Source organism: Pipistrellus kuhlii, unplaced genomic scaffold (genome assembly GCF_014108245.1).
Source record: "Pipistrellus kuhlii isolate mPipKuh1 unplaced genomic scaffold, mPipKuh1.p scaffold_m20_p_9, whole genome shotgun sequence".
NCBI classification, from domain to species: Eukaryota; Metazoa; Chordata; class Mammalia; order Chiroptera; family Vespertilionidae; genus Pipistrellus; species Pipistrellus kuhlii.
The window spans coordinates 67,251,079-67,320,331 of NW_023425595.1; the positions used below are offsets into that span (position 1 = coordinate 67,251,079).

General features: G+C 58.4%; 1 protein-coding gene across 3 annotated transcripts; it reads left to right on the forward strand.

The window, feature by feature from the left end:
- Window positions 1-39,349: 39,349 nt before the first annotated feature.
- Window positions 39,350-59,412, forward strand: TMPRSS4 (transmembrane serine protease 4). 3 transcript variants are annotated; one of them, XM_036427850.1, is made up of 13 exons: window positions 39,350-39,396; window positions 41,413-41,526; window positions 47,409-47,561; window positions 48,583-48,712; window positions 51,910-52,011; window positions 53,591-53,631; window positions 54,507-54,666; window positions 55,574-55,740; window positions 55,889-55,987; window positions 56,150-56,292; window positions 58,651-58,800; window positions 59,173-59,208; window positions 59,240-59,310. In XM_036427850.1, exons 2-12 carry the CDS (start codon window positions 41,415-41,417, stop codon window positions 59,182-59,184), a joined length of 1,269 nt encoding a protein of 422 aa, XP_036283743.1. In that variant the 5' UTR covers window positions 39,350-39,396; window positions 41,413-41,414; the 3' UTR covers window positions 59,185-59,208; window positions 59,240-59,310. The 3 variants fall into 3 exon arrangements, with proteins under 3 accessions (XP_036283743.1, XP_045433760.1, XP_045433761.1); XM_045577804.1 differs by having other exon boundaries at window positions 59,173-59,338; XM_045577805.1 differs by lacking the exon at window positions 56,150-56,292 and having other exon boundaries at window positions 59,173-59,412.
- Window positions 59,413-69,253: the final 9,841 nt, after the last annotated feature.

Below are 69,253 nucleotides of genomic sequence, written 5' to 3' on the forward strand. Positions count from 1 at the left end.
TGCACCAGCCGCCACCCGCCATCGCAGGCCCCACTCACACTGTCCTCCGGGAAAGCACGGGAAGACACTGCCTGGTCACCACCGGGAGGACCCGGTCACCATCTGGAGGGCCGGTCACCGCCGGGAGGGCCCGGTAACCACCAGGAGGGCCAGTCACCGCCGGGAGGGCCCGGTAACCACCGGGAGGGCCGGTCATCACCGGGAGGGCCGGGTAATTGCCAGGTGGGTCAGTCACCACTGAGAAGACTGGTCACCGCCGGGAGGACCGGTCACCGCCGGGAGGGCCGGTCACCGCTGGGAGGGCCGGGTAATTGCCAGGTGGGTCAGTCACCACTGAGAAGACTGGTCACCGCCGGGAGGACCGGTCACCGCCGTGAGGGCTGGTAATTGCCAGGAGGGCCGGGGCCAGGAGGTTTGGCCACCTCCCTCCCAATTCCTTCCCCACAGCGTGTGCCTACAGCCCGGACTGAGGGGCTGCAGAAAAGACCAAGGAAGACAAACCCTAAGAGTGTTGTCATTAATCATAACACACTACTTTCGTAATGAAAATTTTTTAACCTAAAAAGTACTATTTCGCTGAACTTCCCATGGGAGCTCACAAGCCTGAGCTGCAGCAGCCGCAGTGGCGGCCCGGACCCCAGGCCTGCGGGCAGGAGGCCAACGAGCCTGGGAAGGGGAACAGCCCTGCCCAGGGGCCGCCAGGAAAGCTGGTCCCAACCGCCACCCAGGGCCACCGAGAGTAACTCGAAGGGAAACTGTGATTCTTGCATGCTTGTTCCACCTTCTTGATTTTTTTAAAAAAGCAGGTCCTACCTGCCTTTATTTCTATTTTTTAAATATATTTTTATTGATTTCAGAGAGGAAGGGAGAGGGAGAGAGATAGAAACATCAATGATGAGATTCACCCCCGATCAGCTGCGTCCTGCATGCTCCCTACTGGGATCAAGCCTGCAACCCTGACCGGGAATTGAACCCGGGACCTTTCAGTCCACTGAACCAAACCAGCTAAGGCCCTTCTTGATTTTAATCTCTATTTTGTTCTGTGTGCTTTATAATCGTCATATACACCACAGAGTAAGTACAACTGTCCTATCTAATGAAAGAGTAATATGCAAATTAACTGCCACTCCATGACAAGATGGCGGCACCCATAGACACAAGGTGGCAGTGCCCAGTCCTCTCAGGCCCACCAGAGGCCCAGTCTCAGGGAGGGCTGCAGATGAGAGCTGCTGCGTGCAGCCCGGGCCGTCAGCCTGTCTGCTGGGAGGTGCCCGAGCAGCTCTCGCTCATTCCACTCCCAGCCGTGGCCAGGGCTGTGGGCCTGGGAGGCATCTACACCACGCCCCCCTACCCCCACATCAATCAGCTCCCAGCCACAGCCAGGAGTGTGGGCCTGGGAGCCAGCCATGCCCGCCGGAGAGATCCACTCCCAGCAGCAGCCTGGGGTGTCAGCCTTCAAAGCCTGTGCCCCCACGGAGTGATCCCCCCCGACACCCAGAGCCTCAGACCTTCCCTTGCCCCCAGCCCAGTGATCAGAGATAGGGGGGTGGTGTCTGGGCGATGCTGCCCAGCAAACCTCTCCCATTGGGTAGAAACTTCTGACCAGGTTAGGGAGGTAAATGGTTTTTTAAAAATCTTTAGAAACCACAAAGGAAATGTCTGAGGTAGGGTTTCACATCGGAAGTAACTTAGCACTAACTTCTGAAGGCAAACGGGACATTGCAGTTACATTGCTGGAGGGTGGCCCTGCAAGGGCGGTGCTGGGTGCTCCCACGCTGGTTCCTCAGCACCATGGGCAGGGATTAGCCCACCCAGGAGGGCCTTTTCCCCTCGGTTTTCACCAAGGCAGGGAGGTTTTGTAGACATGAATAAGAAATGCCCACGCACAAGTCCTGAAGATGCCGGGGCCGGCAGAAATGACAAACAAACCGGGAAAGGGGCAAAACCAAAAACACCATCGGTCCCAACATAGATCATCTTTTTCTTCAGAAGACGGTGTGTTTCCCTCTTTTTCATCTTCTGGAAGCAAGACAGATTCAAGTACTGAGGAGTCTACCAACAGAAAAGTTAAGAGAAAGAGAAGACAGAAAAGGAATAAAAAGAGAAAAAAAATAAAGGACAAAAGATGAAACATCAAGAAAAAGAAAGAGAAGGAAGAAAGGAAGAAACAACCACATGATATCACTTTTCCAAGGTCTCATGAAATTCCTGTCTAAGGAGTTTATTTATGACACTTTTAATAGTTTGGGTTTACATTTTTACTGGTTTGTCAAGGCCATGGCAGGTACACTGTCCAATATGTTAAAGAAAAAACCTAATCTAATAAAGAGGGAATATATACAGGGGAGGGCATTTGGGGGTGACCGGGCTGTCAGGAGAGGGCAGTTGGAGACAATCAGGCTGGCAGGGGAACAGTTAGGTGTTGATCAGGCTGGCAGGGGAGAGGTTAGGGGGTGATCAGGCTGGCAGGCAGAAGCAGTTAGGGGCAATCAGGCAGGCAGGCAAGTATTTGGGAGCCAGCAGTCCCAGATTGTGAAAGGGATGTCCGACTGCCTGTTTAGGCTGATTCCAGAGTCGGACATGCCCTGAGGGGTTCCATATTGGAGAGGGTGCAGGTTGGGCTGAGAGAACCCCCTTCGCAGTGCATGAATTTCATGCACCAGGACTCTAGTAATTTATAAATGCACTAGAGGCGCAGTACATGAAATCGGTGCACAGGTAGAGTCCCTAGGCCTTCCTTCCTCTGGCTGCTGGCTGCCGGCTGCCAGCTAGGGTCTTCCTTCATTCCATGCTGCCCCCTGCTGGTTGTCGCACGTCATAGCGAGTGGTCGAACTTCTGGTTGTTCAAACTCCCAAAGGGACAATTTGCATATTAGCCTTTTATTATATAGGATAAGCATGAGATTGCACACTCCAAACTGTTCACACAGGGGAGATGCTTGGTGACTGTACATCCTCACTACATGACCCCTGACTGGAGGCTGAGGGGCTGAGGCCTGCAAACCACCCACGCTGGGTGTCCCGGCAAAGGGTGGGCCCAGGCGCCGTGGACGGAGTCCTGGGAGGAGGCGGGCAGCCTGCAGAGGGGCCTGTCTGAGGCCCGGCCCTGCTACACGCCCGCAGAGCAGCCTTGGGGGCCACTCTGAACTTCAGGCTCATCTTCCATCAGGGAAGAGCTAATGGGGGGCCATCCCTAATGGCCTGTGAGGCTCAGCTGCCGGATGAGGGAAAGGGATCATAAAGCATCTTCTTCCTCCTAGGACCCAGGCACAGATGGCCCCAGAGGTGGGTGTGCCATGTGCCAGCCAGGGACCCTACATTGGGCACAGCCCAGGCACAGCAGGTCTGCTCAGGTGAGCCAGGAGCCATGCCCACCCAGCCATCTGCCCCCAACCCTCAGCTATCCCCCAGCTCCTGCCACTGCTAGGGAAGGAGGGGAGGGAGGGAGAAAGAGATGGAGAGAGGAAAAGAGGGAGGGAGAGAGGGAGGGAGGGAGGGAGGGAAAGAGGGGAGACAGGGGGAGGCTTCACTCTTCTTGGGATCTCTCCTCGGGGGTCGCCAGGACTTGGGGTGCAGAGGAGGGAGCAGGCACCGTTTGGCGCACCCAGGGGTCCTCCTGCCTCACAGCCTGCTTTTCCCCGGGCTCCTCTGGACTCCACCTCGTGCCTCCTGGAGAACTCACCGGCTGACCCCGACTCATTCCCAGCCACCTGCTTCCTCCAAGGACTTCTCTGGAAGCAGAGCTGGGCTTGGCCTCAATCACGCACCCACTTCTGACCCTGCCTCTTGGGGAGCAGGAGAGAGGGCTCTTCCGCGCACCTCAGTGGGGGTGAGGGGCAGCAGCTGGCCTGTCTGTGCTGTGCGGGGCCAAGAGAGGGTCGGGGAGGTGAGGGCGGCACAGAGGGGGCATCCTTCCCCTGCTGTGCAGACTGTTCTGACGTCCACTGCTCTCCGCAGCGGCCTGGGACGCTGAGCGTCTCACACCGAGGCCTGTGGCTGCCCCTCCGTCGCCCGTCCCGCCGAGCTGGGCTGCAGCCGGCAGAGTGAGCGGTGACAGCTCTGTCCTGGGCTAACGCCACATCTGGTACCGCAGCTGCCAGCACTGCTCTGGGGAGAAAGCTGCTGGTGTGACGGCACCTCTCCCCCAGCTCGCCCCCACTGAGGCCTCCCATCTACCCTGGCTTTGGACCACCCGTTGGTCTTGCCGGTCAGAGCTGAGTCTCAGCGATGCCCGCACAGAGGAGATCTCACCGGTGGGAGGGCCGCAGCCCAGGAGGAGAGAGGGGAGAGGCTTGAGCTCCCACGGCCATGCAGGCCGGTCACCGGCTGCCATGCCCTCGCCCCGTGTGTGCCCTCCATACACGCTCGGCCGTACACACCGTCCCCAGCAGCCACCCCCGAGGAAGCCCTTCCTCCTGGCCCAGCACAGCCAGGACAACCACTTCGAGCGGAAACTTGTTTTGAGGGTCTGCCTCCATTTTTTCCCTTTTTTAAAAAATATTTTTTAATTGATTTCAGACAGAGAGAGGAAAAGGGAGAGGGAGATAGAAGCACCAATGATGGGAGAGAAACACTGATCAGCTGTCTCCTGCATGCCCCCTCCCAGGGATCGAGCTCGAAAGCCAGGTACATGCCCTGACGAGGACTCAAGCCCTGACCTCCTGGTCCGCCTCCCCGTTCAGGCTGTGCGCCCGCAGGCCTGAGGAGGGCTTATCTGATTCTGCACCCAGAGCATTCCCGTCAGAGCTGGTCCCTCCCAGGCGCGGGGCAAATGCTTCTTGAGCAATTGATTCCATGACTGTCCCTAGTGCTGGGGACAAGGACAGAGTGATTTTGAAAGGTCAGAGTTCAGTCCTGAGACTCACCTGCAGTCACACCCTGCCACCCATCCTAGACACCTGCTCCTCCAGGAAGCAGAACCTGAGACAGGGTGCCTGGAGCCTGTGCGCCCCCTCGTGGCTGAAATGGCCAACTGCACCTCCCCTAAGAACTGGAACCCTGGCCTGGAAGCAGCTATGAGGACTCCTGTCACATGATCACGAAGACCCCACCTGGCACCCAGCTCCCCAGACAGTGGAGCTGGGACGTCCCACAGAAGGAGGGGGAATGGATGCAATGCGCAGGGGGAGAGCATAAGCACCAAAAAGAGGCCCACCCAGCGGGCCCTGAGGACGGGGCACAGGCAGAGGAGACAGGAAAGGCCGGGCCGAGGAGAGCAGGCAGAGGTCGCTGGAAGACAGGTGAATCCCGGCACACCGGTCACCAGGGCCCTGGGCCACGGCGGCCCCCGCAGCCACAGGGCAGGGCCAGAACACTGGGGTGGTCAGTGGATCCCGACGAAGAGGGGTGGAGAAAGGAGCGACACAGGAAGCCGCGATTCCCAGAGAATCGGGGTGCCCGGGGGCCGGGCTCAGGAGCTGAGCAGTGGAGGGAAGGAGCGCCATCCGCAGCCCGCCAGGCAGCAGGAGGGGGGCCAGGGAGACTGTGAGGAGGGGTGGCGACGCGGGAGGAGCTGCTAATGGACACTCACCTTCTGGAGGAGAAGGCAGAACGGGGTTCAGAAGGACTAACGGGGACAAAAAACAAATCTGCCATGAAAACGGAAGGGTGGAGAACCGAGACGGCGGCGTAGGAAAACGCGGGTACTCACCTCCTCCCACAACCGCAAAAAACTTACACCTGACACACGGCACAGACGTCACCCAGAGCCGCCTTAGCGCTGGCTGGGGGCCTACACCGCGGGGGTGACGGAGAAAGCACACTGAGCTGTAGGAGGGTGGAGTGTGGGGCAGGCTGGACCGACTCCACGTGTGGCATATGTAATCGGGAGGGATATGCGGCTCAGAGGCAGTCATGAGGAGCACGGGGTCCCAGCCCCACACCAGCCCACGCCAGGGGTCCGGAGCTGGGAGGAGATGTTTGTCAGCTCAGCGCCATCCAGGCTTCACCGCCCTGTCTGTGTCCACAGGCAATGCTTGTGCATGTAAGCTTTTCAGATGATCTCCTCACACCTCGCCCATCCCCCTTCCCTCCGAGACTCCTCAGTCTGTTCCACATTCCCATGCCTCTGATTCTATCTTATCCATCCCTTTATTTTGTTCATTAGATTCCTTATTCATTTATTTTTTTAGATTTCATTTAGATATGTATTTATTGCCATTTTATTGTTCCTATTTCTATTTCTCTTCTTCCTCTCTTCCTCTTTCTGCTTTTCTCTGACTGCTTTTAAGATTCTCTCTTTGTCTTTAGTCATCAAATTTTATTTTATTTTTTAAATAAATCTTTATTGTTCGTATTATTACAAATGTTCCTCATTTTTTCCCCTCCATTGCTCCCCTCACCAGGTTCCCATCCCACCTCTGCCCTTTCCCCAAGTCCTTGGCATTTTAATTATAACGTTCTTAGTGTGGGCCTCTTTGGGTCCTCTTGTTTGGAGCTCTGCACTTCCTGGGCTTGTAAGCCTATTTCTTTCACCAGGTGGGGGAAGTTTTCTGCCATTATTTCTTCAAATGGTTTTTCAATATCTTGCACTCTCTCTTCTCCTTCTGGCCTCGCCATAATGTGAATGTTGGTACACCTGAAGTTGTCTCAGAGACCCCCTATACTATCTTCATATTTTTTGGATACTTTTTGCTCTTCTAATTGAGTGTTTTTTACTTCCTCAGATTCCAAATCATTGAACTGAAGTCTCAGAATCCTCTACTCTACTGTTGAATCCCTGTAAAACATTCATTTTAGTTAGTGTATGCTTGATTTCTCACTCGTCCTTTTTCATGTCTTTGAAATTCTCACTAAGATCCTTGAAAGTCTCACTAAACCTCTGATGCTCTCATTAAAATCCTTGAGCATCCTTATAACCATTGTTTTGAACTCTGTATCTAGTAGTTTGCTTGCCTCCATTTCATTTAGTTCTATTTCTGGAGATTTCTTCTGATCTTTCATTTGTGACAGTTTCTTTGTCTCCCCATTTTGGCTGCCTCCCTGTGTTTGTTTCTGTATATTAGGTAGAGTGGCTATGCCTCCTGGAGTTGGTAGAGTGGCCTTGTGTAGTAGGTGTCCTGTAGGCCCAGTGGCTCAGTCTCCCAGTCAGCTGAGCTGGCACTCTAGGTGCTCCCAGTGTGGGCTGTGTGCACAGTCTCATGTAGTTGAGCCTTGATTGCTGTTGGTGTCACTGGGAGGAGTTGCCTCCAGGCCCATTGGCTGCGAGGACCAGCTGTGACTGAGTGGAAGCGCTCTGTGCAGGAGACGCCCCTGTGAAGCAGGACTTGCTTCAGTGGGGCTTGGTGCTCACTGAGTCTGCCCCCTCAGTGTGTCACTGTGGGTGTAGAGTTGTAATCTGGCATGCTCTGAAATTGTCCACTGGTTGCACTGGCTGTTGGGTCTTCCAAGAGGTGCAAAGTCAGCCACCACCTGGGCCACCTGGCAGGGGCTGCAGGGCGATCTGCAGATGGCTCCTACTTGTGTTGGGCTTCAAAGTGCCCAGGTGATGCCAAGCTGTCTTGGGCCTGTTATTGATAGGCATGGGGCATGCTAATGTCAGCTGCTGCTTGTTTGAGAAATTTTAGCCAAGTCTAAAGCCTGAGCCAGGACAGGACATTCACATGGAAAAGCTGCTGCAAACAGCTTGGGTGGGGCAGGATCTCAAGGAATCTCCAGGGTGGAGGGAACAGTGTGAGCCAGGCAGATGGAAACTCAGATATGGCTGCCAGTCAGCTCTGTACTTGAGAGATCTAAGCATAGGAACAATGACCCCTTTATAGGAGAAAGCCGCCCCTGAGTTCCTGCTTCAACGCCAGGCAGTCCAGTTCCTCTCTCTGTGTCCCTGGACACCCCCCACCCCAAGCCTCTGGATGAGGCTCTCCCTGCATTTCTTTGCTGCATCCCCTGGAAAAGCAAGCGAATCCCTGACACTCCGCCTCAACTGGGGCCCAAGCAACATCTCCTAGATCTGGGCACAGAGAGGGTCTCTGCCCTGCCAGGTAAACCCCAACGGACCCACAGGTGCCCCCAGGGCAGCAGAGCTGGAAAATGCCAAGGACCTCCCCACTCTCTGTGGCAGGAAACGTGGAGGGAGGCACTTGCTGTGCAGAATTTGATTCATGTTCTATCTCCTCGCCCTGGGCTCTGGGCCTGTTGGAAGGAGGAGGTTGGGAGGAGGAGGCTGTGCTGGGCTCTGGGCATGTTGGGAGGAGGAGGCTGCCCTGCCCAGCAGACCAGCCTGAAGGCCCACCTGGGAGGGACTGGGAGGGGCTGGGGCACCACAGGCAGCAGGGCCCTGAGACAAGTGCCAGGCTCAGGGACTCTCTAGCCACACCCACTCTCTTGCCTCTCCCCCAGGTGGGGGTGGTTGCCTGGAGTCCCCACCCAGAGCCCAGACAATTCTCATCTCCCAGCTACCCTGCAGAGTGAGGAGGAGGAGGAGGAGGAGGAGGAGGAGGAGGAGGCGGCGGCTGAGGTCCTCCCCCACCAGTGAGGGCTCCCCCCATGCTCTGAGGGGACCCTCCCGCCACCTCATGCAGGTCCCTGGGTGCTGATGGAAGGGCTGGGACTGAGTGAGACCTGCTGGCTTGGGAAGGTGTGAGTCAGGGCTTCACTCAGTGGCGTGTTGCTGCAGCCAATGCCGCATCTACTGGCTCTCCAGCCCGGGGAATGGGGGCGCGTGGGGTGCGAGCAGCCCAAGGGAGCAGCCTGGCTCCCTGAGAGACGGGCGCAGCCTCCGCGCCTCCCCGGGTCAGCACTCAGCCTCCGGTCCCAGTGCGGAGCGCACTCCACCCGCAGCCTCCTCCCCAGCAGAGCTGGGTCTAGAGGTCCCTCTTCCGCCCTCTCCCCTCCGGTTCCCTGCCAGCTCCAGGTGCCCTCGCCGCCGGCTCCAACCCGTGGCACCGCGTCCTCCAGTGTCCCTGAGGACGGCGCAGACAGACCTCACGTCGCCGCCTCCCGCGGTGCCCTCGCCCTTTGGTTCTGGGCAGACACTCAGGCTGCCCAGCTCCCGCCATGGACCGGAGAGGAGGGGGCTGAGAAAGCAGCTCCCACTGCCTCAGGGGTCCCGGGTGCAGGTCTGGGGCTCGGGGGCGGGAGGGGGGGGGGGGCGCGGCCGGCTGAGGCCTCCCTCTGTGGCCTCACTGGTCGGAGCCCTGGGCCCTGCCCGTCCGGAGCTGGGAGGCCTGGTGCCACCCCTCAGGACAGACTCCTGCCCGCCCTCAGGGTGGCCGAGGACTGCAGGTGGGCCTGGGCTCTGCTCAGCCCCCCGCCCCCAGCGCGGGAGGGGCTAGGAGACCAGCTGTGCCCTGGGGAGCGCTGCCTCCCCCACACCTGGGCCTGTCCTCTGTCCATGAGGGGAGACGTGGTGCCACCCCCGGAGGTGGGGCAGCCCGGCCGCACACCCACCCCAGCCCCAGAGCCTGAGGAGCCCGCTGGCCAGCGGCCTGTCTGGTCCCGCGTGCCCGTGGCTGGTTACAGGGATTGGTCCCGGGCTGGTGTGGCCAGGCCCCACCCCCGCAGTCTTCCGGGCACCTCACCTCCCGGAGGCTTATCAGCCGCCAGGCGGCGGGGAGCAGTCAGATCCGGGTGCGGGAGGAGGTGGGGAGTTTCCGGCTCTGCGAGGCCCACACTCAGCTCCTCACTGCCCACCCTCCCTGCCCAGCCATCTCCTGCAGAGCCATTTCCACCCCCCACCCCCCAGGCGGGATCCCCCTTTCCATCACTGGGGATGTGAGGGCCACTGACAGCCACACCCCGCGCTGGGCCTGGGCCCCCAGCTGCCTCCCCTCCCACCTGAGCTGACTTCCCTAAACCAGCCCAGGCTCAGGCCTCCCCCTGCCGGCCGGCTGTGGGGGTGCAAGCAGCACTGCTGTCAGCATGCACCTGCCACAGTCCCACCAATTCCCCACACGCCCACAGTGCTCCCCTCTGACTGAGGCCCTGGGCCACCAACCGCACAACCGACCCTCTGGTCCTACCAGGGACAGCAGGTCAACCACGCCCAAGCCCCATGCCCAGCGCCAGGGCCAGCTCCCAGGCTTCTCTCCAGATCCTGCCGCCAAGGGCCCTGCCAGCAGAGTGACCGTGACCCTCCCTCCTGTCCCCACAGCGACCCTCCCTCCTGTCCCCACAGTGACCCTCCCTCCCCCCACAGTGACCCTCCCTCCTGTCCCCACAGTGACCCTCCCTCCCCCCACAGTGACCCTCCCCCCCCCACAGTGACCCTCCCTCCCCCCACAGTGACCCTCCCTCCTGTCCCCACAGTGACCCTCCCTCCTGTCCCCACAGTGACCCTCCCTCCCCCCCACAGTGACCCTCCCTCCTGTCCCCACAGAGACCCTCCCTCCTGTCCCACATGACCCTCCCTCCTGTCCCCACAGTGACCCTCCCTCCCCCCACAGTGACCCTCCCTCTCTGTCCCACAGTGACCCTACCCTCCCCCCCACAGTGACCCCTCCCCTCCCCCCCACAGTGAACCTCCCTCCTGTCCCCACAGTGACCCTCCTCCCCCCACAGTGACCCTCCCTCCCCCCACAGTGACCCTCCCTCCTGTCCCCACAGTGACCCTCCTGTCCCCACAGTGACCCTCCTGTCCCCACCGAGACCCCCCCTCCCCCCCACAGTGACCCTCCCTCCTGTCCCCACAGTAACCCTCCCTCCCCCCACAGTGACACCTCCCTCCCCCCACAGTGACCCTCCCTCCCCCCACAGTGACCCTCCCTCCTGTCCCCACAGTGACCCTCCCTCCCCCACAGTGACCCTCCTCCTGTCCCCACAGCGACCCTCCCTCCTGTCCCACAGTGACCCTCCCTCCCCCCCACAGTGACCCTTCCCTCCTCCCCACATGGTACCCTCCCTCCCCCCACAGTGACCCTCCCTCCTGTCCCCACAGTGACCCTCCCTCCCCCCACAGTGACCCTCCCTCCTGTCCCCACAGTGACCCTCCCTCCTGTCCCCACAGTGACCCTCCCTCCTGTCCCCACAGTGACCCTCCCTCCCCCCCACAGTGACCCTCCCTCCTGTCCCCACAGTGACCCTCCCTCCTGTCCCCACAGTGACCCTCCCTACCCCCACAGTGACCCTCCCTCCCCCCACAGTGACCCTCCCTCCTGTCCCCACAGTGACCCTCCCTCCCCCCACAGTGACCCTCCCTCCTGTCCCCACAGTGACCCTCCCTCCTGTCCCCACAGTGACCCTCCCTCCCCTGGACCCTCCCCCTGGACTCTGGACCCTCCCCCTGGACCCTCCCCTAGACCCTCCTGGACCTCCCCTGGACCCTCCCCCTGGACCCTCCCCTTGGACCCTGGACCCTCCCCTGAACCCTCCCCTAGGCCCTCCCCCTGGGCCCTCCCCTGGGCCCTCCCCCTGGGCCCTCCCCCTGGGCCCTCGCCTAGACCCTCCCCCTGGACCCTCCCCTGGGCCCTCCCCCTGGGCCCTCCCCTGGGCCCTCCCCCTGGACCCTCCCCTGGGCCCTCCCCCTGGGCCCTCCCCTGGACCCTCCCGCCTCATTTTCCCAATCTAATTAGTCACCAAATCCAATTCACGTGTGAAGTTCCGCTGTGCCCTCCTGGTACCCTCTTGGGTAGGACCCTCCTCCCGCTGGGATTCCTGCCGCAGTCCCTGCTACTCCCTCCACCCCAGCCCCCACCACTCTGCCCGCTGTTGGGCGGGGAGTCTCCGGAATTCACACCACAAACACAGTCCCCAGGTACACACTGCCACTGCTCCCATCGCTTAGACAGCGACCGCCACAGCCCGCCTTAGCACAGCATGCTTATTTATGCCTGAATTATGTTCACAGCTACAATGAGCATCGGCCAATGCCTGAAGGACAATGACCTTTAGAGAAAATTGCTCACGTTAGGGATTTATATCTATATTTCAAAATCTCGATAGTTGTGAGTTTTCCTGGCCAGCTTCCATCAGTGAGATAGCCCCCAACGTATGAGTTTAACGCGGGTGGGAAGACAGTGCCGAACTCGTTCCTGGTTAAATACACAGAAGCAGCAGAAGCTGCGGTGCCTCCTGCCTCGCACGAGGCTTGCTGGGCGCTAGCACCCAGTCTGGGGGCTTCCAGCCCAGGCTCCGGGCTCCGTGAGGCTCCTCCAGAGCAGGGCCCGGGTTCCTCATCCCTGAGCCCCGCAGGCCGGCCCCCAGCCCAGCCGGCCGCACGCGGAGGCCCCGGCAAATATCGGGGAATCCACAGCTGGTTCCACACAGAGGGCCTGTCTGCCCCTGGAGGCTCTTCCCCTCTCGGCCCCACTTCCCCCGACCCCGTCCTGCTCATCCTCACAAGCTCAGTGCAGACACCGCCTCCTCCAGGGGGCTCCCCATCTCCAGCCCTGCTGGCTCTTCCCGCAGCATGGCCAGCCCAGCAGTGCGTGTCCGGGCCATGTCTGGGCCATGTCAGTGATTGTCTGGGCCATGTCTGGGCCATGCCAATGCCTGTCTGGGCCACGGCTGGGCCATGTCAGTGCCATGTCAGTGCCATGTCAGTGCCATGTCAGTGCCATGTCAGTGCCTGTCTGGGCCACGGCTGGGCCATGTCTGGGCCACGTCTACCTTATTAAAGAGTGTCAGAGGCCAGGAAGGCACGGTGTCCATCTGTGTGTCAGTCCACCATCCATGTCTGATGCATGAGACTCTCACACAGCTGGGGATGGGGTCAAAGGACAGTCTGGCTCAGAGGCTTTCAAGTTCAAGAACATTGGTTCTGGGCTGGGGACAGGGAGAGGACGGGTTATCCTGTGAGAGCCCTCCAGGCCTGATCTGCTCGCTGACCCTCACCAAGTGCCGCTCTCTGATGGCCTTTCCGGTGGAGGAGAGGCCTGCTGGGAGGACAGCGGGGGCGGGGACGGAGCCGCCTCTGCCATGCGGTGGCGCTGTGGCTGCATCCCTCCCCGGCTCCCGGCTGGGCCTCCAGGAGCCAGACAGCCTCTGGGGCCAGTGCACTCGGAGAGCAGAGGCACCGGCATCATCAATAAGTGATGGTCTGCGGGACCTGGCAGGGCCTGGACGGCATCTAAAAGCATCTCCCTCCAACAGGTCACCCCCGTGAACTCATTTCTTAATGGCCGGTCGGCTCCATCACCCGCACAGAGCCCTGAGTCATCCCGGCTCCTCGGCCAGCGTCCTGGGCTCTGGCAGCAGTGTCTGAGTCAGCCTGCCAAGCACTGCTGGGGGGGTCTGCCATTTATCTCAGTTTCCTCATCTGTAAAATGGGAACATGAAGACTTAGTTTGCGTCCAGCCTGTGTGGCTCAGTGTTTGAACGTCAACCTATGAGCCAGGGTCACAGTTCCATTCCCAGTCAGTGCACAGGCCTGGGTTGCACGCTTACAATCCCCAGTGTGGGTGTGCAGGAGGCCCCTGATCCATGGTTCTCTCTCATCATTGATGTTTTTTGTTTGTTAATTCTCACCTGTGGATATTTTCCCACTGATTTTTAGAGAGGGTGGAAGGTAGCGAGAGAGACGGAGGGAAATGTCAATGTGAGAGACAGAGGGAGGGAATGTCAATGTGAGAGACAGAGGGAGGGAATGCCAATGTGAGAGACAGAGGAAGGGAATGTCAGTGTGAGAGACAGAGGAAATGTCAATGTGAGAGACAGAGGGAGGGAATGTCAATGTGAGAGAAGCACATCAATTGGTTGCCTTCGCACATGTGCCAACCAGGTCTGGGGATGGAGCCTGCAACTGAGGTGCATGCCTGTGACCGGAATCGAACCCGAACCCTCAGTCCACAGGCCGATGCTTTTTCCACTGAGCCAAGCGGGCTGGGGCTCATCATTGATGTTTCTCTCTCTCCCTCTCCCTCCCTCCCTGATATCAATAAAAATACTTTTAAAAAAGACTTGGTTGGCAAGCTTAGGGACAAACGTAGATCTCTGTGCGCACATCCCTGCCCTCTCCTATGTCCTGCCCTTCCCTGCGGACCACACCCCTCCAGGCCTGGCCTCCTTCCCCTGTGCCTGCAGCCCCGTCCCTGCTCTGCGGTCAGAGTCCTCTTTCTGGGGCAGGAACTGTGTGTCCAGCTAAATTTACAGCCACAGCTCAGCGCCTCTGTGCCCGGCACTGCTCTGGGGCTGCAGGCGAGGCAGGAGAGATCTCCGGGAGCCCAGCGCGGGGTCTGCGAGCACTTCAGACAGTACGGGGTGAGGGGCGAGCGACACTCTGGGCGGATGAAGCTTTGTTGAAACTTGAAATCTATATGATTTTGTGAACCATCACCCCAAAAATTCAATAAAAAGATAAAATTTAAAAAAGAAAGCATTAGACTCCTGTTCTCTCCAGGTTACTTGGTAGCTGCTTGTGAGTTTTGAGCATCACCTTCAGCTTGAACTCTTTGCAGACGGGCTCCAGGAGGAACTTCAGGCCCTGACTAGACTCGCAATGGATTCACCAATGGATACACTTTCTCAGATGTCCCATGAAGGATATTCAGCCGACTCTCAAGCTGTCTCAGAAGCACTAGCCAAGAACCTTAGTAACTTGACTCTCAACCCTAGTATTCAGTTCTCTTCCCTTCCACAAAATCATTCACCCCAACAGCAGGGCAGAAAAGAAGAAAAATCGGAGTATGTAGTGGGGATGAGTTATGGCCTGGTCTACAGGAGGAGACGTGGAGTGAGGACCATGGCAAGTCTTAAAAGAGACGTCAAAGGCCCGTTTCCAATATGGCTGAGGCGAAGGAATGAGGCTATTCAAAACCGCAAGAAGAACAAGAAAGAACCTGCGTTTCACTGTGGCTGTAGTTATTGCCCATTGCATCGAGGTGCTCCTTCTGGTATTGCTGAGAATTGTGACATGGAGTCATTTTAGGCATACACCATATTCTTGTACCACTCATTTAATTTGTAACACATTTTTTGGTGTGTTATTTCCATTTTTAGTAGCAAATGTGTGTATAGCGCATCTTTAATAAACTTGAGGCATATATGAAAAAAAAAAAAAAAAAGAAAAGAAAACATTAGCCCTAGCTGGTTTGGCTCAGTGGACAGAGCATTAGCCTGCAGATTGAAGGGTCCCGGGTTCGATTGCGGCCAAGAGCACATGCCTGGGTTACAGGCGTGGTGCCAGTAGGGGGCGTGCGGGAGGCAGCCAATCAATGATTCTCTTTCATCACTGATGTTTCTATCTCTCTATTCCTTCCTCTCTGAAATCAATAAATATATTTTTTAAATATTATACACACAGAAAAGTACTGTTTTAGCTAAACGATCACTGATTCAAGCTGAACCCACGTCCTTTCCAATTCACCTTATTTCCACAGCCCCTTGCCTGCCTCGTACCTCCCAGCCAGGACAGCCTCGTCGGCCCGGACAGTAGCAGGAAGTCCCAGGACAGAGAGGCTGCCCAGGGCAGTGACAAAGCTTATGACTCAGACGTCCACCGCACCTGCTCGGTGGCTGTCGCAGCGCCTGCCCTCTGCGGGAGCCTGCGGAGGCCGCCCCGCACCACCTTCCCTTTGGGGCGGCCTGGGCAGGGGCAGGCCTCTCTCCAAGGCTTCCTCACCCAGAGCCCCAAGCCCAGCCCCTCTGTGGCAGGAGAGCAGGCCCATAGCCCTGCTCCACCCGCTCCCTCAGCGGCACCGGCCTTCCTGCACTTGACGCTCAAGGCCAAGATCCAGCGTGACCCCTCGGCCCCCAGCAGATGGACTAAGGTCCTCTCAGAGGCCTGCAAGGCAAAGCTGTTCCTCCCTCACTCCTTCCCTCCCTCCCCTCCTCCCAGGCACGACCCCCGAAACACAGATGGAGCATGCTCAGCGTAGCCGAGTGAAAGCCGGAGCAGGAATGCGCGGCAGTAAATAGAATCTCCATCCAGAGCCGAAACCCCGTCTGCGTGGGCACAGCGGCCAGGACTTAGCCAGGAGGGGCAGGGTGGGGGGAGCGGCAGGGCAGGGGCACGAGGGAGGAGGGAGGAGGGGCAGGGGGGAAGGAGGGGAAAGGGCAGGGGGCTCTGGAAGAATTGCAGAGAAGGGTGAGGCTCAGCTCGGCCACTGCAGCCATCACTCCTGGGCCGCAGGAGCAGTGCCGTGACCTGGGCGGCTCAGACCCCAGAACTCCGTTGTGGGGCAGCCAGTGGCCTGACATGCAGGCATGGGCAGCGCCCTGCTCCCCGGGGGAGGGGGCAGAGGGGGATTCCTCGCCTCCCCAGCTTCCGGGAGCTCAGCTGCTCCTTGGCTGGTGGCAGCATCGCTACAGCCTCTGCCTCGGACTCCACCGGGTCCTCCCTCCCGTCTTCACATCTTCTCTCTGCGCATGTGTGCCTGTGTCTCTTCTCCCCGGTCATGTGGATGGAGAGCCCACTAGCCCAGCGGGACCTGCTCTTAACGAGTTACATCTACCAGGACCCTGCTTCCAAAGGAGGCCCGTGCTGAAGGCCGAGGCGGGCGTGAGTCATTGGGGACGTGGTCGGCCCGGTACAGGCATCTCCCGGCGAGAAGGGCCGAGGCCAGGCTGTGCTGGAAGGCAGCCTGGGGAGCAGCGCATGGGCCCGGCTGGTCAGCTCCAGGGGCACCCTGGGCACTGTGTGACCCGGGCAAGTCCCTCCGCTTCCCGGAGCCTGTTTCCTGGTTGCTCTGAAGGTCCAATGAGAAGAAGCGCATTGTTCCTGTAACGCTCTGCCGTAGCTGCCTGTGGTTATTCGCCGACCGCGGCCCTTTCTCCCTCAGCGGCCACAGGAGCACCAACGCCCGCGGACTTCCTGGTGCTGCTGGTGCCACAGGCTGGCCCTCTGCCCTGACCTGCTCACGCTCCCCACCCTGGTTTCCTGGATGCCCGGGGCTGCCCCGTCTCAGCAGGAAGCAGTCGCCAAGTTCCCTCCAGAGTCAAAGCCGGGTCACCCAGTCACCAGTCACCCGGTCACCAGTCACCCAGTCACAGTCACCCGGTCACCGGTCACGCAGGTTCCAGAGGGCGCCTGAGGCAGCAGGGCCGGAGGGACTGGGAGTGTCCTGTTAAACCCTGTCTGGCTCGCCCCTCCTCTGGCCCAGGCCCCGGCCTGGCCTGGTGCTTTGCTTTTCCTCTTCAGGAATCAGTGTGCAGGCCCATCCCTGGAGAGGGCACAGCAGGCGCCCGCCAGCATGGCAGCCCAGCCCCTGCCCAGGCACGCGGTGCAGAGCAAGGTCAGTGCACAGCAAGCAGAGCTCAGGGCGGTCCGAGAGCCCAGAGCAGCTGCAGCTGCAGGACAGCCCAGCCCTCGCCGGAGTGTGCGGGGGCTATAGCAGGACCTTCTAAGCTCTCACAGGCCCGGAGCTGTAAGGACTGCCCCACCATGGTGTTCTGCACAGTGGACCAAGTCCTCGCAAGCACTCCCTCCCCCATCCTCCCGACCGCACGGGGCAGACAGTGCCACCTAAACCCACATGCAACTGAGACCAAAAAGGGTAAGGATCCTGCCTGCACCCACGCAACTGGCAATAGATGGGGCTAGAACCTAAATTTAAAAAAATAAATAAATAAGAAGACACTGAAGAGAGTCCCAGACAAGACAGCAGAGTAGGTAGACACTGTGCTCACCTCCTCCTGTGACCTCATCAAAATCACAACTAAATTGCAGAACCACCAACATTGAGAATCACCTGAAATCCAGCTGATCAGAAGTCCCACAACTAAGGATACAAGGAAGAAGCCACGTCGAGACTGGTAGGAGGAGCAGAGATGCAGAACAGGCTGGTCCCACACCCATGAGAGGCAGATAAGATGTAGGCAAGGTGTCTCAGCTGTAGAGGTCCCTCCTGAGGAGAAAAGGGTCCCAGCCCCACACCAAGCTCCCCAGCCTGGAGTGCCAGTAACTTCTGGCTGAGAAAGCCAGCAGGGATTGTGGCTGTGTGTGTGAGACAGAGACTTCTGGCATCCCAGGCAGTTCCACTTAAAGGGACCACGCATGGACTACTTGCTCACAGACTCACTCTGAGCTCCAGTGTTGGGCAGCAATTTGAAAGTGCCAGGGACATACGGGGGAAAACCGGCTTCAAGGTGAGGGCTAAAGGGGCAACTTTCTCTCAGACAGAGTATTGGCAGAAGTCGTTCCCTTGCTAGTCTTCCCCACACCCCGCTGGCATGCACAGACAGGCGCCATATCTGAGTCTCCATCAGCCTGGCTGATACCATTCACCCCACCCTGATGAGTCCCTGAGATCCCCACCCCAAACAACTTAAGCACCTGGCCCAACCCTCTTCCAGCACAAATGGCCTGTCTCAGATGGACTTTCCTAAAACCTCTCAAAGTTCACAAACCCCAAACAAGCAGCATCCAAACCCAGCATGCCCCATACCCCTTGCTAAGTGGCCCAAAGCCTGGCACTATTGGCAGTGGCCCCCATTCACAGCTTAGCCTGTCCCAGGTGCCTCTGAGTCCAACCCAAGTGGCAACCATCTGCATATCACTTTGCAGCTCCTTCCAGGTAGCTCTGGGCTGGGCACAGGCAGTGGTTGACCTTGACCTGCACCAGAGCCCCTCCCAAGAGACTCCAGAACCAACACATACTGGTGGTTGCCTTGAGCCTACACCAGAACATCACCCAATTAGCTCCACAAATGGCACACCCAAAGAGTGGAGACAGGGTGCACAGAGTCCTGACAAAGCAATTCCCACTAGAAAAACTAATTGCACTTGACAAAAAGCTATTCCTAAAGTGTTAACTAAAATTTTTTTTTAAATCAATCTTTATTGTTCATATTATTACAAAGGTTCCTCATTTCTTCCCCCCTCCACCAGGTTCCCACCCCACCCTCTGCCCCCTCCCCATCCCCCATTGTCCTCATCCATAGGTGCACAGTTTATGTTCAGTCTCTTCCTCCCTCCCTTTCCCCGATAGTAAATCCCTTTTCAGATAGTAAATCAGTTACTTAGCATTTTCTCATATCAATAATACCCCCACATGCCCAATTATACACTTCACACAAAAGACATTTCCAAATAGGTCAACCAGCCTCATCCAGGCCCCACCCAAGGCACTCACAGATCAACACCCCAGCGCTATACTAACTCAACACATCCAGATCTAAGCCTTCATCACTTGATTCAGTAGACCCTCAAGTTCCCACAGAAGTTTCCAGCCATGTCTGAGAGGCAGCCATGGGGCAGGGGCAGGCGAGGAGCAAGTTGTTCCAGGCCTGGCTGCTCCGGGCCTGGCCTCTGTTGCTCTGGTTCGTTCCACAACCAGCTGCTCCGGGTCTGGTCACTGCCGCTCTCGACCTAGTTGCTCTGGACTTGGCTGCTGCTGCTCTGGGCCTGGCTGCACCCGACCCAGCTGCTCTAGGCCTGGCTGCTCCAGGCCCGGCCGCTCCGGGCCTGGCCGCTCCCAGCCTGGCCGCACCCGACCCGGCTTCTCTGGGCCCGGCTGCCCCGGGCCCGGCTGCTCCGAGCCTGGCCGCTCCCGGCCTGGATGCTCCGGGCTTGGCTACTACTGTTCTGGGCCTGGCTGCTCCCAAACTGGCTGCTCTGGGCCCAGCTTTTCCGGGCCCGGCCACTCTGGGTCTGGGTGTTCCTGGACTGGCCACCCTGGGCTTGGCCACCTCCGCCTCAGGCCTGGCTGCCACTGCCCCAGGTCTGGCTGCTTCAGTGCTGGCTGTTGATGCTCTGGTTTTGGCTGCTGCTGCTCTGGGGCCTGGCTGTTGCTGCTCTGGGCCCGGCTGCCACTGCCTTGTGCCTGGCCACTCTAGGCCTGGCCGCCGCTGTTCCAACATTCTGTCCTTTTTTTTTTTTTTTTTAACGCATTAATGTTGCAATGTTGGCTGATGAGTTGAGTTCTGACTTAGTCTTTGATTTTTCAAGATCTTCTTTGTATTCTTTCTTAAGTAATTTTACTATCTTTTGCTCTCACTTGATTTCTTCACATTGAGAGCTTCTTTGGTTTCTTCCTCCTTGTCCTGGGAGCTCAGCAGGTTGGCCTGTGGCACCCCTTTGTTCTCTGCGGGCTCCTGCGCTGCTTCAGCCTGTTGCCGGGGTCGGCGCCGCCCAGGAAGCAGCCCCCGGCCTTGGCTCCATTGCCCGCGCTCAGCGGTCAAAGGCTCAGGGCCACCCCCTCCCTGGGGCCCCGTCTCCCAGCTTCTTGCTGGCGCCCAGCTGGCCGGTGTCCGGCAGGGGCTCCTGCTCCTTGTCACGTTCCTCCAGTCTGGAGCTTTTTTTTTTTTCTCCTTCCCGCTAGGGGAGTCCAGGATCAGAGCCAACAGACTGTCCTCTGCATGCAGTGTGCGCGACTCTGGGGGCTCCACTTTTCGCCGCTCCCCTGGGATTCCTCCTCACAGCCCCGTCTCCCCCTGCCTGAGCCTGGGTCCCCAGGGTCTGGCCTAGGACTGGGGTTCAGAGCAGTCAAAACTGGGGCCCAACATGTCCGGGGCTCCTGTTTCCTTTCCTCCAGGGCAATCCTGCATCAGAGTCAACATTCCTTCCCTTGCAAGCAATGTGCGCAACTCCGGGGGCTCGGCCTTTCGCCGCTCTCCCAGGACTCGGCCTCACAGCCCTGTCTCCCTCTGCTTGAGCTTGGGTCCCCAGGGATTGGCCTAGAACTGGGGTTCAGAGCAGTCCGGACTGAGGCTCAGCGCCACTGGAGGCTTTGTTTCTTCCCGCTAGGGTAATTCAACATCAGAGTCAACATTCAGTCCTCTGCGCGCAAAGTGCGCGTGACTCCAGGGGCCCTGCTTTTCGCCACTCCCCTGGGATTCCGCCTCACAGCCCCATCTCCCCCTGACGGAGCCTGGGTCCCCAGGGTCTGGCCCATAACTGGGGCTCAGTGCTACCGGTTCGGGGGTTCAGCCCAGGCTGGGGGTTTTATTTCCTTCCTGCTAGGGAACGCCAGGCAGCACCCAGCCCTCTCCTCCTCTTCGGCTGCGACCTCTCCGAGCGCTCGCGTGCGTGCTAGCGCGCAGCATGTCTCCGTACCTTAGGCTTTTTTTCAGCTCCTCTGATTTTCCTTCTGGTTTTCTCTTTCCTTCTTGTTGTAGAATTTTCAGTCAGTCGACTACCTGTAGCTCTGGGCGATGTCCACTCTACATTTTAATTGTATTCCATTGAAATTGTTGTGTGCTGCTGCGGTTAGATGTCTACCCAAGCAGCCATCTTGGATCCTCCTCAACACAACTTTCTTAACACAATTACAGAAGAGTTTTGGCTCAAGTTTTCAGTGTCTGCCCTGGCCGGGTTTGCTCAATGGATAGAGCATCGGCCTGCAGACTGAAGGGTCCAGGGTTCGATTCTAGTCAAGGGCACATGCCCAGGTTGTGGTCTCGATCCTCAGTGGGGGGTGTGCAGGAGGAAGCTGATCCATGATTTTCTCTCTGTTTCTCTCCCTTCCTCTCTGAAATGTTCCTTTCCTTCCTTTCAACCAGCAAACTCCTAGGTCACCTCCACAACCCGGTTGGAATGAATGAATCCTCTTCAGTAAAATCGTCACTGATTTGCTGCTTTCCACTTAATATCCCCAAATTACTTCCTTCTCCCTCCTAAGGTATCTATTAAACCACCATCACTGCAGGGGTCACCGTGAATGTAATTCCCTATGTAAAAGCCTCTAAACTAGATTCTTAGGCTAAATTCCAAGAGAGCTGGGCCTGTGGAATTCCTTCAGAAAACCTACCTCTGAGTCGGGCACAGAGTAGAACTGAAGGATGAGTGAATGAAGAAAGTGGACGAGATTTCTGGGAGATGAATGGATAAATCCAACCTTGGCCTTAAGCCACTGGCCCCAAAGCTCAGTGGGATAAACTTTGTGTGGGCGGGGATATCTCCAGTCTCTGTCCCCGCGTGGCAGTGACAGGGGAGAGGAGACAGGGTCTGGAGAGAGAACAGACCGGCTCCTTTCCATCCAGGAGCCCAGGCCAGAGCAGGACGAGGCCCGCTCCAACCCAGCCCGGGCCCACCCCCGCTTCCCTAAAGAATCAGGCCACCCCCACCCCAGGATCCTGCCCTAGGAACCCCCCAGTCCCAGAGAGACCGCATTACCTCTAACTAAAATTTTTTATTGGTAGTTCATCTCAGGATAAAATCTCACAACAGGAAATGAACCTAAAGCAGTCATATTATAGTGCAAAAAAAAATAAAATTTAAAAGCTATCAAGACTACATTATAAAATTTTCAAAAGCCTCCTAATATTTAAATCAAAAAAGGGGGAAAGTAGAAGAATATCATGTAAGGGAAAATATCCTGAAAGTAAATTACATCTAGAAAATTTGTACTTTAGAAAATTAATTGTAATGCTATCAGCAAGACACCCATGAAAAACACACATGGTGTCAAAAGAAGCCAGAGGAAAATCATTTGGGCAAAAAATGAAAAAAGATCCATAGTCAAATTATAGAAAATATTCCTTTATTAACTTTTGGTAAAGAATATATTTTCAGAAAACAACTTCAGGACCATGTGGATTCTGGCAACAGAGAAGAATTGACAGGACTACTCCAACCATGAAGACAGAAGAGAAGCAGTCCAGAGATGAAAGTTGCTGATGACACCTTACCATAATAGCAGGCAGCAGCTGTATATCACTGCAGGTTTCCCAGGACCAAACCAGAGAGGGTTGGACCTGCATTACCACCATTTGCCCACCATCCAGAACTGAAATATCATTGCTGACATGTACACATAAGGAACTGTTTGACATTGAAATTGGGTCTCAAAAGAACTGGTGGCCCAGAAAGTAGCTCACTACAGACTGATTCATATGCCTTTCAGCATAACAATTATTGATTGTCTCATTTTTTATTCTTATAAGTATATTTCCAGTAGGACATGATCTCACTCATCTAGGGGAAATGGTGAACAACATAGACTGATGAACAAGAACAGACCCAGAGATAAGGAGACTGTTGGACCTCAAAGGGAGGGTAGGGATAAAAAGGAGAGATCAAACAAAGGACTTATGTGCATTCATATGAGCCTAACCAGTGGTCAAGGACAATAGGGGGGTGAGGGCATGAGTGGGAGGGGTGGGAGATTGAATGGGAGGGGGGGTTGAGGACAAATATGTGATATCTTAATCAATAAAGAAATTATTTTTTTAAGTACCATAAAAAAAAAGCAACCCCCACTCCATGGAGTCAGTCCCTGCACAACAGCTTGTCCCCTATAGAACGGCCAGCCCTCACTGCCAGGCAGCCCGAGGGTCAGTACCCCCACTGACATGCCAGCAGCAATCCAGGCTCAACTGCAACAGGAGAGCACACCACCCACACAAGGGACCCTGGAACCCCCAGCTCAGGTGAACAGGAAGAATGCCCTACAGGACACCCACTACTTAGAGTCACTCTGCCAAAACCAGGAGTCAAAGCAGATATGCCCAATACGTAGAAACAAACAGGGAGGCAGGAGACAAAGAAGCATGTCTGAAATGGAAGAACAGGACAAAATTCTAGAAAAAGAACAAAATAAAATGGAGACAAGCAATCTACCTACAGAGTTTAAAACACTGGCTATAAGGATGCTCAATGAACTGAGAGGAAGAATAGATTATTTCAGTGAGAATGTCAGCAAAGAAACAGAAAACATAAAAATTAAGGTTTAAAAACAAACAGCCCTGGCCAGTGTTCTCAGTGGTTAGAGCATTGGCCTGCACACCTTGGATTCCCAGTCAAGGGCATGTACCTGGGTTGCAGGTTCAATCCCTGGACCCAGCTGGGGCATGTGCAGGAGGCAACCAATCGATGTGTCTCTATCATATCTCTCTCTCTCTCTCTCTCTCTCTCTCTCTCTCTCTCTCTCTCTCTCTCTCTTTCTCCATCCCTTCCACTCTCTCTAAATGGAAAAAATATCCTTGGGTGAGGATTAGCAATAGCAACAACAACAACAACAACAACAACACACACACACACACACACACAAAACATAAAGAACCAATCAGAAATGAAGAATACAATAATGGAAATGAAAATGGAGAATACATTAGAAGGAATTAACAGCCAATTGGATAAAGCAGAGGATCAAATTAACAATTTGAAAGACAAGGTTGTAGAAAACACCCAATCAGTACACAGAAAGAAAAATAGCCCAGAAAAATGAGGACAGTTTAAGGGACCTCTGAGAGATCACCAAGCATTACAATACTTGCACCATAGGGGTACCAGAAGGAGTAGAGCAAGGAGTTAAAAATATATTTGAATTAATGACTGAGAACTTCTCTTACTGGGCAAAGAAAATAAACATACAAGAGTCCAAACCAAGATGAAGCCATAGAGGACCCCCCAAGATCCATCATAATTAAATTCTAAATATTAAGAGAGGCAAAGAGAGAATTTTATGTTTTCATTTTTATCAACTGCAGTTTATATTCAATGTTATTTTGTATTAGTTTCAGGGTTACTGCACAGTAATTTAGACAATCATATACTTTTCAAAGTGTTTCCCCCAATATTTTCAGTACCTTCTTGGCACCATACCTACTTATTACAATACTAGAGGCCCAGTGCATGAATTCATGCATGGGTGGGATCTGGCCAGACTGCCCTGATGGGAGCCCATTGGGCTGGGCTGGCAGGGGGGAGAGGTTGTGGATGGTTGGCTGGCCAGCCCTGCCCCCAATTAGGGTGTTAGGGGCCCATCAGGGATGGCCTGAGATGGGGGGGGGGAATTGGGCCAAATTAGGCTGGTTGGCAGCTGCAGTGCATGTCATAGCTACTGGTTGTTCTGGCCATTCTGGTTGTTCCACCATTCCAGTGGCTGGGCTTTTATATATATAGACCACTAACTACATTTCTTATGCTGTACTTTACATCCCCCTGACTAATCTGTAACCACCAATCTGGACTTCTCGATCCCGTCACCTTTTTCACAGGGTGTCCCCACACCCCTCCCCTCTGGCAGCATCAGTCTGTTCTCTGTATTTATGAGTCTGTTTCCATTTTCTTTGTCATTCATAGTGTTCTTTAGATTCCACAGAGAAGTGAAATCACATGGTATTTTCCTTTCTCTGAATTATTTTTTTTTTTTCAGTTAGTACAATACCCTCTAGGTCCATGCATGTGCTGTTGCAAATGCTAAGAGTTCACTCTTTTTTATGGCTGAGTAATATTCTGTTGTATATATGCACCACAGCTCTTTAACCCACTCATCTATTGATGGACATTTGGGCTGCTTCCATATTTTGGCTGCTGTACATAATGCTGCAGTGAACATAGGGGTGGAATATTCTTTTGAATTACTGTTTTGGGTTTCTTTGGACAAATGCCCAAAAGTGGAATTGCTGGGTCAAACAGCAGTTCCATTTTTTATTTTTTAAGGAACCTCTATACTGTTTCCCACAGTGGCTGCACCAATCTGCATTTCCACCAGCAGTGCACGGGGTTCCCTTTTCTCCACATTCTCGTCAACTCTTGTTTGTTAATTTATTGATGATAGTCATTCTGACAGGTATGAGGTGATGCCTCATTGTGGTTTTAATTCACATTTATCTTATGGCTGAGGCCTGATGCATGAAATTCATGCAAGAGTATGCCTTCCTTCCCCTGGCTTCTGGCACCAGCTTCCCTCTAGCACCTAGGACCCAGGCTTCCCTCGCAGCACTGGCTTCATCTGGAAGGTCATCTGGAAGGATGTCCAGAAGGACATCCGGTCTGATGAGCATATTTTGCTTTTATTATTATAGACTAGAGGCCCGGTACACGAATTCATGCACAGGTGGGGTCCAGCTGGCCACATCGATGGAGGAAGGGGCCACGGGTGGTTGGAGGTCAGTTCTGCTCCATATCAGGCTGTTGGGGGTCAATTAGAGCCCAGATCAGGCTGGTTGGCTGGCACAGTGCACATCCTCTGGTCATTCTGGTCATTCTGCCAATATGGTTGCTGGGCTTTTATATATATATTTATGTGTATGTGTGTGTGTGTGTGTGTGTATATATTAATATATATATATATTAATATATATATATATTAATATATATATATACATTGAGCAGGTACACGGGGGATTCTGTGGGCACATGGTGGGTACTACTGGCACACAGTGGATACTGTGGGCACATGGTGGAGTTCTGCAGGCACGCAGCAGATACTGGCGGGCATGCGGCAGGAGAGTCCTGTGCAGAAAGCTTCACACCAAGGTGTGTTTCTGTCCTAGAGAGGGCAGCCCGAACAGCAGCCCCACAGTGAGAACTCACAGCAGGGAGAGCACCTCTAGTGTCTCCGGCAGCCACGCCTGAGGGTCGGGGGAAGCCATTTGGCGGGAAGGCTTTGCGACACGGGGGTGTGTCACCTGCTCTGAAGCCCAGGAGTGGCTGCAGGTGCTGTTCCTGCCGCTCAGATGGGTGTCAGGTTACAGATACAACCTTTCCAGTTCGGCAGCTCCACCTGAGGGCTGCTTCACCGCCCAGTCCCCACCTCACTCCTCCAGACACAGTCCCACCTCACTCCCTGCGGGACAGCAGCCGGGAGGGCAGCTTGCTGAGGGGAGGGATGTGGGCACGTAGGCCTCCTTCTGCCTAAGCTTTGGTGGGGGAGGGGCTCTGACCTGCTGACCAGCCGGGGTCCCAGCCAGCCGGCCCTCAGCTGGCCCTGCTCCTCACTCCAGGTCCTGCCTCAGCTCCAGGCCGAACAGAAAGCAGAATCTCAGCCAGCATGGTGAGTGTGGGGCCCTGCTCTGAAGCGGGGTGGGGGTGGAGTGGGGGTGGGGGTCCTGTAAAGACCCCTCAGGCAGCCTAAGAGGCCCTCAGCTGAGAATTTCCTAACACTCTCCAGGTTAAAAGGAGGTCACACCTGGGCCCTGCCAGCGTGGCCCAGTGGTTGAGAGTCGACCTATGAACCAGGAGGTCACAGTTCGATTCCGGTCAGGTCACATGCCCGGCTTGTGGGCTCAAACCCCAGTGTGGGGTGTGCAGGAGGCAGCTGCTCCATGATTCTCATTGTCGATGTTTCTCTCTCCCTTGCCCTCCCTCTCTGGAATCAATTTAAATATATAATTTTTTAAGAAATGAGGCCACACTGCGTTGCTCCTCACCCCTCTCAGCACCCACCTCCCTGTCTCCTCCCTCCCAGCAGCCCTTGCACCTGCAGGAGGAAGCTGGGACGGGCGGCCAGGGCGGCCTTTCTGACCTCCCCTCGGGAGCCCGCCTGCTCCTGCCGCGTCTCCTGGCCGCTGGCCGGCGAGCGGGAGCCCTGAGAGCCAGGGCTGTTCTGACACCGCCGGGCCTTTGCCTTCCCGGAGGGTGGCTCCCTCCGCTTTTAAAAAAAGCAGTGGTGCTGCGCCGAGCCCGAGGCCCCTGTGGCGGCTCCTCTTCCTCTCCCTCCCCTGTCCTCTCCTCCCCCACACTGGAGCTGATCCTCTGCCGTGAAGCAGAGGGGACAGACAGACAGCAGACACAGGGCAGAGGAAGCGTGGGTCTGAGGGCTCAGAACCCTGCCTTCTCCAATCTAAGCCAAGATGCTGCCGGTGCCCAACAACCAGCTTGGAAGGGAGCGGTGTGCGGCAGGGAAGGGCCGGGGAAGCTTCCTGTCCAGCGGGAGAGGCGACAGATGGGCCCTCAGAGAACTCGGCCCAGCCCAGCCCTCACCCTGGGGCTCCGCTGGAAAGTCTGGCCACGCTGTGCCCAGCGCTGAGGTGGCAGAGGGTCAGGGAGGGGAGGGCCTGACCCGGCCACTCCGAATCCAGCCGTGTGTGGCCAGCCCCCAGCCTGTGCACAGAGCAGCCGGGGCCCCTCGGGCTCTCGGGGAGGTGGGGGGGGGGGCGCAGAGGGAGCAGCGCCACGCCGACCTGAGCGGCCCCCCGGAACTGGGGGAGCCTGGGGGGCGGCGGGAGGGGTAGTTTCTAGGTCAGTAACTAGAGCACTAACTGAGTCAAGGGGTGCGTGGCAGCTCCCTGTGCCATTGAGATGACTCTCCGGGGACTCTGCCCCCTCTCTGTGAAAGGGAGGTACTGCCATGCCACCCGCACACGCGTGTTCATGGAGACGGTGGGCAGCTCTGTAAACCGAGGCCTGTGCAGATGTGAGGGGTTCGCTCCAGGCAGTGAGCGGCCGGTCCTGACGCCCTTCCGGGAAGGGGCTGGGTTTGCCCCACAGGGCGGAGGGCGGGAGGGCGGGCTCACTGTGGTGGAGGCTGGGCTCCGAAGGCCAGGCAGCGGCGTGGCCAGGAGCGAGGCTGAGACAGGCATCTGGCCCCCGAGCGAGCATAAACCACCTGCACCCAATTACTGTCCTTCTCCTCTAATGAGGCCAGGCCCGTAGCTCCCAGGCCCGGGCCCAGCCCTCCTCCCCACGCCCTCCCACACTCACAGCCCCGCCCAGGATGGAGTGGGCCCGAGAGTCCCTGTGGCTGCTGTTGCCTAACAACGTCCTCCCTGGAGCCTCTCACCGGGGTGTGCCCAGCGGGAGCCGGGGGGACAGGCTGGCAGCGGGCGGAGCGCGGTCTCTGGCCCCGAAGGGAGTCATGTCCCTCGATACCCAGCTGAGCCCGGAGAGGTGCACCCGGGGGCCCCCAGAGCAGAGTGCTGCGTGCCTCGGCCGCTCCCACCCTCAGGCCCTCCCGGCCCTGCCTTGCCGGCTGCCACAGGCCCGGGGCCTGGGAAGGACAGTCACGACCAGAATCATCCAGAGACGTGCGTGCGTCTCAGCCCTCAGGGTCCTCGGTGCACAGGTGAGGGCCACGCAGCCAGGGGAGCTCTGGCACCCAGCACCATGGGCCCTGCCTTCCGTCCGCCCTCCTTCTCCCCCAAGATGTGTCACGGTGCGTCCTGAACTTGAAATTAGAACTTGAAATAGACACTAAAAACCTGTACGCACCCAACCAGGGATCAAACCCGAAACTGGGTATGGATCCTGACCGGGAATCAAACCAGGACCTTTTGGCATATGGGACGACGTACCAAGCACTGGACACGCGCCGGGCCAGGACACGCGCCTCCACTGTTTATCTTTGTCGTGGTCACCAGTGTGTCTCGTGTCCTGACTGCGCGCCGGCAGTGTGTGGGCTGTCTGTGAGCACGCTGGTGTCGCTGAGAGCGGGCCTTCCAGCGTCTGCCTTCCCTCTTTTCATGTCAGAGTGGCTCGGGCGGTTAAGTAAGCTGCCTGAGGCCTGGGCTCCACCCCCTTTCAGTAAAGCCCCGCCTCCTGGCGAAGGGCAGCCCTGCGGGAGCCAGGAAAGTGGTTCGAGCTGTGGGCAGGCCATGCGACTGCCCAGTGGGAGAGCGGGGAGCCCCCGGCGCCCTGCCCATATGCCGCTGCGGGTCCACACTCGGCTCCAGAGGAGACAGGCCATGCAGACTGCGGAGCCACACGGGTCCCCGGACAGCCAGGGCGGGGGAGCACAGAGGCTTTGTGATTAGTACGCCAGAATGGCCAGAGGCCGCGCCTGCCATGTGCCTAAACCGATGTCCACGTCTCTGAGCCTGGGAACCCTAACCAGGCCAACATGCCATGAGCGGTGCCAGGACACACGGCACACTGTGCCCTTCAGTAACCCAAATGACCAGTGTCACTGTGGGCACGAAGCCTTCTTTGTGTAAATGGCGTAAAAGTAGGTTACTGGCCACTAGTCGGCTGGACTGAGGAGAAGCCTGCTGGAAGGAGCAGCTGGAAGGGAGGGAGGAGAAGCCTGCTAGAGAGAGCAGCTGGGGGGGGAGTGAGGAGAAGCCTGCTGGAGAGAGCAGCTGGGGGGGTGAGGAGAAGCCTGCTGGAGAGAGCAGCTGGGAAGGAGTAAGGAGAAGCCTGCTGGAGGGAGCAACTGGAAGGGAGTGAGGAGAAGCCTGCTGGAGAGAGCAGCTAGGATGGGGTGAGGAGAAGCCTGCGCTGGGAGGGAGTGAGGAGAAGCCTGCTAGAGAGAGCAGCTGGGGGAGGAGTAAGGAGAAGCCTGCTGGAGGGAGCAGCTGGAAGGGAGGGAGGAGAAGCCTGCTGGAGAGAGCAGCTGGGGGGGGGGGGTGAGGAGAAGCCTGCTAGAGAGAGCAACTGGGAGGGAGTGAGGAGAAGCCTGCTGGAGGGAGCAGCTGGGAAGGAGTGAGGAGAAGCCTGCTGGAGAAAGCAGCTGGGAGGGAGTAAAGAGAAGCCTGCTGGAGGGAGCAGCTGGGAAGGAGTGAGGAGAAGCCTGCTAGAGAGAGCAACTGGGAGGGAGTGAGGAGAAGCCTGCTGGAGAGAGCAGCTGGGGGGGAGTGAGGAGAAGCCTGCTGGAGAGAGCAGCTGGGGGGGGTGAGGAGAAGCCTGCTGGGGAGCAGCTGGGATGGAGCGTGAGCAGCTGGGCAGGAGAGACGGGAGAAGCTGCTGAGCCAGAGCTCAGGGGCAGCTATGACGTGAGGGGGTGAGTCTAGGAGGCAGCGTGCGGCTGCTCAGCTGGAGCTGTGGGTACAGGGACGGATGGTGCTTTGTGGGGTGGAGGTATGCTCACCAGCTCACCTGCCCGCATGGACTTGGCTGTGGGACTGTTCTATCTGATGGCTTCTGGCTTCGACAATAAGGACTCACCCTTACACACCCACAGCCTCATGGCTTCTCTATCTGAGACCCGGCGTCCAGATCCAGCCCCAGGCAGAGGGCTCGGACCCGACACCTGCTATGTAGTGAGCAGAGGATAAGGAGGAACTTTGATCGAGTTCCCAACAGTCAGTACAGTGGGCAGGGTTCGAGAAGGACCAGCCCTGGTGTGGTCGAATGGGAGAATTTAGAAGAAAACACGGACTCAGAGCAAGACATCCACTCGGAACACCAGCGTGTGCGTAGGGCTCCTGCCCCTGCCCCTGCCCCTGCCCCTGCCCCTGCCCCTGCCCCTGCCCCTGCTCTACACAGACCTTCACCCAAGATGCAGCCGCCAAGCTCCCCCTCCCCTGCGGGTGCCCTGAGCAGCCAGAACAAGAAGAAGGCGCAGCCGCCCTGCAGTCACTGCGGGCCCCACGCTATGGGCTCTGCTCCCTGCGCGGCCGCCCCCACTCCCAGAGGCAGGCGGGCCAGGAGGGGTGGGGACTCGCCGAGGTGGCTCTGCAGGTGCATGGAGTTGGTCTTTAGCACCAAGTCCCTCTCCCTTCATCGCTCTCCGCCCCCTTAGCTCAGACTGGAGGACAGTCAGCACCAGGAGAGGGAGGGGGCTCTGAGCGGCGGGCCACACGTGTGGGGTTCCTTCACGAACATCGACGCCTGGTGGACGGCCGCTCAGGTCCACGGCCACACGAGAGCCGCGAGCTTCCGGCCCTCGCCCCCTGAGCCCTCCCTTCCCCAGGCTGATCCCTGCGTCTCTGGCCTGGCTCCTGGCGGCTCTCGAGTCCCCCTCAGTCACGCCCAGGGGTTGCCCTCTCGGGCCCCTGACCCGCCGCCCGGGGCGGAAGGAAAGACCACGTGGGAGCGGATTGTGGGAGCTCAGAGAGAACGGGAGGCTGCCCGGGCAGCCCCAGAGCCATGGGCGCTGGGACTGGAGCCCGGGGACTGGGCCCAGATCGCCAACAGGCAGGTCAGAGCCGCTGTGTTCAGACCAGGCAAACGGAGTCTAAGGCAGCGGCCAAGACTGAGGTTAGTCCCTCAGGACAAGCAGCCGCTGTCGGCGCCCGAGCACCAGGCAGAGCGAGCGGGACCGTTCTCAGTCCTGAGAGCGAGGGCTCGGTGCCCACCGGTGCGTGGCAAGGCGGAGGGTGGGCCCGTCTGACACACTGCTGGCACCCCAGCCTGGCTCATGCCAGGAAGCCCTGCCGCCCTCCTGTGCCCCCTCCCTTACCTGTCATGGCTGAGGCTGAGAGGAGAGGGTCTTGCTACCGCCCAGCAAAGGGATCCAACTGCTCTTCCCAAGAGGCAGGGGGCGAGGACAGGGCCTCTCGCCGTGGGCCAGGGTGGGATGCAGGGTCAGGGGTCAGAGTGCAGTGTGAGGCCCCTCAGGCAGCCCCCTGAACACATGAGCTCGAGGCGACCAGGGTCCATGCTCTGTTCTGAGCTGCCTGTGAGCAGCCTCTGCTGCCCAGAACTTACCCTTCCTCCCACCCCCGCCCCTTCCCCTGGGCCCCCCTGCTGTGTCCCTGCCTCAGCAACCTCACCGCCACCTGCCAGGGCCCAGAGGACCGGTGTATCCCGTCACCTAGCAACGCAGCACTCCTGGCCCTGGGCTCTCCCTGGAGGCTGCGGGAAGCCAAGGCGTTAGCCTCCGTGGGAGCCTGAATGTACCCCAGCACCAGGGCCAGGAAGCCCCTTCTGGGTGCCCTGCGTTCTGCCTTCTGCACCCCGATCCTCCCAGCTCCCCCGCTAACTCCATCCAGAGCTAGGATGCAGAGGGGCATTCAGCGAGGGGGCGAGAAGCAGGCCCGGCGGGCGGCTGGGCCAGAGCAGCAGGCAGAGGAGCTGGCCTGGCCCTCGGCTCCTTGGCCTCTGCGAGCCTCTTCCTCGTCTCCTCATGGCCCCACCGTCCCCCTGGTGGAGGACACCCCTCCACTGCGTGTCTCCGGACCCTCTTATCTACTTCACCAACTCCGAGAGGGAGTTCCCAGCGACTCTGACCCTACGGGATCTTGAGGTTCAGAGAGGTTGAGGCCTGTGCCCAAGGCCACACAGCAAGTCCAAAGACAAGGCAAGATTAAAAAATAGAATAAAAAAAGCACACTCCCCAGGCTGCGTCTTTGTGGCTTCTCGGCAGCACACGTAATCCTCTCCCCCTCCCCCGGCCCCACGCCCAGCCCCACGCCAGCCCCGTGTCTGGATCCAGCATCTCTGAGCTGGAAGGCTGGGACAGCAAAGCCCACCGGAGTTTCTCTGGGATCTGAAGCCCGGAGGCGGAGGGTAACTGGTAGCCAATGGAAGGAGAAGCGGTGAGCAAGGTGCACGTCCAATGGAAGAGAGGAGAAAAGGCTGGTCTCAATAAAGACCCTGCTCGGTGCCACGCACTCAGTAGGCGCTTTCCCAGGCGCCACGGGGCAGGCCTCTCACCCCTGTTCAAGGATGACGCCCCAGAGCCAGAACCCAAGCGAAGGTGGGGTGCCCTCAGCTGAGGAAGGGCTGGAGCGGCAGGGGGAATCTGTGCCTGTTGGTGGCACCTAACGACGTGCACCCAGACTGCAGTGCAGGGCAGTGAAGAGCTAAAGGCCAGCACCAGCTGTGACCCCACATGGGTCCAGAAAGGGTGGGAGATGCCAACAGCAGCCGCCGGCCCCAGAGCCTGGCCCAGGAGCTGGAGCGCCACTCCTGGCGCTGAGGCCACAGGAGCCCTGGTTCCCTCTCTGAGTCGGAGCTCCTTCCTCGGGGCTGTTCTCAGACTGACTGTGCTGGCGTGGACGGAAGACACTGCTCACCATGGAACGTGCCCGCCGCATTGACAGTGTCCTGTCTCCACATCTGGGTCCTGATGAATCTGCTGCCGCCACCAGTAACTAACCTAGGAGCAGGCAAGGTGACCTCTGACCACCGGCAGCTGGCAGGTGTGTCCAGGCAGCCTGACCTCTGCCCAGGACCCCCTCAGCTCCTCCCGCCCGGCCCTCTTGGGCTCTGGGATCTGAGCTTTCCTCCCAGACAAGCCCTCGTGCAGCCCATTGGGCGGGATCTGTGTGTCAGGTTCTGCGGCACAGAGTCATAGGGCACAGCCTGGCCAGCCACAGCCCAGCACAGAGCAAAAGGCAAGCCTGCCCGTGGACCGGGCTGGGCCTGACCATGGCAGTGTGGCCAGGGGCTGGGCCGGGCTGGGGATAAACAGAGACGCCTCCAGCAGAGCAGAAGGTGACACTGTTGGCCTCTGGCGGGCTCTCAGTCCGTCAGCTCCAGGGCCAGACATGTCCCGTCCGCCTGTTTCCTCTGGGGATGTCCCCAGGGACCCTCTCGGCTCTGCATCCTGGATGAGGGCAGGGCCCGGCCAGATCCCGGCGTCCTACCTGCGCCCCCATCGCTCAGCCCGTCCTCTCCGGTCCCTGCTCCGGATGGACGCTGGCTCCGCCTGCTCAGGAAAGCCACGGACACTGTGGACCCCCAACTGCATGCGGAGGCCTAAGGAGCACCCACCTTTCCCTGCCATCATCCCGACACCCGTGGCCTTCACAACCCCTCTTCCCGGAATGGGGCAGCCCCTCACCTCTGACCCCTGTGCCCGAGGTGTTTGCCAGAGCGGCTCCAGAGAGGCCAGCAGCAGCTGCCGCGGCGAGCGGAGGCGGAGCCGGAGGCGGAGCCCGAGGCGGCTGCTCCGGCCCCTCCGTGCGGCCAGGCCCGTGCTTTGCATTGTCTCTGACCCTCAGACACTCGGCGCCGAGGGCTCAGAATCCTCGCTCTTCGCTGCTGGTCCATGCAGGGCCTGTCACGCCCCAGCTGGGTAATGGCTTTAAGGTAATGAGCCTCCATAGCCCGCCACCCGAGGCCAAAGCAAGGACAGCAAACCTGCGTCTGATCCTGAGCTCCTCCTGCTGAGGCAGGTGGACCGGTCTCTTTGGTTTAATGATCCAAAGGTCTTTTTAAAAATATATGTTTTTACTGATTTTAGAGATATAGAAACTTCAATGCTGAGAGAGAACATTTATCGGCTGCCTCCTGCACATCCCCCACTGGGGATCGAGCACGTGCCCCCACCGGAATGGAGCAATGACTTCCTGGTTCATGGTCAACACTCAACCACTGAGCCACACCGGCCGGGCAGCTCAGCAGGTCTTGACTGCATATCTTCGATAGGCTGGGGGCCATGTGGAAGTCAGCAGCATCCCCAACCCATGGTCCCCGTCTCCTTCTTTACGGAAAAGGCCTTTGGTATCTGGGGACTTGCTCTATCCTCTGACACTGCTCTGTCGGCGCCATCTCTGTTATTTGGTGGCACCAGACTCGGTCTGTTTTGACTGCAGCTCAGTATTCCTTTGGCTGAATGTGATGCAGTCAGTGCTCTCGAGGCTGGCCCGGAGCTGAGTCCTGAAACTGAGATGTTCTCCTTCTTCTGTCATTCCATACGTATTTATTCAATGCCAGCTGTGCGCCCGGGTTTGTGGGGGGCCTAAGGACACAGTCATTACCCTGAGAACAAGTCCCTCTCTTTCTCACTTATGGTTTTTATTTAGTTTACTAGAGGCCCGGTGCATGGAAATTCATGCACTGCAGGGGGGGTCCCTCAGCCCGGCCTGCTCCTCTCACAGTCTGGGAGCCCTCAGGGGCAGGAGGCTACCCAGTGATCAGAGAAAGATTACACCCCATCACACCTCTGCTGCTGCCACTGCCGGCAGCACAAGCCTCGGCCGGCCCGGTTGCCTGAGCCTCGGGCGGCCCTGGGTGGCTGGGCAGCCAACATCCAAGGCTTCCTGTGCCTCAGGCCAGCCCTGGGTGGCTGAGGGGCTGAGGGCAGGTCCAGCCACACTGTGTGCCTGCTGCCTCACCCCGGCTTGGCTGAAAGGATTGGCTGAGGGGACTGGGCACCGCCATCTTTGTGCTGCTATGATGGTCAATTTGCATATTCCCTCTTTATTAGACAGGATTAGTTCCTCTTTCTGTCTTGCTTTCAGAAGGGTGAGACACTTGTCTCCACACCTCTGTTCAGTGTGGGCACCTGAATCTGAGTCACGGGCCGAGGCCTCGCAGGCCCAAGGCAGAAACGTGGAATGTGGGCGTCTCTGCTCCCTGTGTCTCAGCTCCCAGCACATTCCAGGCCCATCGAAGCCACTGGGTCAATATTTGTTAAACTAACCATAAACGAAAGGGGCCTGCCCCACCCACTGCCATAGGCGGCTGGCGTGTGCAGGCAGCGGAGAGGACTGCACTGCCTGGGGAAGGGCCACTAAAACGGGAGTCCATGACACCCCCCCCCCCCCCCGGCCTCCTCTCCTGTCCTGCCTCTCAGCCAGCACCCTCTCACCTACTCACTGAACGCCAAGAGCCTCCAATCCACGGGCGAGGCCTACTGCCTTCATCTACCCTCTCTGAATCTTCCCGCCCCCGCCTCCGCCTCCCTCCTCTGCCCCAGCCACGTGGGCCTTCTTAGCTCTTCTGCCGCATCTGTGTGGCCTGCTGCCTGCCTTGCCTGCCTGCCTGCCTGGCTGCTTCATGTCATCCAGCCTCAGCCAGAGGCCCCCCTAACCCCAGCCCCTCCCCTCCGCCTCCCACTCTAACTACCCCTCCAGACACTGTCTCCTCGCCTTCCTCCCACTCTAACTACCCCTCCAGACACTGTCTCCTCGCCGGCTTGACTCTCAGCATAGTGCCCGTCACTCTGGCCTTTGCTGTCTTCGCTGTCTCTGTGGTCCTCCCTGCTTCTCCCTCCACCCGCTGGCCTCGCCTGAACGGAGGGCAGGACCCACCTGTCTGTCTGGGCCCTTCTCCCATCCCGCTGCAGTTCCTTCTTTTTGTCTGTGACCCAGAGCTCCTGTATAACAGAGACTCTCAGTAAGTGTTGGTTTGGTTTAATAATTATTTAGTGCTACATGCTGTGGCTACAGAGTCAGGGGACAATGATGACCAATGGTCCCACCAGCAGACCAGAGTTTAAAGCGCTCCTTCGCCGGCCGCGGGCTCAGGGGTTAAGTGTTGACCCAGGAGGTCAGGCACATGCCCAGAGGGGGCGTGCAGGAGGCAGCCGATAATTATTTAGTGCTACATGCTGGTATTAGACAGTTAGGAGCAATCTTATTCGCCCTTAAATCTGACTCAAAGGACTAGACTGTGCCGTTTGCGTGTCGATCATGTAATCATCATTGTCCCCTGACTCTGTAGCCACAGCAGGCAGAGCGGCCCAGTTCTCGCGCATCTTTATTGGGGAAAATGAGCCCGTCCAGGCCCTGGTGATGGTGGAGGAACATGTCAGGAAGTGAACTACAGTGCAGAGGCCTGAGCTCAGCTCCAGCCAGCAGGCACTTCTGAGGTCTTTGCTAAGAACAAGCTCAATGCAAAACCTTGAGGGTGCAAAGGCAGTAAGAAACAGGAACCCCAGCCCTGGCCAGTGTGGCTCAGTGGATAGAGCGTTGGCCCATGGACTGAAGGATTCTGGTCAAGGACATGTACCTCGGTTGCAGGTTCCCAGGCCCTGGTCAGGGTGCGTGCAGGAGACCAATCGATGTTCCTCTCACATCGATATTTCTCTGTCTCTCCCTCTCTCTTCCCCTCTTGCTAAAACCCAATGGGAAAATATCCTCAGGTCAAGATTGATGAGAGAGAGAGAGAGAGGTGGTGGGGGGGGGGGGGGGGGAGAAGCAGACGCCAGGGAGGGTGAGTGATAAAGTCCTGCGCTAACGAACACAGAGTGGCCGGGCCCAGGGTGGCAGGGCACAGGGTGGTGCCTCCGTGTCCAGCCAGCACTGCCCACCAGGCCTCTCAGCTCACCCCGCTGGGGCAGTCGGAAGTCAGGGCTTTCCCCGCGTCACAGAGGGCGATGCTGGCGCTCAGGGCGGCAAAGCGCCCTCCCGAAGGCTCAGTCCAGGAGGCAGCGCTGGGGGACAGGCGGCCTGCGGACTGGGCCTGGCTGTCTGCTCTGAGCAGCCGCCCAGGGCCTGGGGTCACCAGAGGGCAGGCCGGGCCTTCCCGCCAGCAGACCAGAGTTTAAAGCGCTCCTTCGCCGGCCGCGGGCTCAGGGGTTAAGTGTTGACCCAGGAGGTCAGGCACAAGCCCGGGTTGTGGGCTCGATGCCCAGAGGGGGTATGCAGGAGGCAGCCGATACATGATTCTCTTTCATCATGGATATTTCTGTCTCTCTCTCTCTCTCCTCCTCTCTGGATCAATAAAAATATATTTAAAAAGAAAGAAAGCTCCTTCTCCCAATGACTATCTGCTGAGTTCAGCCATGGGAGCAGGCAGCACACAGGGACTCCCTGATCTGGCCACTCACCCAGGCGGAGGAGACACACTCTAACCCCGCAGGTGGGATGGAACATTCCCTGCCAGCATCCTCTAGGGCCCCGTGGTTTCCCACCACTGGCGCAGTCAGACCCTCAACACAGCGCCGGGAGGCCCTGGCTGGAGACCTCGCATTTGGACCTGCTGTCCCCAGCCTATGCGGCCCGGCCCTGGGCCCCACCGGGAAAGGGGGAGAGACGAGGGAGGCTCTGGAAGGCGCAAGAGCAAGAGCAGGTTTCAGGGAGCATGCACACTGGCTGCACACGCTTCCCGCCCTTCTCCTGGCAGGAAGCGTAGCGTGTGCATGGCTCCTTCCGTGTGTGCCGTGTGGCCCTATGTGCCAAGCCCACACAGGAAGCCGTGTGACTGAGGCAGTGCGGGGCCTGTGTGCCTCTGTGAGGCCCTCTGGGAGCTCCGTGTCTGTCTGCTCGCCTTATTAGGAGTGACATCCATGCAGCACAGCATTCACACCGGGCCTTACCACTCAGTGACTGTTTGCACATATTTCCCCCCCCCCCGCCCCCGGGGCAGCCGGCACTAAGGTTAAGACCTGGGAGTTCGCTGACATTCCACATGCTCCTCAGCTCCGTGCCGCCCCCGCTGCTCCCCGGGGTGAGCCTGCTGATCTCTATCCCTGAGCACCCGCGTTCCCCCGGACCTGAGCGCAGTCAGGCAGAACGCTCTTCTGCGTCCGGTTTCCCTCCTTCTGGAGTCTGAGATTCCTGCGGGAGTCACGGCACTGGCGTGGTGCCGCTGGGTGAACAGACCATGGCTATCGGTCCCCTCCACCAGGGACTGACCCAAGGCTCGGCTGTTGTGCGTGAAGCCGCTACCACATTGGTGTGCAGGCTTTTCGCTGGGAATATGCGCCTGTTCTCTTGCTCCAGTTGTGGGTCATGGCACCAGAGTCGCCATAGGTTTAGCTTCTGTAGGTTCAGCCAAATCTTCTCCAAAGTATTTATTCTCCCACCAACAACGTCTGAGAACGCCGGTTGCTCCACATCCTCATCAACTTGGCATTGTCAGGCTTTTTGTTTTGTTACTCCTCACCCGAGGATATTTTTAGGGAAAGTGGGAGAGAGAGGGAAAGACAGAGACACATCGATGTGAGAGAGACACATCGATTGGCTGTCTCCTGAGGAGCCCTGACCAGGGCGTGGGCCAGAGAGGAGCCTGCACCAAGGTACCTGCCTTGACCAGAATTGATCTCGGGACCCTTTGTTCCGACACTCCGTCCACTGCGCCACACTGGCCAGGCCTGTCAGGCTTTTTAATTTTATCCATCCCAGTGTCTGTGTGGAGATAGTTCCTGGTGGGTTGAATTTGCATATTGAGTACCTGGGGGCATGTGCTGGCATGCCCCCGTGTGGAGGACTGTTCCGGGGTTTGCGGAATCACACCCATGAAAACAGACAGATGACAGGTTCAGCGGACAGGAAAGCAGAATCATCTCCAGGAACTCAGCAGCACACACCAGGCGGCTACCACCACCTCTGCCCTGGCCACTGCCCACCGATGCGGAAACGGTTGCTCCAGGCCGCATGGATGAAACCAAATTCCATTTCTGAGCCAAGTGCTCGGATGTCACAGGACTCCCCCCTGCTGCGCTCCGCAGAGAAGCGAGAATCAGGGCCTTCAGCCCCAGCACGCGAGGCTTCTCCCGCAGCCTCCGCTGTTTTCCTCCCTTCAGGACCCCGGCAGCGCCCGGCCCCTGAACAGCGCCCGGCCCCCGGACAGCGCCCGGCCCTGCGGTAAGCTGGGTCTGCCTTCCTTGGTCTGAGTTTCAGTCCGTCCCCGGGAGGAGGGGAACCTCCCTCACCGGCCCTCACACCTCCATTCAGGGCTCGGTGCTGGGGGACCCCACCCCTCCATCCATCGCGCAGCAGACACATGGGAAACACCGGGAGAGCAGGGCTCCTCTAGGGGGGAAGGCCTGGCCTGGGGCAGCACCGGCAGGCCTGAGCCCGAGGGCACGCTTCCTCCCCTCTTCCTTCCGCACGTGCTCTGCGCCTCCAGCAGCACCCGTGCCCGCCTGCCCTGCGGGCCCGGGCGGGTCCTGGCGGGACCGGTGACAGTGGCAGCCGGGCAGCGAGGCCTGTGCTGGGAGCCCACTGCTGCCAGGCTGCCAGGGACACGCCGGCTGCACGGCCCCCGCAGGTGGGACAGGAAATGGCCATTTACTGACTCACAGGAGAAAGCTGGGTAACAGACAGTGTTCCCCAACTTAATTTCCTCCCAGGCCATGTTCTTCCTTTTCATATGTTCAATGCTCTCAGGGAGGAAGGGGAGGTGAGAGAGAATCATTGATGAGCTGCCTCCTGCATGCCCAGTGGGGATCAAGCCAGAAACCTGGGCATGTGCCCTGACTGGGAATCGAACTGTGGCCTCCTGGTTCATCGCCGAGGCTCAACCCCTGAGTCACGCAGGCCAGGCTCCCCTTCCGTTTTCTTAAACCACCAATACCCGCTCCCGACCGCAGAGCTCCTTGGCCTCACTCACTCTGGCAGCATTTTCACCTCGGGCCGCAGTTCACAGTGGCCACAGAGACGTCACCTCCCACAGGTTGTAGGCCGTGGGGTCCGTGTGTCCCTCAGGCCCCTCAGCTGGCCGAGGGCGCCCCACCCAGTGAGCCCGAGACCGTTGACCAAACTAGCCCAGTCTGCACCAGTGCCCGCGGGGAGGGGGGACGGGAGGGGGCGCCAGTGCCCAGGCAATCAATTCCCATCTGAAATCAATCTACGTATACATAAAAGCCTAAGCGGCCAGAACAACCAAGCAACCAGTCACTGTGATGTGCACTGACCACCAGGGGGCAGACGCTCACGGCAGGAGCTTCCCCTGGTGGTAGGTGCGCTCCCACAGGAGGGGCGCGGCTCAGCCAGAAGCCGGGCTCAGGGCTGGTGAGTGCAGCCGCGGTGGTGGGAGCCTCTCCCCTCTCCGCCCGCAGAGGCCACTTCGGGCCTGACGGTGGTGCCGCTGTCCGCCTCTCCCCACACGCATCTCCTTAAAGACAAGCGTTCCTGACACAAAGAGCATTCGCCGGAGCGTATTTTTGTTTTGTTGTTTTTTTTCCAAAATATATTTTTACTGATGTCAGAGGGGAAGGGAAAGGAGATAGAGACATCAGTGACGAGAGAATCATTGATTGGCTGCCTCTTGCACTCCCCCTGTTGGGGATCCAGCCCACAACCGGGCCTGTGCCCTGACTGAAATTGAACCGTGACCTCCTGGTTCATAGGTCAACGCTCAACCCCTGAGCCACTGACAGAGGCCCAGCCCTCCTGGTTAAATTAAAAGAGAAGTCAGGAGCCCAACTGGTGGGCTCAGTGGCTAGAGCATCACCCTGCGGAACAAAGGGTCCCGGGTTAGAGTCTGATCGAGGGCAGGTATCACAGAGATGCTTCTCTCTGTCTCTCCCTCTCCCTTCCCCTCTCTAAAGTCAATGGACAATGTCCTCGGTGAGGATTAGCCAGAAAGGACACGTCAGGAAGGAGGGTGGATGGGAGTGAGGTGCAGGACGGGGCCTCTCCCAGGGCAGAGGCAGGGAGGCTGGAGGGGAACATCCGAGCGCCCATGGGGTACGGCAGTGGGCGCCGCGGTCCAGGGCTCCCCTGAGGACTGCGCGGAGCTGGTGCTGAGGAGGCTGAGCTGTTCGGAGGGAGTGCCCCCCCAATGCTTACACAGCTCCCCCCACCCGGGCAGGGCGACCGGGCCTGGGCACCAGAGGCCGCCCAGAGCTGATGCAGGCCCTTGCCCTCCCCTCACAGACATGGCCCGCCGGCGCAAGCCCCGCACACCCCTGGAGACCTTCAAGAGGGTGGGGGTCCCCATCCTCGCAGCACTGCTGAGCCTGGCCATCATCGTCATCCTGGCTGTGATCAGTAAGTGGAACCCTCACCCTCCTTACGGCCCCCACCAACATTCACCCTCAGTACGGACCCCACCTTCACCCCCACAGTAAGTGGCAGCCCCCTCACCCCTCCCCTGACCCCACCTCCGAGTGACCCCCTCGCCTTCCATCTGTCCCCCTGAGTCAGGCGGCCCTGCTACTGTGTTGCAGCCACAGGCACCGCCACTGCTTTGAAGGGGCTCCTGTAAGAAGGAGGACAGCCCGGCTCGTATGGCTCAGGGGATGATCATCGACCTATGCACCACGAAGTCAGGGTTCGATTCCTGGTCAGGGCACAGGCCCAGGTGTGGGCTGGATCCGCAGTGTGGGGTGTGCAGGAGGCAGCCGATGGATGATTCTCTCTCATCACGGAAGCTGGTCTCTCGGGCCTCTCTGAAATGAATATTTTTTTTTATTTTTTTATTTTTATTTTTATTTTTTGTTTGTGTGTTTTTTTATTTTAAATAAATCTTTATTGTTCATATTATTACATATGTTCCTCACTTTTTTTCCCCCTCCATTGCTCCCCTCCACCAGGTTCCCACCCCACCCTCTGGCCTTTCCCCACCTCCCATTGTCCTCATCCATAGGAGCACAGTTTTTGTTCAGTCTCTTCCTGCACCCCCCATTCCCCTTTTCCCTGAGAATCATCAGTTAATATTGTTCATCAGATTTTTTAATTCCCTTGGTTTTTAGATTCATTTGTTGATAGTTACGTATTTGTTGTTCATAATTTTTATCTTTATTTTCTTCCTATTCCTAAAGAACCCCCCTCAGCAATTCATATAATTCTCATTTGATGGTGATGGTGATGAACTCCTTTAGCTTTTTTAATTTGTAAAGCTCTTTATCTGGCCTTCAATTTTGAGTGATAGCTCTGCTGGGTAGAGTATTTTTGGCTGTAGGTTCTTGCTATTCATCATCTTGAATATTTCTTGCCATTCCCGTCTAGCCTGCATGGTTTCTGTTGAGAAATCAGCTGACAATTGTATGGGTGCTCCTACCTGCTTTTCTCTTGCTGCTTTTAATATTCTCTCTTTGTCTTTTGCTCTTGGAATTTTAATTATGGTGTGTCTTGGTGTGGTCCTCTTTGGATTCCTCTTGTTTGGTGTTCAGTGTGCTTCCTGGACTTGTAAGTCTAATTCTTTCACCAGGTGGGGGAAGTTTTCTGTCACTATTTCTTCCAATATGTTTTCAGTATCTTGCTCTCTCTCTTCTTCTGGGACCCTCATAATTCTGATGTTGGTTTGTTTGAAGTTGTCCCAGAGTTTTCTTACATTATTTTCAACTTTCTGGATTCTCTTGTCTTCTTGCTTCTGCGGAGAAGTGTCTTCTGGCTCTTTATGTCCCAAATCTTTGACTTGATTCTTGAGATCTTCTGTTCTGTTTTTAGGACTCTGTATAATATTTTTTATTTCAGACAATGTATTCTTTGTTTCTAGTTGATCCCTTTTTATTTGTAGTTGACCCCTTTTCATATCCTTATAGGTCTCATTTATTTTTATTGGCCTTTTCTAGGAAATTCTTGAACAACCTTATAAGTGTGATTTTGAACTCTATATCCAGTTGCTTTTTGTCCTCCATTTCTTTTGTTTGTGATCTTTTTCCTTGTCTCCTCATTTTCGATGCTTCCCTGAGTTCGTAGGATAGTTTTGTGTGCTGGGTGTCCTATATGATTCAGTGGGTCAGCCTCCCAGTTATCTGAGGTGGACACTTTTGGTGCACCCGTTTGTGGAGTGTGTGTACAGCCTTGATTGTTGTTGGTATCACTGGGAGGATCTGACTTCCAGGCCAATTGGTTGTGAGGATCAGCTATGTCTATGCCGGAAGACAGCCTTATTCAACTAGTTGAAATGAATATTTTTTTAAAAAGAGACAGAGAGGGAGGCCATGATCTCAGCCCATTTGTCTGGGGGGCACCTCCACCAATGATCTCCTCTACAGGGAGGTCACACACACACTTACACACTCATAACACACGCACTCAGGCAGGCCCTTTGCCCACATCTGCTGACAGAGCTGAGTGGCCAGCAGCGCCCTGGCTGGAAGAGCAGAGCATCTGCCGTGGGGGGTGGAGAGCAGGCGTCAGGCCCGAGCAGAGCACACCCTCCCGCCTTAGCATGTGTTCGTGGTCCTCATGTTCCAGCGCCTGAGCCTGTCTGGTCGTAGGCAGGCCCCTAGCCCGAGGAGAAACGTGAATGAGCAGGGGTTCCCGCAGTCCCTCCCTCCCACCCTTTATTCCAGGGTGAAGTCCTCGCCTCCCTCCCCACAGCCACACAGGTTCCTGCTCAGCTGCCACCGGGAGGAAAGCACGGTCCGGGGGACTGGGCGGGGCCCTGGCAGCCACTGCTCCTGTGAGGCCTGCGGAGGGCCTCAGCCTCTCTCAGCCTTGGTCTTCCCGTCTGGGAATGTCCTGCCTCCTCCTCGGAGCATCATAGAGTTGAGGGGATAGCGTGTAAAGTGCCCGGATAAACACGCGGGGACCACGGTGCAGGGTGCAGAGGAGCAGCCAAGGCCACACACCTGCTCGCTGGCCAGGAGGCCCTCAGGAGCCGGCACGCGGCACCCCCTCACGGAGGACACTCAGCGGTCTCCTGTCAAGTCCTCATTCTGTCTGAGCGCCGGGGCCCGGGCAGGAGGCACAGCCGTGGGGATGCTAAGCCAGGCCCAGCCCTGAGCCGGCCCATCGCCACCTGCGGCCGTGGAGGCAGCCGCACAGCGCGGACACCCGGACCCAGAGCCCCGGGGGCAGAGGGCAGGCCGCCCTCACCTCGGCCGGTGTGCCCCCGAAGGTGGAGGTTTCAGGAGCCGTGGCGGGCCACCCTAAGCCCAGGCGGGCCAGACTGAGCTACATGAGCTCTCCTTCGCCGCACAAGTGCTCGCCACAGCGGCCAGCGAGGACCCAGGTCCCCCGGAGCCGGCAGGCCCAGGGCACTGTGTAGACCTGGGCGCTCCCTGTCCCTGGGCCCTGGGTCAGCGCCCAGAGCAGGTGACCTGAGCGTCCAGCCTGGGTCAGGCTCCCTTGGCCTCTGGGGTCTCACCTGGTGACACCGTGTCCCAGGAGGCTAGTGCCCACACACCAAACTCTGAGTGTCTAGGGTAGGGGTGTCGAACTCAATCAGAGAAGGGGCCAAAATCTAAAATCCAGCCTAAATCGCGGGCCGAATGGTTTACTGAACAGTCATAAACTGTCATTGTGATGGAAACGCAGCGGAGTGCAGTGATGACAGCGCGGTGCGGGCCACATTGCAAGGCCTGGCGGGACGGATTTGGCCCGCGGGCCTTGTGTTTGACACACGTGGTCTAGGGCATATCGGACTTCTCCCTCACCTCCCCCAGGCGGGAGCAGCAGAGCCAGCAGCAGGGTGACATTCCAGCTCCTCGCCGAGGTGTGAAGGGACAGCAGAGAGCTTGGGAGCCAGACAGGCCCTCTCTGAAATCCCGACTCTACCCCTCAGGTGCTGTGGGGTGTCGGGAAACAAACCCTCACTCTCTAACCTCCTTCTCTGATTCCCTGCGGGTTGGTCATGGCTTCTGCCTCCTGATGGGGGCCAGGGCAGCGGAGGACCCCAGGAAGCTCTGTGCAGTGAGACGTGGGGGTGCGTCAGGCTCGTCACCGCTGCTCAGGCCGGGGGTCTGGCTGGCTACAGAAGCGCTCCGGGGCCCAGGGGGCGCTCGGCCTGCAGGGAGGTTAGGGAAGCGGTGAGCGGTGAGTTCCCTGCGGAGGCAAAGTGGCAGCTCACCCCGTCCCCCAGGCAGCAGAGGAGCCACAGCCTGGGAGGCAGCAGGCGGGAGGCAAAGCCAGCAACGCAAAGCATCAACCCGGGGATATACTCCTGGAAGGGGGTTCCCTGGTGCAAATGGCAGTTCCATATTTAATTTTTTAGGAAACTCCATTCTGTCCTCCACAGTGGCTGCACCAGTCTGCATCCCCGCCAGCAGTGCATGAGGGCTCCTTTTTCTCCGCATCCTCCTCCATCACTTGTCGTTTGTTTACTTGTTGATGATAGCCATTCTGACAGGTGTGAGATGGTACCTCATGGTTGTTTTGATTTGCATCTCTCGGATGATTAGTGACTTTGAGCATGTCTTCATATGTCTCTTGGCCTCCTGTATGTCCTCCTTCAAAAAGGGTCTGTTTAGATTCTTTGCCCATTTTTTTTTATTCCATTATTTATTTTCCTTTTGTTAAGTTGTATGAATTTCCTGTAAATGTTGGAGATTAAACCCTTATCAGAGAGAACACTGGCAAATATGTTCTCCCATGCAGTGGGCTTTCTTGTTGTTTTGTTGACAGTTTCTTTTGCTCTACAGAAGCTTTTTATTTTGATATAGTCATATTTGTTTATCATCTCCTTAGTTTCCATTGTCCCAGGAGCTGTAACGATAAAGATATTGCTACAACAAATGTCTGCTATTTTGTTGCCTATGGCTTCTTCTAAGATTTTTATGATTTCCCACTTAAACATTTTATTCATTTCGAGTTTATTTTTGTGTATGGTGTAAGTTGGTGATCTAGTTTCATTCTTTTGCATGTATCTGTCCAAATTTCCCAGCACCATTTACTGAAGAGACTGTCTCGATTCCATTGAATGCTCTTGCCTCCTTTGTCAAATATTAATTGAGCGTAGTGGTTTGGGTCGATTTCTGGGTTCTCTGTTCTGTTCCACTGGTCTATATGTCTGTTCTTGTGCCAGTACCAGGCAGTTTTGAAAACAATCGCTTTGTAGTATAGCTTGATATTTGGTATTGTGATCCCTCCAACATTGTTCTTCTTTCTCAAGATTGTTGCAGCTATTCAGGGTCTTTTTTTATTTCAGATGAATTTTTGGAGAATTTGTTCTAGGTCTTTAAAGTATGCCATTGGTATTTTAATGGGCATTGCATTGAATTTATAGATTGCTTTGGGTAGTATGGACATTTTAATTATGTTGATTCTACCAATCCATGAACATGGTATGTTCTTCCATTTGTTCATGTCTTCCTCAATCTCTTTTTTTTAGCATACTAAAATTTTCTGAGTGCAAGTTCTTTTTCTCCTTGGTTAAGTTTACTCCTAAGTATCTTAATTTTTTTGTTGCAATAGTAAATAGGATTGATTTTTTAAATTTTAATACCTTAGACAATTGAATTAAATTAAATTAAAAACACATCAACTTCTCCTGGGTCTTCCCAGATCAGAGCCTCCTGCTAGAGCCACACGTGCAGTGGCCGAACGCTCAGTCTGCAGACCTCCCAGTGCCCCGGAGGGCGCACCGCCCTCTGCGCCGGTGGGGACACTGAGCCTCAGAGCGTGTGCGATCGGCTGGAGTCGCACAGCAGGGCCAAGCCAGCTCTCGGGCCTCCAGACTCCAGGCCCAGCTTGGCTCCTTTTTCTGTTTAATTCTCACATTTTCCATTGATTTTAGAGAGAGTGGAAGAGAGAGAGAAATAGTGATGGGAAAGAAGCACATCGATTGATTGCCTCCTGCACATGTCCCAACCAGGGCATGTGCCCTTGACCAGAACCGAGCCCGAGACCCTTCAGTCCACAGGCTGACACTCTATCCATTGAGCCACACTGGCTAGGGCACGAGTCTCCTCCTTTCTCACAGGCCTGTGCCGACCTTGGGGGTGTGAGGCGAGGGGGCTCTTGTCTACGTTTCTCCACCCTCTGTGCCCCGTTACACACACACACACACACACACACACACACACACAGTATCTCGCTGAACTGCTCTGCCACCTGTGGGCCTGGCCCAGGCTGTTTTACAGAGAAGACAGCTCTACCAGCCGCTCGTGGCAACGCTGAGTCTGGGACCGGGTCTGCCTGGCTCCACGCCCAGTGCGTGTCCAGGGAAGCTCAGCCCTCTCTCCCCTGCCCTCGCCTTCCAGTCAAGGTCGTCCTGGACAAGCACTACTTCCTCTGCGGGCGGCCCCTGCACTTCATCCCCAGGCGGCAGGTGTGCGACGGCCGGCAGGACTGCGCCGCGGGGGAGGACGAGCAGCTGTGCGTGGAGACCGTCCCCGAGGGCCCCCCGGCGCCAGGTGAGGCGCTGAGGGCGGGCAGGGCTCCTCGGAGCCCCCGCCCCTGCCAGCTGGCACCCCTGTCCTGCGGGTCCTCACAGCAGGACCAGCGCTGTGCCACGTGGCACCGAGGAAGCCCGGGTCAGGTGGCCTGGGGGATGCCGTCCTCTGTTTCCTCCGGAGGCCAGAGGGCTGAGGCCACTCACCCTCCCGTCCCCAGGCACGTGTCACCCGGGCGCGCTGAGTGACAGGACGGAGCCAGGCTTTGGAGGCTGCGAGCCACTCTGAGCCTGAGACCGTGCTCTTCCTCACACTGGGCTCTGGAGATGGGCGACTGAGGCTTTTTGTTTTGTAATGTTTTTATTGATTTCAGAGAGGAAGGAGAGGGAGAGAGAGAGAGAGAGAGAGAGAAACATCAGTGATGAGAGAGAGCCATGGGCCAGCTGCCTCCTGCACATGCCCTGCTGGGGCTGGAGCTCACACCCCAGGCATGTGCCCCAACTGGGTGTCCTGACCGGAAGTTGAACCGTGACCTCCTGGTTCATAGCTCTACGCTCACCCCTGAGCCACGCCGCCAGGTGGTGGCGGGGCTTTTAGGAGCGGGTTGAGTGGCGTCCTGTGTGTTGGGGTTTTTATAAATCAGAAGTCAAACACCTACGGGCACCCCAAGTCCTCGCTCATGCTCCCCTCAGGCCTCGGGGTCCCTCGGTGAGGAGGTCCCCAGGCGGGGCAGGCTGTGTGAGCCGGTGGGGCCATGCAGTACATCATCCAAGCTGGATCCTCGAGGGCGGGAGGAGGAGCTATTGATAATGATGCCCGGAAGCAGGCAGAGTGGAGACGGGCCCAGGAGGTCTGGTCTCCCCAGGACACAGGCTCAGCCAAGCAAAGGCGGGTGTGGAGCCGCCCTGGTGGCGGGAGGGCTGGTGGTCCGTGATGCTCCGGGCAGGGTGGGGTTGGGGATGGAGGGAAGGAGCTAGTCTCCATGTCTCCCAAGGGAAACGGGCAGTGGGCCCTCGCAGCTGACCCAGCTTCCCCCCTGCAGCCCGCCTCTCCAGCGACAGGTCCACCCTCCAGCTGCTGGACCCAGCCACGGGGACCTGGGTCTCCGCCTGCTTTGACAGCTTCACGGGAGCCCTGGCCCAGACTGCCTGTGGGCTGATGGGCTTTCACAGGTACCAGCCCAGCCTCCGAGGCGGTCCCCTCCCCCCTGGGGCCTCCTCCCTCACTGCAGCCCTCCCGCCTTCCCTCTGCTTCCTTCTCCTCTCCTTTCCTGAAAGCCCAGGTGTGGGGAGACAGACAGCTGCCTCCCAGCGGTCACGGACAAGCCTCCGTTCAGGCTCCAAAGCCTCGGTGCGCTCAGGAGCCGCTGGGACGAGCACTGCCAGCCTCATGGGGAGAATCTGAGATGCCAGGGAGAGAGCCTGGCCCACTCACCCCAGCTCCTCGGCAGCTCCCCGTCCCCAACTCCAGCTCACTCCTCCTCCTGCACCACCGTCCCTCCCAAAAGCAGTCTTCTGGGTCAAATTTGGTTTGAACAAACTCCATCTCCCTGGGTTCCATCAGCAATCCCTGCTCTCTCAGCAAATTCAAAAGCAGTCCCAGGTGGTCAGTGGTGAAGAAGGATCTCCATGTATAGAAGCCTAAGCGACCTTTACTACCCATTGACCTGACTGGCGGACCAGTCGCTATGATGCACACTAACCACCAGGGAGCAGACACCCAATGCAGGAGCTGCCCCCTGGTGGTCAGTCTGGGTGGGAAAGGCCCAATCACTAGCCAGGCCGAGGGACCCCTCCTGTGCACAAATTCATGCACTGGGCCTCTAGTGTAATTATAATAAGGATGCATTATATATCTATTTATATTCATCTGATCTTGGCTAAAGCCAAAAATATATCTATTTTAAATATATTTTTAATTTATTTCAGAGGGGAAGGGAGGAGAGGGAGAAACATTAGTGATGAGAAAAAAATCATTGATTGGCTGCCTCCTGCATGCCCCAAACTGGGGATTGAGCCTTCAACCTGGGCCTGTGCCCTGATCAGGAACTGAACCGTGACTTTCTGGTTTATAGGGTTGTGTGTGTGTGTGTGTGTGTGTGTGTGTGTGTTTTGTTTGTTTTGTGTGTGTGTTTTAATATCATGTGTTTTATTTAGTTATTTTTATTTATGTATTTTATTTATTTATATATTTTTATTTATTTCAGAGAGCAAAGGAGAGGGAGAGGGAGAGATAGAAACATCAATGATGAGAGAGAATCATTAATGCCTGCCTCCTGCACACCCTCCTGCTGGGGATCAAGCCTGCAACCTGGGCATGTGCCCTGACTGGAATTGAATCCAGGGCCCTTCCGTCTGCAGGCTGATGCTCTATCCACTGAGCCAAACCAGCTAGAACTGGTTTATAGGTTGGCGCTTAACCACTAGGCCACACCGGCCAGCCCATTGTGTCTATTTTAGAAATGGGTTTGGAGAAAGGAAGTGACCTCCTGTGTAGCTGGGAGGGAGTGGCGGGGGTCTGTGTGCAGGCCCTCGGTTCCTGGGCACAGGAGTTCTAGCAGGCTGGCTGTTTCTCTGCCCCGGTGTGCCGTCTGAACGGGGGGAGTGGCCCCTGTGAGGGCCCAGCCAGAAGGGACTGGAGGTCCAGGCACTCAGCTGCGGAGGGGGGTGGCCTCTCCCTGACAGGCCCCCGACTTCGTGATTCTGGGGAACTGCCCAGAGACAGGCAGGAGTGATCGGAGCCAGGCCCACCCCAGTCACCCAAGCACTCTCCCTCCGCCCCTGGAGCAGCCTCCCGGTTCCTGTCCAATGGCTGCTCCAGGCGGCCGTCCCTGACCCATCCCACCGGCCCACCCCGCTCTGGGTGCCAGCTTCTGCTGGTCCCGGCCCCAGGAGCGACTCCCAGCGCCTCCGGAGAGAAGGGGCCAGTCTCTCCATGTCCTTCCTGTCATTTTGAGGAGGCGGGGAGGCTGGCCCCACCCTGCTCCTCTCCCCGCTCCCCGCAGCTGGGCCCTGCAGGCTGCACGTGGTCGGGAGCAGGGCGGCCTGGAGTGCCCTCAGGCAGCGCGCTCCCTAGCTCCCCTCCAGCTCCACACCACCTGCCCCTGAGCTCTGCCAGGCCTCAGCCGGCCGAATGGTCGCCAGGATGCGACCCGTAGCTGCCCTTTCCTGGGCTGTCCTGGCCACCCTCATCCCTGCTCCCGGGCCTCAGACTCCTCTATGTTCCTTCTTCCGCCTGGACAGGAGGCCTGCCTGTCCCAGACCACAGCCCTGCACGGTGAGCAGCCAGAGGGCCCTGGAGACTGTCCGCCCCTCACCTTGCAGAGGAGAAGGGAGGCGCAGGGCGGCCTCGAGGGCGGGGCCTGCCCCCTGGTACTCCCAGCCCGTGTGGTGCCTGGACAGACACCTCAGTCCTGAGGGCCTCACCACAAAGCCGAGCATGCCGACCCAGTCCTCCGGAGGCGGCGCCAGACCCAGCGCCAGGTCCCCGGCTGGGACTGGGAGGACGTGCCGGTCAGCCAGAGCCGAGGTTGGTCTGGTCGCTGCGGGCAGAGCTTGTGCTGGCCTGACTGTGCGGGGAAGGATGCGAAGAGTGAAGAAATATGGGAAAGCCCTGGCTGGTGTGGCTCAGTGGATAGAGCGTCGGCCTGCCAACTGAAGGGTCCTGAGTTCAATTCCCAGTCAGGGCACATGCCCAGGTTTCAGGCTTGATCCCCAGAAGAAGGTGTACAGGAGGCAGCCGATCAAGGATTCTCATCATTGATGTTTCTCTCTCTCTTCCTCTCCCTTCCTCTCTGGCATCAATAAAAATATATTTTACCAAAGAAAAGAAAGAAACGAAGGGAAGGAGGGCAGTCATTGGGGATAAGCCAGGGTTTGGAAGAAGAAGGGCCGCCTGGCGGAGAGAAAGGAGGGGGTCCAGGAGTGGTGCTGCCGGGACTCTGTGAGGGCCGCGAGCTCGGTCCTGAGCTCCGGGGGTGTAGACGCACCTCCACCGCCGTGCAGACGAGGAGCCTTAGGGACCCCGTCCCCCCGCCCCCTCCCTGCCTGAGTGCAGGCACCCTGGGTCCTGTGGGCCCCTGGGCCTCCCGGCCCCTCGCTGTGAATGGAGAGGGCCAGAGCTGGGAGTTAGGAAGGCGTCCCTAACATCTCTCCAAAGCTCTGTCCGGACTGTCTCCCTGCCTGGGAGGGCGAGGCCACCAGCTCTGCGCCCGGAGGGGCTCCCTCAGGACCACCCCCGCGGACCACCCCTGCCCCCTGTGGCGCCCACGGTGCAGTCTCCGCCACCCTCTCTCCCGAGTAGGGGCTGGTCCCACTCTCGGTTCTAAACTCCTGCCCTGACTCACATCTCTCCCCTGCGACGTGAGCAGCAAGCCCACCTTCCACGCCGTGAAGATCCGTCCAGACCAAGGGCTGGGCGTGGCTGTCATCACCGCGGCCGGCCAGGAGCTCCAGGTGCAGAGCCCCAGCGGGTGAGTGAGGGCCGCCCGGCCCCTGACCCTCACCCCCGAGGTGCTTCAGGGCTGCGCGGCCCGGCCCGGGCGTGTGCCCGCGACAGGAAGATGGCAGATAGCGGGCGGGAGAGCCACAGCTCTGAGATCGTCCATGCTGACTCTTGTTATTTTGTGTGTGTGTGTGTTTTAATATGTTTTTATTGATTTCAGAGAGGAAGGGGGGGAGAGAGAAGGAGAGAGAGAGAGGTCAATGAGAAGAGAGAATCCGTGATCGGCTGCCTCCTGCATGCCCCCCGCCCTACCACCCCTCGTGGGGATCAAGCCCACAGCCCGGCATACACCCTGACCAGGAATCGAACGTGACCTTCTGGTTCACAGGCAACTCAACCACTGAGCCTCGGCGGCCAGGCTTGACTTTTTAAATCCATGGACAGCTGGACAGAGTACACATCCACACCTTGGTGGCCTTGCCATCAGCCGACGAGTAAAACCGTCTCTTCCCATCGCCCACGCTTCCTGCTATTGCCCGGGCCACTGGCTTCCCCCCCCACCCCCCAGCTTCCGGCAGACCCCGAAGTGGCTGGTCTCCACGCCTAGCCTTGAGTCAGAGTCACATGTGACAGAGCCTCCAGGCAGCAGGCGGCTCCGAGAGGCTGCTGTGCTTTTATTCATCGAGGAGCACGTCTTGCAGAGGACAGCCTGGGAGCGGGTGGTCACTGTCCGATTCCCTCGCCATCCCGTCCTTCTCGGGCGAGGCTGCCGCCCAGCAGGTGCTGTTCCAGCTCTGCTTCTCCTCGCAGCAGCCGAGAGCGGTGGACTCTGCCTGGCCCCAGCAGGTCCTGGACGCCTGTCACTGGGGCTGTGGAGTCCAATCAGATTAACTGGAACTGTACCGAGGGCAGTGCAGCTTCCCTGCAGCCCCTGCAGAGGCCATCTTCTCAGGCTGGGAGGGGACTGGAGTCAGCGTCCAGGAGGCCCAGGGCCCACCTCCCAGCAGGCAGACAGCGGGCAGACAGCAGGCAGACAGCAGGCAGACAGCAGGCAGACAGCGGGCAGATGTAGGAAGACAGCAGACAGACAGCAGGCAGACAGCGGGCAGACAGCGGGCAGACAGCAGACAGACAGCAGACAGACAGCGGGCAGATGCAGGCAGACAGAAGACAGACAGCAGGCAGACAGCGGGCAGACAGCGGGCAGATGCAGGAAGACAGCAGACAGACAGCAGGCAGATTCAGACAGATAGCAGGCAGACAGCGGGCAGACAGCAGGCAGACAGCGGGCAGACAGCGGGCAGACAGCAGGCAGACAATGGGCAGACAGCAGGCAGACAGCAGGCAGACAATGGGCAGACAGCAGGCAGACATGGGCAGTCAGTGGGCAGTCAGTGGGCAGACAGCGGGCAGACAGCAGACAGACAGCAGGCAGACAGCAGGTAGAAGCAGGCAGACAGCGGACAGACAGTGGGCAGACAGCGGGCAGACGCAGACAGACAGCAGGCAGACAGCGGGCAGACAGCAGGCAGACAGCAGGCAGATGCAGGCAGACAGCGGGCAGACAGCGGGCAGACGCAGACAGACAGCAGGCGTGTCTCCCGCAGACCCTGTCTCTCGGGCTCCCTGGTCTCCCTGAGCTGCGTGGGTGAGTACCCCTCGTGGAGGGCATGGGCACCAAGGAGGGCCTCATGCTCGTCCTAAACCTCTCAGACTCTGAGTCTCCCTCTGGTCTGTCCCAGCCTCCTCTCTGGGCCTGGGGAGGGTGGGCAATGCTCCTGCGAGTGGTGGGCATGAAGACCCCCCTCGTCCGCACAGCCCCTGCCCAGCGCACTGAAGGCCCAAAGGGGAGCCTGAGGTCTCGTGAGGAAACCTGAGGGCAATGAAAGGCCGGCCAGGCCGGGCAGCCAGGGCCTGACCTCCCAGAGGAAGCTCCGGGAACGAGTGGCCAGGAGCCGGCCCAGAGGGCAGGAGTGTCTGTCTGTCTGTCCATCACTCCCTTCTCAGCTCCCTGAGGCACCGCAGGCACCTGGGCTGAGCTAGCCGATGGTTTAGAAAGTGGGGAGAGCCGTGTGGGGAGAGTTACGTGGGGAGGGCCGCATGCAGTGAGGCGGGTGAAGAGTCTGAGAACAGGGTGGGGGTGCTGGAGGGGGGGGCGGGGAAGGGTGTGGAAGGCCGAGGGTCCCCTAGGAAAGCCAGGATGTGAGAGGAGGCGAGGCGTTAACGTGGGAGACTCACCCAGCGGGGGAGGGACTTGGAGAAGGTGAGCTTAGAGGGGAAGAGCCATTTTTTAAACTTTCTTCCCACTTCCGGCTTCGGGGCGTCTGTTTCCTGGGACTCAGTGGGTGGGACCCCCAGTTCCGCACCCCGTTCAGTTTTAAGGTCACAAACTGCCGCTCCGGGGACTCCGTGTTCACAGCAACGCCAAGCGCACCCGGCGCTGACAAAGGCGAGGGCGGGGGAGCCCTGCTCCGGGCACCCACAGCCCAGGAGCCCTGAGCCCGGCCCTCTCCCTCCGGGCAGCCTGCGGGCACAGCCTGAAGGCCCCGCGCGTGGTGGGCGGGCAGCAGGCCTCCCTGGAGTCCTGGCCGTGGCAGGCCAGCATCCAGTACCACGGGCAGCACGTCTGCGGCGGGAGCATCCTGGGCCCGCACTGGGTCCTCACCGCAGCCCACTGCTTCAGGTGAGGCGCCCGGCCCTCCTCTGCCCGAGAGACCGCGTCCTCGGCCGTGAGACACGGGGCACAGGCCCTTCGTCAGACGCGGTCTGAGCAGAGGGTGGGGTCACCGAGCTTGGCCGCTTCCGGCTGAGAAGCATCAGAAACCATGTCCTCGCCCGCCCTGTCAGGCACCCAGGAAGGCTCTCCCCCTGCCCGGAGGGAGCCTCTCCCTCCTCTCTCCTCTTCCTGCCCCTCACTCCCTCGCTGTGTTCAGAAACTTCCTCCCAGGCCTTTACTTCATTCATTCATTCACTCATTCATTCTGCATCTGAGGAGTTCCCACAAGGTGCCGAACCACACACTGTGTGTCCATGGGCATTAGCCCATAATACCCAGGCCAGTGATTCTTTACGTACTGTATAGTACTGATTCTGAGAGGCGGGAAATGAGAGAGAGAGAGAGAAACGTCAATGATGAGAGAGACTCATTGATGGGCTGCCTCCTGCACGCCCCACACTGGGGACCGAGCCTGCAACCTGGGCACGTGCAGTCCGACGCTCTATCCACTGAGCAACCCAGCTAGGGCTAGGCCAAGTTCTTAACCTGTTTTGAGAGTCTGACAGAAGCTGTAGACCTCTCCTGGGAGCCATCCCTGCGCTGTGTGTGGAAGAGTCACACCAGTACAGTACCTGCCCGCAGTGCGGTGCCGTGCGGGCAGTGCGTGGGGACGCTCCGGGGCAGGCCCAGCCTCCAGTCAGAAGCTCGCAGGGCAGGTGTCCCGGGAAAGGATCAGTCGGGTTTCCTCAGCCGACCCTCCTCCAGCACCCGCCTGCACCATCCTCCCGGCTGAGGCAGGGCCTCCAGCACCCCCTCCCCCCAGGGCCCCGGGCACGGCTGTTGGCACAGCCTCCTCTCGCTTGGCTCTGCCCAGGAAGTATCTGGACGTGCCCGGCTGGCAGGTGAGGGTCGGCTCAGACACGCTGCGCAGCGCCCCAGCCCTGCCCGTGGCCAAGATCTTCGTCACCGAGCACAACGCCACGGCCCCCAAGGAGAAGGACATCGCTCTGGTGAAGCTGCAGGACCCACTCCCGCGCTCAGGTGAGGGCTGGCACCCGGCAGAGCCCTGGGCTCCGGTCACATCCCCGCTCTGCCCCGCGTCGCCCCGGGGCCTTGAGCTCATCACGCTCTGAGGCCCCAGCGCCATCTGCTCCCAGCAAACCCACTCCCCTCCGCTCTGCTCCCGCAGGCCTCGTCCAGCCCATCTGCCTGCCCTTCTGGGACGAGGAGCTCCCTCCGGCCACCCCGCTGTGGGTCATCGGGTGGGGCTTCACAGAACAGGGTGCGGGTGAGTCCGGGTTCGGGCCGCGGGGCCGGGGGGCAGTGTTCAGAGGGGCGGGGGGAGGGCCGCCCCTCAGGAGAGCCGTCCGTGGGGCCCGGGTGCCGTGGCCGGGCAGCACCGGGGCGGGCTCCACGGCCAGGACGAGGAGGTGGTGTGTCTCCGCTCCAGGGAAGATGTCTGACGAGCTGCTGCAGGCCTCGGTCCAGGTCATCGACCGGGCGCGGTGCAACGCCGAGGACGCGTACCAGGGCGAGGTCACCGCGGACATGCTGTGCGCCGGCGTCCTGCAGGGCGGCGTGGACACCTGCCAGGTGAGCCTCGCGGAGCGGAGGGTCCCATGGGTGGGAGCTGGGTCCCAGAGAGACACAGAAGCCCGGGCCGGAGTGCCCACGGAGCCTGGCACACGGAAGGCCTCAGTGTGTGCAGATGGAAGGAAGGGACAGAGCAGGGAGAGAGGTGAAGTCGGAGGATGACACGGGGAGGGAGGGAGGGATGGATGGAGGTGAGCAGAAGGATGTGAAGTGGATGCGTATTTCACACCTGCCCCCACCCTGACGTCCCGTCTTCTACAGAGTCTGAGCCCCTGAGGACAGGAATCACATCGGTTTCACTCTCCTGTCCGCAGCGACTGCCCTTCCCTCGAGAGCCCCCTGGTCCCACAGGGACCAATCCCTGGCTATGCTCTCACTTCCCACCCGCGGAGGTTCTTCTGAGACCCTCTCATTAAAACCCCTAACCCTCCCCTGGCTGGTATGGCTCAGTGGATAGAGCATCGACCTGTGGACCAAAGGGTCCCATGTTCGAGTCCAGTCAAGGGCATGTACCTCGGATGCAAGCTCCTCCCCAGCCCCTGGTCAGGCTCGTGCGGGAGACAAACAATCAATGTCTCTCTCACATTGATGTTTCTCTCTGTCTTTCCCTCTCTCTTACACTCTCCCTAAAAATCAATGGAAAAATGTTCTCAGGTGAGGATTTAAAAATAATCCTACCTAATAAAAGAGTAATATGCAAATTGACCATACCTCTGCTACACCCACAAGCCATGCCCATCAGGAGCAAATATGCAGGTAAACCCAACCAAGATGGCTAAGGCCACGGAAAGCAGGAGGGAGACTTGGGTTTCCCAGGCCATGAAGGAAGCCAAGCTTTCCCCCTGCCTTTGCCAGCCTAGGCCTCTGCTTAAGGCTACAAAGTTTCAATTATAGAAGGTAAATAAATCCCAACAAAAATGGCTGCAGCCACAGAGCGAGCAGAAGGCTTGGCTCTGCTCCAGGCTATCAAGTTTCAATTGTAGAAGGTAAATAAATTCCAGATACCAGGGCCTCCGCTTGGGTCACCAGGGGGTGTGGCCGGCCTGGGAACCACCACAGGCCCCTCTCCCAGGCCGTCCCACACCCCAAGGGAGCCCCCACCCTGATCTGGTATACCCGTTAGGGCAAACCAGCCGGCCCCCTCCCATGCACCAGGCCTCTATCCTATCTAATAAAAGAGTAATATGCAGATTGACCATCACTCCAACACACAAGATGGCTTCCCCCATGTGGTCAAAGATCCTGCTCTTAAGTGAACACAAGATGGCCACCACAAATGGCCAGCAGGGGAGGGCAGTGTGAGAAACCAGACCTGTAAGGGAGAGAAGTTGGGGGCGACCAGGCCTGCAGTTGAGGGCAGTTAGGGGCGGCGACCAGGCTGGCAGGGGAGCAGTTAGGCATCAATCAGGCTGTCAGGGGAATGGTTAGGGGGTGATCAGACTGGCAGGCAGAAGCAGTTAGGGGCAATCAGAAAGGCAGGCAGTGAGCAGTTGGGAGCCAGCAGTCCTGGATTGTGAGAGGGATGTCTGACTCCCTCAAAGGGTCCCAAATTGGAGAGAGTGCAGGCTGGGCTGAGGGACACTGCCTCCCCCCATGCACGAATTTCATGCACCAGGCCTCTAGTAATAAATAAATACATAAATATGTAAAGAAACAAACCCCCATCCTCACCACTAGTTCTCTCCCTTGAGAGGTGCCTCTCAGTCACCTCATAGCCAGGTGAGTGCTGGGCTCAGGGACAGTGTCTTCCCTTGGGAGGCCCACAGTGGGGTGGGGACGTGAACAGCAGTGTGGCTACCAAGTCACTGGGTTTGAAGGAAGAGGCCTCAAGGGTCTTAGGAACTGAAAAGATAGACACCCAAGTAAGTGCACTTCTTGTTCTCTGATATCTTGTCTGTGCGCTCACCTCTCCCTCTCCTCCCCCTCCCTCCCCTCTCCTCTCCCTCCCCTCTCCTTCTCTCTCTCCTCTCCCTCTCCATTTGATTCTAAGCTACCCAAAGGCAGGGATCTTGCTCTTTTCATGGGTTGAATCCACTGGCCTAGAACATGCTAACTAACGTGCACTAGCCGTGCTGCCGGCTCAGTTCTGTGAGAAAGGCTGAATGAAAGGAAGACAAGCCGCATCCTTGCTCAGGGCCCTGCACCTGCCGCTGTGAGACTGGATCTCCCAGGAGGGGCCGACTGAACTCTTTCCCCCAAAAGGGAAGGCCCTCCAGGCTGCAGGGACAGTGCGAGCAGAGAGGCAGGGACGCCAGCACGGGGCGGGCGGCACAGGGGGCTCAGGGAGGGAGGACTGGCACGCCCACCCTCCACCCCGCCCGCCTGCCTACCCAGCAGCCCTGCTCTGCCCCCCCCCAGGGAGACAGCGGGGGGCCCCTGATGCATCACTCCGGCCTGTGGCACGTCGTGGGCATCGTGAGCTGGGGCCACGGCTGTGGGGGCCCCAGCACCCCAGGAGTGTACACCAAGGTCGCAGCCTATCTCAACTGGATCCACCGAGTCCTCACGGTGAGGGGCCGCCTCGCAAGCCCTCCCTCCTCCTCTGCTCCCAGGTCCATCCGATGGCTCCATGGCGTGGAGGCAGCTTCCACCGCCCTCCCCGTTGTCCCCACCAGCCATGCAGCCTGGCTGCCCCCGCTGAGGGCTGAGGGTCCTTAGCTCGGAGATGCCGTTCAAGGCACATGCACATGCACATGCGGTAGAGTGCGGGCTGTGCCAGCTGCCTCGCTGAGAACACTTCCCATGGGGGGGGGGGGGGTGCTGAGGCCTCCCGGGGTGGCGGGTGGGGCCGGGCTTGGGAAAGGAAGGTTCATTCTGCACCCAGCACCGCTGTGTCCGCTTGCACACCTCTGACTCCTCTCCACTGTGCTCTTATTCTAGTCGCAGCCCTGACGCCGCTGCCCCCCGCAGGCCTGGGACCCGCTCCCACCCTGCGCTGCCCCCTCGCGGACCCCGGAAGCCGGGCACCGGGCAAGCGCCCCTCGTCCGCCTCTCTGCCCACAGCCGCCCATGTCCCGTCCCTGTGAGAGACCCTGTGCCCACAAGAGCCCAAGAGGAGCTCGGCGGCCCCCTTGGCACCCCTGGCGCTCCCGCACCCGGGAGACCCCGCCCCGGGCCCGGGCTCAGAGGCACCGCCAGGCCGGAAGGGCGTCCCTCTGCTGAGCTGCTGAGGAGACGCACTCTCTGGGCAGAGCCCGTCACTGAGCGCGGGGCGGAGGGGAGCGGGTCTGAGCGAGCCTGGCCCTCCACGCGCCCTCCGTCCCCCAGGCAGAGGCAGCTGCGTTTATTAAACAGGATGTGACGTGACACCGTCCGCTGGGCTGCTTCATCGGAACTGAGCTGGGACTACTGAGCCACATCTTCATCTTTTTATTTAATTTTATTTTCTTTATCTTTATTGTTGAAAGTATAACATATGTCCTCCTTCTCCCCAATCCCCTCCAGCCCACCCACCCCCGGCCCTCACCCCCCCTGTCTGTGCCCAGGGGCCATGCAGAGATGCACACAGGGTCCTTGGTGATTGTCTCTCACCACCCGCCCTGCCCGCCTTCCCTCCGAGAGTCCGCCCTCTGCGCCATGCCCCATGGCTCTGGGTCCACGCCGTCCATCAGTTCATTTTGCTAATTAGATTCCTCATATGAGTGAGGTCATGTGACACGTGTCTCTGACTGACGGCCTTCACTCAGCATGAGGCTCTCCAGGCCCCTCCGTGCTGTCCCAAGGGTAAGAGGCCCTCCTTTCACCGCTGCATCGTGTTCCGTGTGTGAATGCCCACAGCTGCTACCCACTCCTGCTGACGGGCACGTGGCTGTGTCCAGGTCTCAGCTGTTGTGAACTGTGCTGCTGTGAACACAGGGTGCATACGTTCTTCCTGATTGGTGCTTCCGGTTTCTTAGGGCATATTCCTAGAAGTGGGATCTCTGGGTAAATGCAATTCCATGCTGTTCTCCATGGTGGCTCACCAGTCTGCGTTCCCACCAGCAGTGCACGAGGTTGAACCACAGTCTTTATTCTTGGCCCGGGGAGGGACAGGTCTCACGGAGGAGAGGGGTGGGAAGAAGGAGACCAGCCGCTGAGTGGGAGCTGTAGACGAGGGGAGCCAGGCGAGCAAGGCCCCTTCCATACAAGCTGTCAGTCACTGCCCTCCCCCTCCTCCCTCTGTGGTATCAGCCAGGGCCAACGACAACCCCTGACCTGGGAGGGCGATGGCGTAGACCACATGTGTCAAACACAAGGCCCACGGGCCAAATCCGTCCTGCCAGGCCTTGCAATGTGGCCCGCACCGCGCTGTCATCACTGCACTTCGCTGCGTTTCCATCACAATGACAGTTTATGACTGTTCAGTAAACCATTCGGCCCGCGATTTAGGCTGGATTTTAGATTTTGGCCCCTTCTCTGATTGAGTTCGACACCCCTAGCGTAGACAGTCAAGCGTAGACATTAAGTCATGGTTCCCAGGTCGCTGGAGAGAGATTGCGCCTCTGACTCCTAACCAATCTGGAGAGCCGTGGCGTGGCTTTTACCATTCTTTTTTAAGTCACTTATCACCTGCCAGTATGAGGTGGCCCCACGCTGGGTCTGGGAACATAAGTTCCTACACTCAGAGAAGGGAGCGGCCATGTGGGCGAGGTAACTCAGATCCTAATGAAACATGCTCAGTCCTGAGGACGTAACAGAACCCTCGAAGACATACATGTGAATCCATCAGAATCCTGGGCGGCAACTCAGGTGGCGATCTGGGAGCAGCAGCGAATGACAATCTCGGGCTGCCCTGGGGACAAAGACCTGTGTGAAAGCCGAAGAGGCTGGGGAGCCCAGAGAAGAGTCTGGAGGGTAGAGGGGCTGCTGATGCACAGGGCTCAGTGCTGCCGTGTGTGGTGCGGGAGGCAGCGTGCCGCTGCTCAGCTGGTGGCTGTGGTGCAGCGGCTGCTCTGCTCAGTGGGAAGCTGTGTTTGTCTGTGGGCCGGTGGCAGCGGCCTGCGTGGGCTTCGTTGTGAGGACTGTTGTCTGGCGGCTGGATGGCCACTGGCTTCTACAATAAAGGCTTTCTTACACACACCCTCAACCTCTCCCGGCTCCTCCGTCCACCACCCGCGTCCACAGAGGGCCAGCCTGGCAGAGGGCTGGGCCCCACAGGGACCGCAGTGGGCGGGGCTTGAGAAGGAACCTGCCCTGCCGCTGGCTAGTCGAGCAGAATTCAGAAGACGACAGGGACGCAGGCAGCTGTGCTCCGGCTGCTCTGACACACGTTTTGGTACATTCTTTCTTTTTCTTAATCCTCACCGAGGATATTTTTCTACTGAATTTTAGAGAGAGTGGAAGAAAGAGGGAAAGACAGAGAGAAGCACATCGATTGGTTGCCACCTGCATGACCCCTGACCAGGGCCTGGGCCAGGGAGGAGCCTGCAACCAGGGTACATGCCTTTGAGTGTAATCGAACCAGGACCCTTTGGTTTGCAGGCTAATGCTCTATCCACTGAGCCACTCTGGCGAGGGCAGTTCTTTGAATTGTGCGATGCTTTGGTTTGATCATGGGTGAAATGGGCATTGTGATGTCTGCCTTCTGAGAGTTTAATCAGACACAGCAATGTAGGGAGGTAACTGGCAAGCCTGGGAATTTGGTGACTATTTGCCTTAGTCATCACAGACAGAGGTGGGGTCTGCCTGGCCTCCGCCCAGAGGCCTCCTCACCTGCTGCCGAGCCCCTTTCAAAGCCCCTGCAGTTGGAAGCCTACACTGAACTGCCTGCCTGCACACTGTTCCTGCCATTTCAGAAAAGGAGTTCCTGGAATCCTATTTCAACCAATAGGACTGAGGCTTTCTCCATCCAATCACAGCTGCTCAGCTCTGGCCAATCAGAGTGATTCTATTCTGACCAATCAGTACAGTGCCTTTTGCACCAAACTGCAAGGACTTTGAATCCTCATTTGCATGAAGACAGACCAATCAGGGACCAGGGCAGGGACTTCTGGCCATATAAATCAGCTCCTCTCTCACTGAGAACACTCCTTCCTTTAAGACTGGATCTCCCTGATTGAGCTAAAACATGGATGCTGTCTCAGCAGAGCAGAGCAGAGCCGTCTAGCTGGAGGGGGCCTGGCCCAGGGCGGCCTGGCTGGAGTCGCCTCGCAGCTGTGCTGTGTCACCATTGGGTTGTTTTGCAATGAATAATGTTTCCTTTTTCATTTCACCTCAAATTGGGGATTCCTGTTAGCATTGAGTGGGTGCAGGGACCATCTACCATCTGTTGACACCTTGAAGTTTACATTCTAGTTAGAGATGTACAATAAATAAATAAATATGTCAGCTAGGGATAAGTGCTTTGGGAAAAATAAATCAGTAAGGAGACAGTGTCAGCCTTTGGAGATGTTGTTAGACAGGATGGCAGGGAAATGCTTTCTGGGAGATGGCATCTGCACAAAGACCTGATTGGGATGGGGGAATGAGATCTAAATATCTGAGGAAAGGCGTTCTAGCAAAGGAACAGCATATGCAAAAGTCCTGAGACAGGAGGAGGCTGAGGTTTGGAGGAGCAGCAGGGACAACAATGGGACTGAGTGGATGAGTGAGCAGAAGAAGAACGTTCAGTAGAGAGGACATCAGAGAGGCAGCAGCGCCAGAACAAGGCCCTGGGCAACTGTGAGGCAGGAGAAAGGTAAGCTGGGAAGTCATGAGCAGAAGGACAATCTAATTTTTTATAATTTTTAAGATGCCGCTTATATGCAGTAAAAGTCACCATTTTTAGTGCAGAGTTCTTCCAGAGTTGGCAACTGTGTCCAAGCATGCTCTGTAGCTCAGTTACCCCCAAAAGCCCCCCTCCCCGTGTGGCCTCACACCCCCTGTGCCCCTGGGCCGCTGGTCTGTGTTCTGTCCCTGGTTTTGCTTTTCCCAGGACGTCATTCGAAGAGAGCTGCAGAGCAGGCACCTGCCTGACGGATTCTTTCACGTCTCATGATGCACCCGAGACCCAGCACCCAGGCTCGCGGAGCTCCTCCCTGAGGGTACGCCACCGATGGGGACACGGGGTGTGCTCACCCTGCACCAGCGACCGGCATTTCAGTGTTCCTTTCCGTGTGACAAGATCAGGCCTCTGCAAGCACCTGTGTGCAGGATTTTATGTGACACAAGTTTGTGTGATTTCTTCTCACAGGAAATGAGTGTACCCCACCCCCATCTGGAACAACTAAACGGCTGAGGATAGTCTCAGTGGCATTCAGACCTGGCACCAGGCAGGCAGCACAGGCCTCGCAGAGGGAGCTGGCGGCCCGGGACTCAGGCCTCTGGCCTCCCGTGGGTGCCGGCAAGTGAGGGAGCCGCCCCGGCTGAGGAAGGACCCTCCGGGAGCTCACAGGGGCCAGGACAGGAACACTGCACCCTGGGGTAGAACATGGTAAATCCTGGGAGACGGGAAGAATATGCCAAAGGGATCGCCTCAGCAGCGGTGAGATCGGCCAAGGTGACAGCTGTCCCCTAGCCTTGCTGGGGTTCCCGTGTAAGGTCTGAGGCGCAGGAAGGGAGGACCTCACGCCCCTGGCCCTGGGGACCTGCCTGGCACACCAGCTGTCAGCACTCAGGACCCAGGGGCCATCGCAGGCCCTGGCCTTGCCTTGGCCTTCCCCGTCCTCAGCGCCTCCGGCAGCTGCGAGCGCTCTGCCTGGCCTGCAGCCGGGAACCTTCCAGGCCCTGTGCTGGCCTCCATCCCTGCCCTGTGTGTGTAAAGACACCATGTCATTCCCTGTTTGTGTGGTGGTGGTGGAATGGAGTAAATGATCTGCTGTAACCGGTTTGGCTCAGTGGAGCGTCGGCCTGTGGACTGAAGGGTTCCGGATCTGATTCCGGTCAAGGGCATGTTCCTTGGTTGCAGACACATCCTCAGTGGGGGGTGTGCAGGAGGCAGCTGGTCGATGTTTCTCTCTCATCGATGTTTCTAACTCTCTGTCCCTCTCCCTTCCTCTCTGTAAAAAAATCAATAAAATATATATATATTTTTAAAAAGAGTAAATGGTCCCCATTGGAGACCAGACTCAGGCCCAGCAGGGCAGCAGCAGGAAGCCCGGCGAGGAAGCTGGCACTGTAACCAGGGGAGAGCTGCGGGGCCTGTGCAGGGCCGGGGTGCTGCTGGGTGGTCCAGGGGAGACGGCGAGGGCCCCGACCAGGCTCGGAGCCGTGGTGAGGGTGGTTGAGTTCAGGCTGCATTGGGAGCCTGCAGCTGACGAGACTGGCCGATGGAAAGGATGTGGTGTGAGAGGGCGCGAGGGTCTGTGGGGCCGGTGACGGGGGACCAGGGAGGACGGGCAGAGCAGCTCTGGGACTGGAATGAGGTGAGGTCACGAGGCTCATCTTTTTTGTTTTGTTTTGTTGAGTGTTTCTAGATATATTTGTATTGATTTCAGAGAGGAAAGGAGAGGGAGAGAGAAACATCAGTGATGAGAGGAAATCATTGATTGGCTGCCTCCTGCACACCCCCTACTGAGGCGGCATGTGCCCTGGCCGGGAATCGAACGCAGGTTCATAGGTCTGTGCTCAACCACTGAGCCACACCCGCGGGGCATGAGGCTCGTTTTGATCAGCTGACATAACTGTGTCTGCAAGGAAATTATTTCAACGCGCGTGCACGCGTACACACACACACACACACACACACACACACACACACGCCTTCCCCAGTCCGCCCCTCAGACAGCCTCCAGGAGCAGGTGCAGAATGGAGTGAGCTCAGTGAGGCCACCTCCCTCCATGGCCGTGCCTCCCTGGCCGTGCCTCCCTGGGGCCCTGGGACCCTCGTGGGTGCTTAACCCCCCTCCCCCCCGGGGAGCTTAAAGCACGTGACGACTCCCGCTGCCTTGTGTCGGCCTCGCCCGGGCAGCCAGAGGTGGTGTGAGCATCTTCTTTGCTGGCCCGGACCGCTGGGTGGCCCCCAAGCCTCTCCCGGGCAAGCCACAGAGTGAGCGGTGAAGCCAGAGCCCGGGTCTCTGAACCGGGACGGCACTCCCCGCGCCCGCCCAGGCCTTGCTGGCGGCTCAGCGGAGCTCCCCCAGGGCGGTGTCTGCGCACCTGATGTGCAGGCACGCCCTCCTCCCAGACGCAGGAAAGGTCCACCGTCCACCTGAGCCAGGGGGCACTGGGCCTGATTGTGGGGCCGTGGGCTGCCTGTGCCTTCCGTCTGTCTGCTCTACCAATCATCTGACAACAGAGGAACCAGAGACCGTGAGGAAACGGCTCCAGCTCTGGCCCTCGCCCCTGTGAATGCACGGCATTCGAGTCTCCCAGACCCCCTCTCCCCGGGGCTGCCGCAGAGGGGGACCCACCTGTGTAAAGCCAGACACACACACACACACACACACACACACACGCACGCACGCACGCGCACGCGCCCCGGACTCGGGCTCCACCGGAAGATTCTTTGCTCTCCGCACACAGCCTTCCCGCCCGGGCGCCAGCATGCACCCTGCTCTGTCTTCCGTCTGAAGCGGAAAACCACCCGCCCTTCTTCCGATGGGGCCATTGCCCTCTCTGTCCTTCACAGCCAAGGTGCTTGGCGCCGCAGCCTCAGCCCTGGCTGCTGTTGCTCAGTGGATAGAGTGTCAGCCTACGGAGGGAAGGCCTGGGTTTGATTCTTGCCAGGGCACATGCTGAGGTTGCAGGCTCCATCCCCAGTGGGGCATGCAGGAGGCAGCTGAGGGATGATTCCCTCTCATCATTGATGTTTGTATCTCTCTTCCTCTCTGAAATCAATAAAAATATATTTTTTAAAAATTGTAACCTCATGCACTGGTGCCCGCACCCCTGCTACCGCTGACTCCTCCACACTCTAGATCCAAACTTCCGCTGCCTCCCCACCAGCCACCCCGTTCCACCAGCGAGCCCTCTGCAGCACCACCCGTAAGCGCTCCTCTTGCTGCCTGCACCCCACTTTGCCTTCCCCTCTGGCAGTTCTTCATCAGCCATCATGGCAGCCCCTCCTCCAACCCACCCCCCAATGACAAAGCCCTCCTCCAGCCCTCCCCCAATGACAGAGCCCCGACTCCACCCCTCCCCCAATGACAGAGCCCACCTCCAGACCTCCCCCCAATGACAGAGCCCTCCTCCAGCCCTCCCCCAATGACAGAGCCCCGCCTTCAGCCCTCCCCCCAATGACAGAGCTCCTCCTCCAGCCCTTCCCATGACAGAGCCCCTCCTCCAGCCCTCCCCCCAATGACAGAGCTCCTCCTCCAGCCCTCCCCATGACAGAGCCCCTCCTCCACCCCTCCCCCAATGACAGAGCCCTCCTCCAGCCCTCCCCCAATGACAGAGCCCCTCCTCCAGCCCTCCCCCAATGACAGAGCCCCTCCTCCAGCCCTCCCCCCATTACAGAGCCCCTCCTCCAGCCCTCCCCCAATGACAGAGCCCCTCCTCCAGCCCTCCCCCAATGACAGAGCCCCTCCTCCAGCCCTCCCCCATGACAGAGCCCCTCCTCCAGCCCTCCCCCAATGACATAGCCCCTCCTCCCCCAATGACAGAGCCCCTCCTCCCCCATGACAGAGCCCCTCCTCCAGCCCTCCCCATGACAGAGCCCCTCCTCCAGCCCTCCCCCAATGACAGAGCCCCGCCTTCAGCCCTCCCCATGACAGAGCCCCTCCTCCAGCCCTCCCCCATGACAGAGCCCCTCCTCCAGCCCTCCCCCAATGACAGAGCCCCGCCTTCAGCCCTCCACATGACAGAGCCCCTCCTCCAGCCCTCCCCCAATGACAGAGCCCCTCCTCCAGCCCTCCCCCAATGACAGAGCCTCTCCTCCAGCCCTCCCCCAATGACAGAGCCCCGCCTTCAGCCCGCCCCATGACAGAGCCCCTCCTCCAGCCCTCCCCCAATGACAGAGCCCCTCTTCCAGTCCTCCCCCCAATGACAGAGACCAACTCTGACCAATGACAGAGTCCCTCCTCCAGCCCTCCCCCCAGTGACAGAGCCCCTCCTCCAGCCCTCCCCCAGTGACAGAGCCCCTCCTCCAGCCCTCCCCCATGACAGAGCCCCTCCTCCAGCCCTCCCCCAGTGACAGAGCCCCTCCTCCAGCCCTCCCCCAATGACAGAGCCCCTCCTCCAGCCCTCCCCCAATGACAGAGCCCCTCCTCCAGCCCTCCCCATGACAGAGCCCCTCCTCCAGCCCTCCCCCAATGACAGAGCTCCTCCTCCAGCCCTCCCCCAATGACAGAGCCCCGACTCCAGCCCTCCCCCAATGACAGAGCCCCAACTCCAGCCCTCCCCCAATGACAGAGCCCTCCTCCAGCCCTCCCCCAATGACGGAGCCCCTCCTCCAGCCCTCCCCCAATGACGGAGCCCCTCCTCCAGCCCTCCCCCAATGACGGAGCCCCTCCTCCAGCCCTCCCCCAATGACGGAGCCCCTCCTCTAGCCCTCCCCCAATGACAGAGCCCCTCCTCCAGCCCTCCCCCAATGACAGAGCCCTGCCTCCAGCCCTCCCCCAATGACAGAGCCACTCCTCCAGCCCTCCCCCAATGACAGAGCCACTCCTCCAGCCCTCCCCCAATGACAGAGCCCCTCCTCCAGCCCTCCCCCAGTGGCAGAGCCAAGGTTCCCTGCATGAGCCCCTCTTCCCTGGAGTCTGAGCATGCTACTTGCTGCTAAGTCCTAAACTCTTGTTTCCAGCTCTGCTGTTCTGGTCCTGTGGGCAAACTCAACATTTTCACATGAACCAGCCCCTACCCTCACTCTCTCCAGGGCTCCTCCAGCACCAGGCACCCACAGGAGACACTTGGGGGTCTTCCTACTGCCTTCTTCTCCTCACCCCTGAATACGCTGGACACTCTATCCTTTCTAATAAAAGAGTAATATGCAAAATGACCATCACTCCAACACACAAGATGGCTGCCCCCATGTGGTCAAAGATGGCTGCCACAAGATGGCCAGCAGTGGAGGACAACTGGGAGGGATCAAGCCTGCAAGGGAGGGCAGTTAGGAGTGACCAGGCCTGCAGGGGAAGGCAGTTAGGGGTGACCAGGCCTGTAGGAGAGAGCAGTTTGGGGCAATCAGGCTGGCAGGGGAACAGTTAGGCCTCAATAAGGCTGTCATGGGAGTGGTTAGGGAGTGATCAGGCTGGCAGGCAGAAGAGGTTAGGGGCAATCAGGAAGGCAGGCAAGCGAGCAGTTGGGAGCCAGCAGTCCCCTGGGTTGTGAGAGGGATATATGACTGCCTGTTTAGTCCTAATCTAGTAGGATTGGGCCTAAACAGGTAGTTGGACATCCCTCAAGGGGTCCCAGATTGGAGAGGGTAAAGGCTGGGCTGAGAAACACAGACACCCCTGTGCATAAATTTCATGCACCAGGCCTCTAGTGTGTGTGTGTGTGTGTGTGTGTGTGTGTGTAATTGATTTCAGAAAGGAAGGGAGAGGGAGAGAGCAATAGAAACATCAATGAGGAGAGAGAATCATAGACCAGCTGCCTCCTGCAGGCCCCACACGGGATCCAGCCCACACCCTAGGCAGCTGCCTTTGACCAGAATGACCTCCTGGCTCACAGGCGATGCTCACCCACTGGCTGAACACTCTCCAGCTTACCTCAGCCCCTCACACCCCAGCCCTCCTGCCTTCCTCTGCCTGGGCAGCCACACTGGGCCCACGGCGGCTGTCTCCGGCTGCCACTTCCACTCAGTCCTCTGCCCTGCAGCATCGCCATGGCTCCCGCGGCCGCGGCCATGGCCTGCGAGCCTGGCCATCTGGCTCTGCCCACCCTGCCCACTGCCCGCTCCTGCCTCCACCCCACCCTCTCCCAGAGCCCATTGCTGTGTTCACTACCCGCTTCCCTTTTCTGAGGTGGCCGGGGCCCACCCGCCCACCCCAGGGCCACAGGCTGTCCATGGCGAGCAAAGGGAGGGGTGCCCCTCGTCCCTCCTCCGTGCCCAGCCCGCTGGCCTGGGAATGCCCTCCGAGAGGGCATCCATGCTGAGAATCCTGGTGAGGCCAAGTCCAAGAGCA

Coding starts and splice junctions, on each gene's coding strand:
- TMPRSS4 (XM_045577804.1), top strand. CDS start 41,415: ATGGCCCGCCGGCGCAAGCCCCGCACACCCCTGGAGACCTTCAAGAGG. Junction 54,667..55,573: donor ACCGCAGCCCACTGCTTCAG/GTGAGGCGCCCG, acceptor GGCTCTGCCCAG/GAAGTATCTGGACGTGCCCG. Junction 55,988..56,149: donor CTTCACAGAACAGGGTGCGG/GTGAGTCCGGGT, acceptor TCTCCGCTCCAG/GGAAGATGTCTGACGAGCTG.